At 40.6% G+C, this 61,689-nt stretch overlaps 2 protein-coding genes across 7 annotated transcripts; one reads left to right on the forward strand and one right to left on the reverse strand.

Annotated features, from left to right (window-relative positions):
• The first annotated feature begins 1,777 nt into the window (after positions 1 to 1,777).
• usp9 (ubiquitin specific peptidase 9) lies at positions 1,778 to 38,396 on the forward strand. Of its 6 annotated transcripts, XM_035175157.2 has the most exons (49): positions 1,778 to 2,281; positions 2,505 to 2,605; positions 7,265 to 7,533; positions 9,189 to 9,334; positions 10,903 to 10,982; positions 12,721 to 12,833; positions 14,506 to 14,724; positions 15,564 to 15,679; positions 15,768 to 16,019; positions 16,124 to 16,259; positions 16,360 to 16,512; positions 16,906 to 17,010; positions 17,181 to 17,387; positions 17,487 to 17,623; positions 18,706 to 18,744; positions 20,413 to 20,546; positions 20,672 to 20,762; positions 21,247 to 21,360; positions 21,474 to 21,702; positions 22,288 to 22,383; positions 22,533 to 22,744; positions 23,070 to 23,310; positions 23,514 to 23,663; positions 24,812 to 24,932; positions 25,041 to 25,171; positions 25,425 to 25,703; positions 25,829 to 25,954; positions 26,107 to 26,244; positions 26,590 to 26,756; positions 26,878 to 26,986; positions 27,109 to 27,255; positions 27,395 to 27,541; positions 27,640 to 27,847; positions 27,934 to 28,154; positions 28,473 to 28,660; positions 28,760 to 28,933; positions 29,050 to 29,191; positions 29,350 to 30,106; positions 31,587 to 31,710; positions 31,801 to 32,026; positions 32,143 to 32,275; positions 32,415 to 32,600; positions 32,880 to 33,100; positions 33,207 to 33,295; positions 33,643 to 33,799; positions 34,080 to 34,292; positions 35,146 to 35,175; positions 36,797 to 36,895; positions 37,839 to 38,396. In XM_035175157.2, the coding sequence occupies exons 3-49, from the start codon at positions 7,432 to 7,434 to the stop codon at positions 38,184 to 38,186; spliced, it is 7,953 nt and encodes a 2,650-aa protein (XP_035031048.2). In that variant the 5' UTR covers positions 1,778 to 2,281; positions 2,505 to 2,605; positions 7,265 to 7,431; the 3' UTR covers positions 38,187 to 38,396. The 6 variants fall into 6 exon arrangements, with proteins under 6 accessions (XP_035031048.2, XP_035031046.2, XP_035031049.2 ...); XM_035175155.2 differs by lacking the exon at positions 2,505 to 2,605; XM_035175158.2 differs by lacking the exon at positions 2,505 to 2,605 and having other exon boundaries at positions 32,146 to 32,275.
• Positions 38,397 to 42,442: 4,046 nt separating this feature from the next.
• rpl8 (ribosomal protein L8) lies at positions 42,443 to 46,573 on the reverse strand. Its single transcript, XM_035175161.1, has 6 exons — positions 46,492 to 46,573; positions 44,997 to 45,140; positions 44,755 to 44,896; positions 43,862 to 44,080; positions 43,593 to 43,708; positions 42,443 to 42,639 (listed from the first exon to the last, which is right to left on the reverse strand). The coding sequence occupies exons 2-6, from the start codon at positions 45,132 to 45,134 to the stop codon at positions 42,481 to 42,483; spliced, it is 774 nt and encodes a 257-aa protein (XP_035031052.1). The 5' UTR covers positions 45,135 to 45,140; positions 46,492 to 46,573; the 3' UTR covers positions 42,443 to 42,480.
• Between the last annotated feature and the right edge of the window lie 15,116 nt (positions 46,574 to 61,689).

Genomic DNA, 61,689 nt, shown 5'->3' on the forward strand with positions numbered 1-61,689 from the left:
TTGACTGTGGTTTATAAGACATCATGTTCTAAGGTGTAGTCAGAAGAGATTAGTCTGCGGAGGAAGATGTGTAGACTTTCTACTTTCCTGATGTCAATGGGGAGCTCGTTCCACCATTTGGGAGCCAGGACAGCAAACAGTCGTGATTTTGTTGAGTGGCTAGCTGTCCCTCGCAGTGAGGGAGCAGCAAACCGATTGGCAGATGCAGAGCGGAGTGGAGGGGCTAAGGTTTAAGGTTTAACCATGCTATGACTTTTCTAAGACTTTTACCAAACGGTTCGCTCATAAAGTCCGAAAAACAGTGGAATGTTTTTAATTGGAGTCAATGGGAGCATACATCAAAGGAACGAGTGTGAAAATGACAGATTTTCAGCCATTTTTTCTGTGCTTTTTGGCTTTTGGCTCTATGAGGTCTAAAGCGGAAGGTGGTCAGATTTTTTTCTCCATTGACTTTAATGTTAATTTTGAGAGAAAGTTTCTGGAAGGAGCATTGAAGTCATACTTACTCATCAATAAATAAAATATCTGTGCGTTCAGCAAAGTCTTGGGATTCTCAATTTATGTATGTTTTACCGCTTGAAAAAGGTGAAATCTTTCACATTTGCAACTGTCTAAGACATCAATGATTGTTCTATGACCACTGACACTGTCACTCGTTCCTTTGATAAAGGCTACAATTGACTGCCATTCAATTTTTTCCACTGTTTTCCGCAATTTATGAGCTTACCGTTTGGCGAAAGTCTTATAAAATTCTGTTCACACTATCCCGACCGAGCATTGCATTACTGCACACATAATGACTCGAAAATTCCTCCCTAGAATTTTTTTTTGTGTGCAGCGTGCTTCCTGCCGGGTCCACAGACGGTTTCCGTTTGAGAGAGACAGAGAGAGAAACAGACTGGCTGGTTTAAGAGAGACAGAGAGAGAGATACTAAGCGGGTACTGGCCCGCTTGAAAAAGGTGATATCTTTCACCTTTTCAACTGTCTAAGACGTCAAAGATTCCTTTGACGCTTTTGTCGCACCTGCACAAACTATACATCAAAACGTGCGGCTCGGTTGGGAATAGAGTGGAGGGGCTAAGGTTTAAGGTTTAACCATGCTATGACTTTTCTAAGACTTTTGCCAGACGGTTTGCTCGTATATCGTATATCGTATAACGAGTCAGTGTCAGTGGTCATAGATCAAAGGAATCACTGATGTCTTAGACCTTTTTCCAGCGGGCCAATAGTATCTCAAGCGGGCCAATAGTATCTCATTCTCTTTCTCTCTCTCTCTCTCTCAAACTGAAACAGTCTCTGGACCCGGCAGGAAGCACGCTGCACAGATTCAAAATTTCTAGGTAGGAATTGTCTAGTTATGTGTGCAGTAATGCAATGAATGCACATATATTGTTGTTCCCCATACTTTTTCTTATTATGTATGCAGTAATGCAATGCATGCACATATACTATTATTCTCCATACTTCTTATCGTCATTATTATTCTTCGTTCATCTGCCTCAAATTTCGTCAGTTAGTTGCAAGAGGTGAAAGATTTCACATTTTTCAAGCAGGCCAGTAGCTTCATTCTCTCGCTCTCTTTTAAACCAGCCAGTCTGTATCTTTCTCTCTCTTTTAAACCAGACAGTCTGTTTCTTTCTCTCTCTCTCAAACTGAAACAGTCTTTGGACGCGGCAGGAAGCACGTTTATGTAAAATATTGCACATGTATTTTATGACCACCCCGGGCGATAGGGGGCGATATAACCAGGTGCGGCGGGTCGCTCACTCTTCTCTCCCCCTGGTTTTATCCAAGCTACGGATGTAACTTATCCGCTGGAGCCGGAGTCACTTATCGGAATTCAGGGTTTTAAGCCTTTCCATTCAGCAGCCGTTGTGTTTTCCCAACTGCGCTCGGTTGCGGTGCAAACGAGCTCAGTGACAACGCAGCGCGCCGGAGTTCACACACTCGTCTGTCCCGCTTTTACTGAGCTGCATCTCTGTCTGACTGCGCTTCCGCCATGTTGAACCGAGTCAAGTTGTGAGTGACTGCTGGGACCGAAGTGACAAGCCCTAGAAATCGGACTAGACAGAGTTAGGGGGGCTGTTACCGCGCCGGTGACGCAGGAAAAACACCCAGAAGCAGAGGGAAAAACCGTAGGAATTAGACCTTTCTGGTAACAGCTTTGTGTCCTGCGAAACTGTCACGGATATAGGCCACGTTTATGTAATATACGACGACACCAGCGTTGAAGGCTGGACGGAGCCCGTGGATAGAGGGGGAAGTCATATCAAATTCCTGGTGAGTTGTTAGCTAACTAGCTCGGTGCGCTGCCTGCTGATTGTTAGCTGACTACCGCTAGCGTCAGCTGGGAGTGGATGCAAGGTAACATAACTGCGTCTGGGTTTCTTGTGTAATTCAGCCGCTGGTGGGTTTTTCTCTGTTTGCTGCTGTTCACTGAGTCGTTGACAATGTCAATGCTACTAAACTGCATTTCGTGATATTAACAGTGTGGTTTCATTAGCTCACCCAGCTACATTCCCTGAAGCCAAGCTAGCGCTAGCTACCCGCAGATTGTCCTCGGCACTGTCTACAGACAGAGGAGGAACATTTCCTTTTAACCTGGTATGTTTACAAGTTATTGAAATTTATTTCCCCCTTTGCCACTATTTTTATAATTCACGAATAATGGCTTTGCATAATATACATTGCTGTTAACATTTTATTTCACCTAGGCTTCCCATATTTTATTTTCGATTTGTTTGAGCTAAGTTATAAGTTAGCGTTAGTCGATGCAGGTCAGAACACTCTGTTACATTTCAGGAAATAGACGACTCCCCTGTCACTTGCATATTTATGGTTATCTAAGACGGCTAGCTGTTTTAACTTATCCTGAGCGTTGTGATGACAGCTTAACGATATGAATCTTAATATCGCATTGTTGGTTTTATAGATGAGAAAACGAATTAGTTGTCGAGTCACATCAAGCAGCCGCTTGTCAAAATAGAAACGTTAGCTCAATGTACCTTCGGCTGCTCACTCGCACGTAAGCTAGCGGCTACATAACGACCACTGTTTATCTGGATTGCTTCTCGTTAGCACGGTCGATGCTCAGCCTGGTTGGCCAACAATAACGTTTGGGGAAGGGATGTTAAATCGATCTTGACTTAAGGCATCACCCTATTCCTCTGTTTGCTTAAGTTCACCAGTTATGTAGCTAAGCTTTGCTGGGCAAGTATAATGTCAGGCCCGACCGAATAATGAGGCCTCAGCGTAGCGGGCTGTGGACGAGGCCTTCACCGCTGTCTGGGCGGATCGCCTTGCAGGCTAACCGAACGATAGTTGCCGCAGCTAGCTAGCTGCAGGCGCTAACTAACCAAACCAGCTGTTAACGGCTGCAAAGGTGCCGTGTGTTATGAACCATACCTGTCACCGTGTACTGTATGTGCACCTGCAGTGTCTGAGAATTGAGGCTGATTCACGGCTTCACACATTATATTTAATGACTGATTTCACCGTCTGTACAATGGTTTTTAAATAACACTGACGTTAACGTTCCAAAGCCGGTTCAGTTTGAAAGGCCGCAGTTGTACGTTTGTCCTAATGGCATCTGCAGTTAGCGTGTACCGTTTTACACTGATAAGACATAACATGTTTTTGTGCGTCATAAAAGTAATCCACCCTTTCCTGCTCTAGTAGACAGTTAGCTACTGAGTGGTTTTACTGATAGTAGCTCCATAATGTGACATTCTGTTCCCTGCAAGGCAAAGACACTCTCCATACCATGTTTATAATGACTGTAATGAACTATGTCTGAAGCAATGGCTGCTACCTTAATTGAACAAGGGTCTCTTGGCACCTGTGAAATAGGAAATAATGTGGTTTTACTACAGTAAACTTAAAGTTTTAACCATTTATCTAATCTGTCTTCTCATTAGAAATGTATAGATGCTCACTAAATATATTTATGGTCACCAAAAATCAAATCAGCTTATTCAGTACACCCATGTTAACTTGCTGTTAGACACATTGCAGTTTGTCTTTAGTGTTAATAACCATTATTATTCTCCAAAAGGACAGAGCAGCAGCGTTTATTCTTCATATTCAGACTGTCAAGTTTAGCATTGTCTTATTTATATCTCAAACTTTTGCATAATCTGCATCCACGAAGTCTATTTCAGTTCTCTTCTTATTACCAGTCAATTGTTGATCAGGTAAACTCTTGATTTTTCTGGGCAGAAGACATTGTGAAGATGGGCGAAGTAATAGGAATTGAGATCAGATAGACTCTTGAAACTCAGTTACAATTATTATTGTGATTTTCAACTGAAGCTTCCAGTTTGTTAAATAGCATATAGTATGTCTTAATCTTCTTTCAAATGTTGTATTTCTTGTGCTCTGGTGTCAATGCCAGTCTATACAAAATGTATTACTCTCCCACCTTGAACTGAAATTTGCAGAAACAGCGCCAACTCTATACCCTAAGTGTTAATTTTGATGACCGGAAGACTGAAGGTTGTGGTGTTGATTACCTTGACAATATAATCGGCAAGCAACATATTGTGACATTTCCATTTATGTAATTGGTGGCTTCCAGCATATCACATGATTTGTAATAATTGTGGTTTTAACATGTCCAATGGTGAGCTCTGGCGACTGCAGAAAATGGGAATTAATTAACAACCCATCATTGATGTTTTCTTAATAGATTTAAACTTTGACTCTTTCTTTTGTTGGTACTAAGAATTGTCTGCTCATAAGTTGGCCCCAAAAGTCATAGCTCCTTATCCATAGATCTATCATTGTACTATAATCCTATGTAATGGCAGTATTAATAGACTCTATTAGTTTTATTTCTACACTTTTTTGGATGCTGAAAAATGAATATACTTTATGGAACTGAAGCTTTAAGATTGAAATGCAGTATATGGGTCTTTAAAAACGATTTATTTATCTTAAGGATTTGAGATTGATGAGGCAGTCAAGGCAAGTTATATCATATTTTACCAAATGTCATACAGACATTTAAAGGGCAGCTTCTGGGTTTTCTTCATCATCGCCGTTTTGATTACATTACACTTTCCAAGTTATTTGGGGATGGCAAGACATCACCAAAAGGAAGTCAGACAAGGCGAGGACAACCAGACAATAATGTGTCCTTAATTTTTGTATTATTTTTCAGTTATGATCTTTGAGAGGCAAACCTTAGGTGACAGATTTAGACGGTTATACCATAGAAATTGAAATACAAACAACAAGAATTAAATGTCCTGTGATAAACATCCTTCACAGCTAGGGTTAACTTTGGTCTGCCTTACTAAGCATGGTCATGCATGTACACACAGTTTTCCTGTGCCATTAGGGAATATTACATCACATAACGTGGTTTAGATAATCTGGCAAAACTGCTGCTGTTTTGCTTTTAAAAGTCTGATAATTTGACCACTTGTTCTTGCTAGGGATGCATCGATCCGATAACATATATTGGTCCTATCTTGACTCAAACCGCTCGATTGGTATCTTTGATAACAAGGCCAAGCTTATTTCATGTTTACGCAAACAATGTTTAAATCAAGCCTAGCGTTGCCTTACACATACAAGAATGATCCCATTTTGTTTCACACAGTGAGGAATTCATCTTATTAATTCAACACTGGTAGAAAACTGGTCATCAATTTCCAGATCTCAGCAGTTACTTAGGCAAGCACAATTTTATAGTCAACAATAAAAGTTATGGCCAAAACAACAAAAACAATACCCGGGTTCTGATAAACAGAATCTGTGATGACTAATTTATTCAATTAGATCATAGAGCCCCTGAGGCAGACTTGTCACATTGAGCAATATAAATATAACTGGCTGGACAACAGATAACTGATTCAAGGTGTCCTGTTACAATGCCGGTAATTATTATTATTATAATGGTGATGAATTAGCTCAGTCCATCACTAGGCATATATCAGTGAATAAGGTGCTAGTTAGAATCAAATGATGTGCATTATTAATGACTAAACTAATATACTTATCTGAGAAAATTATAAAAATATATGGAAAGCAGTGTTTTCACTTCACAATCCCTCATAACTTATACAGCCTCCGTCCATAAGGTTGGATGCACCCATCTAAACTCACACAAATTTGAGCTTGCACTGGATGTGGTGGGATTTAAGATTAATTCAGGTTGGCAGTATCATGTGGCTTCTAGTACATAATGCTGTATTACTGTTGTGGGTCTGTGTTAGCATGAAGCAACATAATGACAGCCTTACAAATGAAAACAAAATAGTGATATTGTGCTGCCTTGAAGCACCTTATCCAGAATTGCATTGTCTGTGACAACATTTATTTGTGACAAAGGATGCAACAAGTTTGGAGCCGCTTTGTTATTGTAGAGAGAGACTGGTATTGCCACCAGCTGCTGCAGTCTTGACCCCAGGTCGGTTAATGTACTTTGTCTCTGAAAGAGATGCAGAAATGTCTGTTAAGCTGTTGTCACATTTGAACTTTGGACAATGTCCAGTGTTGCCCTTTAACACATGCAGCACAGAACTCAAGATTGTCTGTGTGGGATCTGTGATACTGTTTAGTTTAGGCAAGGGGTCAGGGTAGAGTGTGCAGGGGGGAGTATAGAAATGTCACAAAAATGCCTACTCATACAGCTCTGTGAATACTCCGGACATATACCTACTCTCCTCACACTGGTTCAGTCTGACTTTACGCAGACTTTTCACTAGGGAGCTTAAGTCAAGTCATTTTTAATGTCCGGTCCAACTGATTCGGACATTTATGCTCACTCATACAGCTCCTTTATATCATGTGTAGACATGTTCAGGGTTACACTACATTTGTGAAAGAAGCTTTACGAATACAATTTGTCATTTGACCCTTCTCTAAGGTAATTTACCAAAGCATGCAGTTGTGGGAGACCTATATAGAATGTAAATGTGTTGCCGTTGCTGATTTTGTCAGGTGTAATTAAGATGTAATGAGGCAGGAAATAAAGTTTTGATTGGTACTGGGTATTCTGAATCTAATTACAATGAAATCAGTGATCCATATCAGCCCTTCAAAGCCTGGTTGCAGCATCCTAATTTATAACACTGTACAATTTTAGTTAGGTAGCTAAGTAACAGGCTCAGCCCAAGTCAGTATGAGTTGATTTTATATGGTTATATCTGCCATACAATATCATAACCATCTGTTAACCTATTTTGCTTTTATATTACAAGTAACTTAAACTGCCATTGGATCAAATCTGACCTTTGTCCCTTTTCCCATCTCCAGGTTATGCAATGGTCTCAGCGGCACATCCAGATCTCCAGGTGCTTGTGTCCCTCTCTCTTGTGTTCGGGCTCTCTTCCCTCTGCTCTACAGCTGAGGTGGCTGTGATTTCCCTCCTGGCCAGCGCTCCCTAAGAGGCCAAGATTGCCAAGATCTGCCCTGTGGCGAGCATGACGGCCACCACTCGTGGCTCTCCGGTGGGGGGCAATGACAGTCAGGGCCAGGGCCAGGCACCTGACGCTCAAAGCCAACCCCCACTGCCACAGAACCAGGTCTGCATCCTCTTTCGAGCTCAAACTCAAAGTGCAGCCATCATTTTTTTTGGCCTCTTCTTTGAAATGTTGTGATCTTGACTTCCTATTGGTAATGCTTTCATCTAAATCTGTCCTCTTGTATTTGTTTAAAATAGCCGTGCATTACACTTCGTATATGACTCGTTATTATATAATATTATTATTATTTTATCAAACAATTTCTGGCAGTTCAGAGACTGCAGCGCAGTTATTTAACAGATCTATTGCTCGTACCTAACTGCACACAGGTGCCCAAGGGGATGAAAAGGGAGGGGAGGAGGGAGCGGAAAAGGGGGAGAAAGAGAGTGAAGGAGAGGCATCAATGAACAGAGCCTCTTGAGTGATGGATAAAGGATATGTGTGTGTGTGTGTGTCTTTGTGCATGTGCATTTGCAGGCCTGTGTTGGTTAGAGATGAGCCGTGGTAAGACGTGAGAGGCAAGCTGCCTATGTAGGTCAGCCAAGCAGAAGGAGTCTTCACCACACACCCCCACATTTCATATTTCTCAGTTGTGCATCTCTTTTCACTATGTGTATCCCTATTTTACTCTCCCACTACCACTGATGTTCAAGATGAGAACAGCAATAAAGAAAGGATTGGTCGCATCAGTACTAAAATACTCATTCATAAATGCAGCTTGTTTGTTTCTCGGACACGCTTGCATCCAAATCTTCTATTTGACAGCTGTAACAGAGATACACCCACCTACTAACACATTTATTCTTCCTATATAACCATGTCAACCTTTACTTTTTGTTCTGTATATCCAGTAGTAAGAGATGAGAATATAAATGGATTTGTTTATGTGCCTGTCAGGAGAGACACCTGCTTCTTCATACCTGCATGCATGTTCAGTTATCGACTAGAACAATAGAAACTCTACACCCATACAAAAGGGAGCCTTGCCTTTTCACTGGCACATGTCAATATGGAAAGAAGTTTATACAACTGCATTAAAACGTTTATTTTAAAATATATTTTATGTACGAAAACAGTCATCAATACAATTTAGTCATTCTTTTAGGGATATAAAAAGTCGGTCTAATGCATTGAGATCTAGCCCATTCAGGCTGTTTTACAATGGTGGATCGGTATCAGATACATTAAGCTGACACTATGTGATCCTTTGGTTTTTTTTGCTCTTGGTACACCCATGATCAAAATGCCCCTCTGTGCTCCATTAAAATGTACAATCACACAATCTTGATAATAAATGACCAGTGGAGCACGCAGATTAAATTAACAGCAGACTGGATTGTAATGAGTCTGTGTATAATGAGCATTAAAGCTTAAGTGGGGCCTCTAGCTGCTCCATAAACTTATAGTCTTGTTTATTTATGAATTGATTAAAGATAATGGCTATCAAAGCAATCAGTAAATATCTACTTATTACTTCGCATTGTTCATATGTTTAATTTACATGTTAGTTACGACAATGCACTGAGTACAGGATTCACAAAAGTTTGAGATGCACAAAAGAATCTTATGGTATATGTGAAATTTACTTCTTAGAATAGTTTTTTTGAAGTTGTTTTCTTGATGCTTGTTTTGAAATAGTATTTGTCAGATTTTGTTTATATGATAAATCCACAGAGATCAATATTTATTCTTAGAATTTGTCTTTTTTCTTTTAGACGTCATCTCCTAACTCATCTAATGAGAACTCTCCAGTGAGCCCACCAGATGAGCAGGGTCAGGAGGATGGGCCCCCTCAGCTGGAAGAGGAGGAGCCTGCTTTCCCTCACACTGACCTAGCAAAGCTGGATGACATGATCAACAGGTATTTTACCCGCATGCTGACACAAATAAATTATGCTTAGCATCACACATTCACATTTTCAAGCAGAGAATGTCAAATGCTACCCGATAAATTTGTTCGCCAAATTAGAATGCAGTATTCAGGTTGCAACATGGGTTAGGGTTTTTTTTTTTTGTGCTTTAGAACATAACCGCTGTGAAACAATAAGAAAATTACGGTTTGAGTTTTTGTTTTCCTGTTTGTGTTCGTTTTCAGCGCTCCCTCTCCTTATTCAGCATGTAGGTCTCTCGACCCCTGTTTCTGTCTCTCTCTGCCTGTCTCTCTCTGCCTGTCTCTCTCGTTGAGTCTGGAAGAGACAGTCTTTAAAAGTGTGTGAACATTTTACGTTTAAACCTCAAAGAAAAGTGATTTCCCATCACACAGCAGCACAACATCACTATGGTGTGAGCCTTAAGTTGATCCAGTAAACCGGGAAATGAAGAAGAATAATGGCTCCAACATGTTTTCTCTTCATGTTCATACCACAGTGATGTTTTGCTGCTGATCCATGTGAAATCACCTTAACACAGTTTGGAGCAACAGTCTCTGGAGGCTTTAATGTATTAATGTGTTCACACACTTTTGACGACTTGTCTCGGCTCGATGTTTGTCTCCACCATTTTCAAACATTGACTCCAGAGAGGAGACTGCGTGGTCACGTGAGGGAGACGCTGCCACATTGTGTGCCGTCTATTATAACAGACCAGACTAATCGATGACTAAATTAGTTACCAGCTGTTTTTATTATCAATTATAATCGATTAAATCAATAAGTTGTTGCAACCTTAATTTCAATGCTGTGGGATTTTTCCTGGTGCTGCAGAGGAGGGGCAAAGCTGCAAACTGGCACAAATCACTAAGTTGCAGAGCTTATGTTATGATGAGAAATATAATACAAATTTTGGTTCATTTTGAAACTTGCATGTTTTAGTTTCTAATAATGGAGGCCAATTGCTGTTTTCAACTCAGTGTGAACTCAAAGTTTGACAAATTGTGAATTGATTGTGGAGTTCAGCAATCATTTTGACAAATGTTGTTAGTGTAGGTCAAGATGTTAAAGGATTTAGAGATGTTCTGGTTCCTTTTAAGATGTAAAATCTTTTGAGTGCAAGGTCATTCCCAGTTTGGCTGGTACACTTATTTCTTGGGTGAAATAATAGCATAACAAATGTGAAAAACAGCAGTTTCCCCACAAATATTAGTATTATTTCTTTGATCCAGGTTGCTCAGCAGTATAGTTCTCAGCTCAAAACATTTCCATGGCTATTACTAACTCTGAGAAATGAATCGCATTACTTACTAATTAACCTACATTATGGGGCAGGCTATTCCTCCCAAAACGCATGTAGGCCAGGTCTATGCCTCATTTTCATTCCTATTTCGAACCAATAAACACCTGTCTTTGAAATAATTTCTTTCCAAAGATATTTTCTCGTAATTTTCTTGTCTTAATCTTGTTAATACTGTGAGAAGAGTTTGAGTGGTGTTTCGCTTTAATTTTTTTTATAATTGTTGCCATTTCTTTTAATTGTCTTAATTTTTTCTTCCAGGCCTCGTTGGGTTGTTCCAGTTTTGCCAAAAGGAGAGTTGGAAGTCCTCTTGGAAGCTGCTATAGACCTGAGTAAAAAAGGTAGGACTGTGCTGAATGATCTGTCGTGTCTGAGATGTTTTCTGTCAGTCATATACTACAGGCAGTGCTTTTTTAATGCTAATCGGGCTCTTGTCAATCATCACAAATTTATTTGAAAGTGTTGAGAATAGGGCCCCAACTAACAATTTTAATTAATTTGCTGATTGGTTCATCAATTATTTTTTGATTATCACGGCTCCCCCCCCTGTTTAATATCACAGGAACGCAGCTCCTACCAAGGTCATTTGTCGACTAAAACCTTTATGAATGATATCCCAAATCTTTTTTTTTTTTTGTTTTTGCTTATTTAGTCTTAAAATGGTATTGCGATTTGTTTTGACAAGAAACATTTACTTCTTGTACACAGCTATGTTTTCACAGCCCTGCCATAGACTTGGCTGCTAGCCTTGTTTAGCATACAAAACTGCTTTGCCTGATGACACTTCTTACATGCACGTGACCAGAACTAACAAAGACATGGCCCACACACACTAGACTGAGGTACAGCAGAAATATTGCTAATGCTACACCCGATTAACCGGGCACTAGTCGGACTGTGGCCCGTATAATCAAGCATATAAGAATGGCAAAGACTGAAAATCTAACTATGGCTGACGCAGCTGTCACAGAGCTCTAGGGCTGTTGCCAGTTTCCTCTCTACGCATCCATGTAATATGAGGATTATTATCTACACTGGGTCTTTTGACATTCTACAAAGGAAAACGTACTCTGACATCCTGAAAAGACAGAAACAGCCACTGGAGAAACTGTAGTCAGTCACCACATGTATTCATCTCAGGCTACATTCCAACTGTAAGTGAATGAATTTAATCTTTTAGCAGACTCCTTGGCCTACATACATGGGTGACATCTGCATCTAGATGGGATACATCTTAATTGACAATTTCATTATCTTTTGGATTTGTAAAGTCTGCTTTTAAAAATAACATTCATCCAAACATCACTGCATCCAGGCTATCTGCTGCCAACCTATGTCATGCTCTTGGGATGCCATACTCAAACCAGATAAGCGTGTGGGTAAGCGTGAAGGACAGCGCAAACAGACAGACTGCCTGTATCCCTTTCCATCATCACCTGACCCTCTGCTCCACATCACCCAAAGCATTCAGCAAGTGTCTCTGTCCAAATCATGCTCCTCCCCTTTAACACAGTCACCAATCAGAAGCCAGTTAAGCTATTGCGCTAAAGCCTGTCAAATGGATGAACTTTTAAACAGCAGTAACCACAGACGGCATTACTCGGGTGTCTCCCAGGGATAAAAGAAAACCCATACTGCTTCCTTAAAGAAACCAGTAAGCATTTGTCCCACAGAATACAATCCAATCTGACCCCAAAGAAGAGCGATTAAAAGTCAGTGCTGACCTTGAATCTATGGCACTAACAGCCACACATTAAGCCAGAAATATCTGTGTAGTTATGGACTTGAACGTAAATTTCTCAGCCACATTAATTATTACAAAACCAACCTCCTACCACCGTAAAAACATCACAAGGATTAAAGGTTTTCTGTATCAACAGTCACTTAAAAACTTGATCATGTATTTATTTTTGATGTAGTTCTTTGCATTGCCTTGTGTCTGAATGATACTGCATAAACAAGCTTGCGTTGCGTTTTGACTTCTTTCTTCAGGCTGAATGTTTTACTGAAGAATGTCTTTCATTTCACGTTGGTGCACATTTTATAAGAATGCTAAATGAGGGATGTCTTTCCTTGCAGGACTGGATGTGAAGTGTGAGGCATGTCAGAGGTTTTTCCGAGATGGTCTGACCATCTCTTTCACAAAGATCCTGACAGACGAGGCAGTCAGTGGCTGGAAATTTGAGATTCATGTGAGTCCTCATTTTTGCTCTGTATTTTGGTCAATGACACAAGTTTCTTTAAGCCAAGGCATCCATTCTAATGGTCCACCCTGCTGGGCTTTTGACGAAGCGTACAACAACAGATAAGATAATTATGGTTTGCATATGTAACGCACAATCTCTATTTTAGAGGTAAGGCTGAAAACGGATAACCATCTTTGGAATTTGGCCTGATTTCTGTTCCAACAGAGCACAACTACGACTCAAGAGTTAAAATGCAAGCGATCAAAGTTGTAATGGTCAACATAAATCTATATTTTTGTGGGGTGGCATGGGTCAGCATAGTAATCTTAGCTTTATTTATAATTTAACATGTCTTATCTTATTGGATGCATATTGTTCAGATTGGGGTCTTGCCTATGAATTGAATTTTCTGCTTAGTTTATGTGGAGCTGAGAGAAGCAGGCAAAGGCAGCCGTGATCAATGATCTTTTTTGTAAGAAGTCGCTGAGGCTGGTCTGTTGTGCTGTATTAGCAATATTGATCTCTGGAACCTTTTCATGATATACCACTGAGACAGACAAGGAAGTTAAAGAGCAAAATGTTTATTTTATTTTTTTTCTCCTGTCACCTTCACTTTAAATCATGATGATTAGGTTATCAAATTTTATTCTAGCACATTGTACGGGGTTGTTACTTAACCATAGGTGATCTGATTTATTCTCATCAATGACTCAATGTTAAGGAAGAAAAAGCCCCTCTGGATTTTTACGATGAGCCAGTCCCATATTGATTACACATATCTGGTTACTTCAGAGCTGCAAACCAGTCGAGGCGTGCAGGAGGAGCAGCTGATTTTAGTTGTAATGTTACTGGGTAGAGTCTTAAATGAGTTTCTCTGGAAATCTTAAGTAGAAGCGTAGGTGATCTTTCCAAAACAATTACACCATTGTTTTAACAAACAATCATGATCCACAATCTGAACTATGACCTTTCTTCTCAATGTTAAAATGTGCTATTTAGAATATTCAATAGTAAATACTATTGACAACTGTCACCAAGATTTCAGATGTTAATTAAGGCACCAAAATGAGACTTGACAGGTAATCTATTTTAGGAGTTTTGGTCTGTATCAGCATCTCTGTCAAGGCTTGCTTGACTGCAGGGCAGAAGCCATGAATAATAAAGTATATCATATTCCAAGGTACAGTGTACTCATGTGATAGTGTCAGTTATAAATATCAAGCGTTTAACTAACAAAATAAAGCACATAATACTTGTAAGCATTGACCAAAAGGTTAACTCAGATAAAAGTTGTGAATTCTTATTTGATTGCAGGTCTTGTGTATATCATGGTATATGATTGAGCCATTTTTTTTTATATCTCCCAAAAATGTGCTATATATTAGCTATATATTGCTTGTTGTGTCTTTTTCCTTCTATAGCCTCCATAATCGTGAATCCGTGATATTTTCTCCGACAATAATCGTGCCACCAAAATTTCATATCATGTCATCCCTAATTGCAATTCTTCTTGTGTGTAAAACATATGTGTCGTTATATCAAACTGCAAAGTTGTTTTCATCAGCAAGGACATTTTCCAGCCAGACTTGGGGTTCTTAGTCTTGCTATCTCTCTCTGTCTCTCGATGTCTAATAGTCAATATGTGCATTTTCTCCCACCTGAAAACCTTCCTTTACAGAGGTGTATTATCAATAACACACACCGATTGGTGGAGTTGTGTGTGGCCAAGCTCTCTCAGGACTGGTTCCCTCTACTAGAGCTTCTGGCCATGGCCGCCAACCCTCACTGCAAGTTCCACATCTATAATGGCACACGGCCCTCTGAGACGGTCCCCGCTGGAGCACAGCTGGCTGACGACGAGCTCTTTGCCCGACCACCAGACCCACGATCTCCCAAGGTGAATCACTGTGATTAATGCCCAAACATAGAAATGGAACTTTTGACTCCTGAACTTTTCTCTCCAACATTTATCTCATAACTCTTTGTCTTACAAATTATGATCAGATTATTGTCTGAAATACACTCTTAACAGTCTAGATTGTGCACGTTATTACTTGATTAATTTGAGATAAATACTCAGGTGTGTCGAAAGAAGTGTTGACAGCGTGTCGACAGAAGTTTTCTTCCTCTGAATGACAGTCAGCCAGTCTCTCTTCCTTGTAGGCTAAATCCATAGAGAAGTACTTTAGTTTAACCTTTGGGGCCCTGTGAGATTAAGACAGTCCCTGTGTGCAAAAGACAGAAAATAAAAAATAACTGACAGTCTATAATATGCATGCATATTGTATAAAAGAGGAGGTGTATACTCTAGAGAATAGGAATTTTACAGTGAAAGAGTGATGAATGTAGCGTGGGCATGGGGTCAGTATGAACTGTACCGCAGCACTGCTCACTGTCTGCCTCTGCTGGCAGGGGGCCAGGACTACTTAGGGCCTCACTGTGTTAGGGCAGATTTTGCTGTGTTTGTCTTTTCTTTTTTATTAGTAAGGTTGACATCCAATCAGTCACTACTAGTTACTTAAACATGTAACTACATTGCAAACTTTTTATAAGCTTTACATCATTGATTGGCTAAAAACAGGCTTTTTAAAATGTCCCCCTTTTTTTAAAAACGATCTCTTCCTAAAAGCCTGGACTCTCATTCTCAGATCGGACTCATTTTGGGGGGAGGGGGATTTGATAATTTATTTTACTTATTTAAAATTAATCCTTTTCTCTCTTGTTTCCTATTCACAGGGATGGTTGGTGGACCTAATAAACAAATTTGGCACGTTAAACGGGTTTCAAATGTTGCACGATCGCTTCATGAGCGGCCAAGCACTGAACGTCCAGATCATCGCTGCACTTATCAAGTGAGAATGAAAATGATGTCGCCGTGCTTTTGTGTAGTGGTCACGTTACAAGTTTTCGTTAACCGATTTTGTCTTCTTTTCATTACAGGCCTTTTGGCCAGTGTTATGAGTTCCTCACATTGCACACGGTAAAGAAGTACTTCCTTCCAGTCATCGAGATGGTTCCTCAGTTTCTAGAGAATCTAACAGATGAGGAGCTGAAGAAAGAGGCAAAGAATGAAGCCAAAAACGACGCACTGTCCATGATAATCAAGTCTCTGAAGAATCTGGCTTCTCGTGTACCGGGGCAGGAGGAGACCGTGAAGAATTTAGAGATTTTTAGGTTAAAAATGATTCTTAGGTAAGTAAAGTCTTTATCTAAATTCTTTTCATCTGATCAAGGTTTTCCATCAAATTGCTGTACAGTTATAATTCTGACTTGAACAAACTCTCATTCATCACCAGGTTATTGCAAATTTCTTCTTTTAATGGCAAAATGAATGCACTAAATGAAGTTAACAAGGTGATCTCCAGTGTGTCCTACTACACTCATCGGCATAACCCTGAGGAGGAGGAGTGGCTGACTGCAGAGCGCATGGCGGTAAACTCACCACAGCTCTTTACTATTGTATTTGGCATCTTAACAACCTCTCTTTTCCTAAAAATCCATTTCTCCTTTATGTCGCTTCACACTACATCAGGAGTGGATCCAGCAGAACCACATCCTGTCCATTGTGCTCAGGGACAGTTTGCACCAGCCGCAGTATGTCGAGAAACTGGAGAAGATCCTTCGCTTCGTTATCAAAGAGAAAGCTCTTACAATGCAGGATCTGGATAATATCTGGGCTGCACAGGTACACTACTGTGAACAACAGTTTTAGTGTCATTCTAATGATCAATTGATCGGCCTATAAAGTAGCAAATGCCCATTAAAAGTGAACTGAGGATAAACGTTCAGAATGTTGTAAGATGTTATATGTAAAATTGTAGTGACCTGACAGAGGCAGATGTTTGTTTTTCCCGAGCTATGTTCTTATTTAATGTTAAATTGTAAATTCTCACTTCTCGTTCTATAGTCTGAGTAAACATTTGAACTGCATATTGTAAATTTCGAACACAACTCCTGCTGCTAATCACCATTTGTCAACATTGCAACTGCAGCAAAACCCTGCATGGCTGAGATGTCACGTGTATATTAGATCTATTTCATTAACACAGCATGGTGGTTGTTGTCTGTGCATCTGCAGGCTGGTAAGCATGAGGCTATTGTGAAGAATGTCCATGACCTCCTGGCCAAGCTGGCATGGGACTTCTCACCTGAGCAGCTCGATCACCTCTTTGACTGTTTCAAGGTGAGTAAGAGTTGCAGTTATCAGTCACAGATTATAAAGACTTTTTGTACACCGTGTACTGAATCTCCGAACTCTGGTTTAATGACATTGCAGTTTAATTCTTACATCACAACAGCGTTATGCTGTAGCCTCTATTTTAACTTTTGGACTTGGTTCTTCGTCTTGTGCAGGCAAGCTGGACCAATGCCAGCAAGAAGCAGCGTGAAAAGCTGCTGGAACTTATCCGGCGCTTGGCTGAGGATGATAAGGATGGTGTGATGGCCCACAAGGTCCTCAACCTGCTGTGGAACCTGGCACACAGCGATGATGTGCCTGTAGACATCATGGACCAGGCTCTTAGTGCTCACATCAAGATATTGGATTACAGTTGCTCACAGGTACATGTGGGGGTGATGTTGGTGAATGTGTTTAAAAGCATGTAAAATAACAGAGAGCTTATTAAACTCCAATTACTGATGTTTAATTTTCACTTACAGGACAGAGACACACAGAAAATCCAATGGATAGATCGCTTCATAGAGGAACTACGGACCAACGATAAGTGGGTGATCCCTGCCCTGAAGCAAATCAGAGAAATCTGTAGCCTCTTTGGTGAAGCTCCTCAAAACCTTAGGTAAGCTCATGATAGAAATCAATTTTATACTGCAGAAACATACAGGAGGTTTATCACATGTTGGCAAGTATGAAGCATTTATTTTATTATCATAATTTTTTACGGTGTTTACTTAGAATTTTTTGTATTTATTTTGTACATAATGCATGAAAACCCATGATAAAGACACTCATCATGTTTTAACTTTCTGACATTTCTTGCATTTTATGACATTTGCGGCTGAGGCATGCCAACTTTTATGCTTTTATGTCCAGCACAGTAGGTTACGTGAGAAGTTAAGTGTCCTCAACAGATCAGCAAATTTTCCCAGTAAACAAATTAACCATCAGTGCTAACATCAGGGCCGAGCAGCACACTAAACATTTACTACATTTTCTCTCACTGAATTAAACTTTGCTCTTAACTACTAGACTTAATTGTTTTGGTATGATCTTACAGAATCTCCCACTAAGTGTGGTCATGAGACCTCTTAAACCAAACATTAGCGATTGTTAGCCACAATTTTATTTTTTTTAGTTATGATTGTTTGGCCCAAAGGGACGTTCATATTTCATTTGAGTACATTGAAAGGAGCTGAAAGGTGCAGATACATTGTTTGCTTTGAAACAAAGTAAACAATGTTGTAAACAGTTGAAAGAAGGTGCTGGAGTATGTTGATGGACTCAGCTTCGATCCTTTACAATCAGAGTAGTTATTTTTCTCGACAGGTAGCTAGCCTTTAAGTAATAGTTCAATAAATATAAGAAGTTATCGAGTTTTTATTCGGAGGTAATTTTCACAGCAGACATTTTCGCCAGAGTAAGAAAAGCCCAAGTGTAACTTGAAAAGATATTAGGGAATTGTGTTAGCTGGACTGAAAGTTGTCAGGTTACTGAAATACTTAAACACATGACATTTTAACTAGGGTTTACAGCCTGAGTAAATACATCATTTATTTTAACATTACTTTGAAAATATGTGAAACTAGTGTCAGATTTATTTGAGATCATTTTGTGCATCATAAAATTGTTTTGATTTAAAGTAGTGTTTTTCCTTATAGTCACTGTAGAAAATATGTAGCACACATGCCTGTTGTTTTTCAGAAAGAAAATGCCAATTAACATACAAACGAACTTAGTGGGGTAAGTTGAGCGCTAATTACAGGGTTCTACCTATTTCTGTGTTACGTCAAGTCTAACTTTCTCTTTGACATGTTAATAATGAACACTATACAAAATGTAAAACCTTTGCCATGAATCTGCCTAAGCAATTCTTTCTTGGGTTTCATCTCAAATGACTCCTTCCTCAGTCAAGCCCCTTTTTAAACATCTTGTACATTTGAGACTTAGTCAAGCATGAGACAAAATTCACTCACTATTTACTCACCACTTTGCTGATTGGGGGTTGGGTCAAGTGTTTGAGTCCACAAAACACTTTTGGAGTCTCAGGGGTAAACAGTGCAGCAGCTGAGCACTAAGACATTAGTGACTTATCTTGAAACGTAATAAAACAACAGAAAAAACGTACATGCCTCCATACTGCTCGTGCGGTGTCATCCAAGTGTCCGCTAACACCGACATTCAAATTTGACTCGAAACGAGGTCATTTCCACTGTGTTTTGAGCCTAAAATTCCACCAGAAGTGGCTAAGCTAGCGAACATTTCTGACGGCCCCTGAATGCACCTTGTCAGAAGATATCAGCGGAACTTCAGGCTTAAAACTTGGTGCAAATGACTACGTTTCGAGTCGAATTTGAATGTCGGGGCTTCCGGACACTTGGACGACACCACACGACCAGTATGGAGGCATGTTATGGTTTTTCTGTTTTATTACGTCTGAAGAAGGACTCACCATTGACTTCAATTGTATTGGATACTGCTCTAACAAAGTTTACCCCTGAGACTCCAGAAGTGTTTTGTGGACTCAATCACTTAGAAAATGCATTGAGATTCATTGTGACAGTTTTTGTTTATAAGATACACACATACATGCATGCATTTCAGGTTAGATCAAATAAAAAACAATGTAGAAACCGTGGTTACATCCCTTTTATAAATAACAATTTCTCAGTACTGAATACAAGTTATAGTACATGCACAGAAAAGTCCTTTAATCATGTCCATTACACAACTAAGTGAAAGGTCTTTTGAGATGGAGCCCCATTCTTCCTGATGCCAGCTCCTTTCAGCTCAAATCATTCAATGCAAGTCAATATCAGGGGTATTTCATGCCTTCGACCCACTAATTCAAACATGGATTTCGAATTTGGACATTAGAAATGAGTCTCGAATGTGAGTAGCAGTTGGACTGTTCAGCACTGTGTAGCCACTGCTAATTAGTCAACTGGGCTCATAATATGACCAACTTTTTTTTTTCTTTCGTTAAATTGTCATCAGCAATCCAAAACATTGTTTTTATGTTTCAGATTCCCATGTGGCTCTTTGTAATATGATAGTTAAAAATCAAATCGAGGTTATTTTCCTATTGTTTGGTTTTCAAATCCAAAAACATAATTTCATGGTGGAGACAAGGCAGGAAATGTCCTTTATTGATATGACTTCTTCTGCTGGTTACTCTATGACCCATATATATATATATATACACACATGCAAAACACCAAGAGCTGCTTTCTTTATGTCCCTGAAACAAATTAGATATCAGTCATTTTAAGTTTTCTTAACCAGAAATTGTTACTAAAGGTATTTGATGTCAGCTTCATCACACTTTATTTTTCAGTCTTTTGCTTCCTGACTTCCTGTCTGTTTTTGTCCCCCTTACATTCACCACTGCTCCTGCTACTCTCTCCTCAGTCAAACCCAGAGAAGTCCTCATGTGTTCTACCGACATGACCTGATCAACCAGCTGCAGCACAACCACGCTCTGGTGACCCTAGTGGCTGAGAATCTCTCAGCCTACATGGAGACCATGAGGCAGTTCTCCAAAGGTACTTTGTCAGAGCCAGAAATGGCTCCTTGTGTTAGTCTGACATTTAATTTCCCACACATATAGCATTTGAATCAGGGGTGTGGACTATATGCAGTCTGACTGGTCATGTATGTGCTTTTACAGAAGAGCAAGCTGAGTTTGACCCCCAGACTGTCAGGCCAGGAAGCCGCTACAGCCATGTCCAGGAAGTACAGGAGCGGCTCAACTTCCTGAGGTACAACTTAAACCATCTCACCCTTGAATGTATCTAATCAACAAGGGTGTATAGTTTCCTGAAATCTAATCCCACAACTGGGAATAGAAGAAATCTAATGTAAAAACTTGCCTTTAAATTGCTGCAGTTTATGTACATGTGGGGAAATAATTACTGCTCAGATCAGCTATAATAAATTGCTGATGTACTGCAACTAGATCCACCCAGTTACTATCCTACCCATTCAAAAACAAACTCTTAAGAGTAATCAGCTTGATGTATTTAGGCATACAGTATCCCTAGACTTTGTTGTCCAGTAAGTTGCCCCATTGAAGTGCCATGTTCGAGGACAATTTTGGATAAATAGGGAGGAGCAGGCGTTATCCAGTGACTTCAGCCCAGCAGCAGTTACAAGTCTGGAACCAACTCTGTGACCTTCACAAGTACCTTTTTTCTTTTATGTTCAGGCCAATATTGATTTTCTTTCTTGTTAATATTATGTCAGGTTCTTGCTAAAGGATGGCCAGTTGTGGCTATGTGCCCCTCAGGCCAAGCAGATCTGGAAGTGTCTGGCTGAGAATGCAGTGTTCCTTTGTGACCGTGAGGCCTGCTTCAAATGGTACTGTTCGATTTGATCTCTTCTCGCCTTCAGCATAAATTGATTCTCTTACCTTTGTTAATCAGCAGACATGTCTGTTCTGAATGCTGTGTTACTTTCCTGCCACCCAATAGGTACTCCAAGCTGATGGGTGATGAGCCAGACCTGGACCCGGACATCAATAAGGACTTCTTTGAGAACAACGTCCTGCAGTTGGACCCGTCTCTGCTGACGGAGAATGGCATGAAGTGTTTTGAGAGGTTCTTCAAGGCTGTCAACTGCAGGGAGGGCAAGCTGGTAGCAAAGCGCAGGGCCTACATGATGGATGACCTGGAACTAATAGGCTTGGACTACCTCTGGAGGGTGAGGAGATTGGTTGCAACAGGCACACAAATGCAAATGTTTTTTGTGTTTTCGTGAGGGAGGCAGATTTAAAGCCTATTTTCTTTCCTTTCCAAAAACTAATTATTTCAAAGACTGGAAATGGGATCCACATTTTATTACCTCAAGAGCCAGTCAAACCTTGGAAACTGAAAGACAGACACTGTGTTGGAAATGTGTCAGGTGTAGTTCTCACTTTATGACCAGTTGGTCCGTGTTACTGTTCCCAGCCTTAATTTGTTTATCTCACTTTCTACTCACACTCTCTGCTCTGAATAACTTTTAACATTGTAGCCTTGATGTAAGAATTACATTATCAACAAAAGAGGAGTTGTTCAGTGGTCAGTTATGACAATATTCCCATTTACTTGAGATCCTTCTCTCCCCCCAGAGCCAATTTAGTTTGGTGCGACTGTAAGGATGAGGAGATTTACCACCATTTGTTCGTTGTAAATTCTCTTGACAATATTGACAATTAAATTTCTCTCGTAACAGAGGGGAATTTCAAGAATATAGATGGAAAATACTTACTGCTTGAAAAAACGTTTGTATTCTTCTCTCTCCCAGGTGGTGATTCAAGGAAGCGATGATATCGCTAGCCGAGCAATAGACCTGCTGAAAGAGATTTATACCAACCTCGGACCAAAACTACAAGTTAATCAGGTACAGTGACTCTTCTGTTTCACTTAGAGAGAATTTAGTTTATTCTTTTCTCTTTCCTAGACTATATTTAATGTTGAGAAGTTAATTCAAATATAATTCGGTGTAATAAGTTGTTTGTCTTCATTGCTCTACCCGTTTCCTCCCTTTAGGTTGAAATTCATGAGGATTTCATTCAGTCATGTTTTGACCGTCTGAAGGCCTCCTACGACACCCTGTGTGTGTTGGACGGAGACAAAGACAGCATCAATTGTGCCCGTCAGGAAGCCATCCGCATGGTGCGAGTTCTTACTGTGCTCAAAGAGTACATCAATGAGTGCGACAGTGACTACCACGAGGAGAGGACTATACTGCCCATGTCCAGGTACAATTACAATGAAACACAATACTGCATTTATCATAACAAATTTAACCATATTGCTGCACAACAACTGGCTGAAGCTTTCACAGGAAAATTGACTCCAATTCAACAAATATACTAGAATAAGCAAAATCATCATTACCCACTGTTTTTAAAAAATCACATAGAAATTGTCTAAAGGTATTAATTTAACATAAATGAATACCTAGGTTTTCCCTATTTAGTGTGCATGCTATCTTGCTTTATTCACATTACCCGGTTAGATAAAAAAAAAAGGTGCAATGATTTTACTGTTTCACTTAATCTCTTAATTCCATTTCTCTTGCAGAGCTTTCCGTGGGAAGCATATCACGTTGATCGTGCGTTTTCCCAACCAGGGGCGTCAGGTAGATGACCTGGATATCTGGTCACACACCAATGACACAATTGGCTCAGTTCGCCGTGGCATCCTGACTCGGATCAAGGCAAACGCTGCACATACCAAGATAGAGCTCTTTATTGGAGGCGAGGTGGTCGATCCGGCTGATGACAGGAAGTTAATTGGACAGCTCAACTTGAAGGACAAAACGGTAACAATGTGTTCTCCCCTGGTACTCTTCTATGTAAATGTAATGAATGATTTACTCACAATTCATAATGGAATCAAATAATAATCGTTGCCATTTTGGGCATATCAAAAGTCAGATCTTGAAGCCAGAAATGATCTGTGTGTGTCTTTGTTCTCCACACATTACATGAACATTAACTCAAACTTCCTGTGTTTTTGATATAGTTGATCACGGCCAAGCTGACCCAGGTGAGTGCCAACATGCCTTCAAGCCCAGACAGCTCCTCTGACTCATCCACTGGCTCTCCTGGTAACCACGGCAACCACTACAGCGATGGGCCCAACCCTGAGGTGGAGAGCTGTCTTCCTGGTGTGGTGAGTTTACCGCACAGATATTGTAATACCTTCATACATGCAGATATTATTTCCAAACAGCCATGATAACAGTTAATATGAGGCCCTGTACACACCTGGTATGAAAGGGATAATTCACCCAAAAATGAACATTCTCTATCTAATCACCACTATGTCAACGGAAGGGTGGGTGAAGTGTTTGAATCCACAAAACACTCTTGCAGTTTCAGGGATAAACAGCGTTGCAGCCAAATACAATTAAAGTAAATGGTGACAGATTCTTCCAACCTAAAAAAACAATACAGAAAAAATACATAAAATGCCTCCACACTACTCCTGTGCAGTCATCCAAGTGTCTGTAAGCACCGACATTAAAATTCGACTTGAAATGGTGACATTTACACCATGTTTTTAAACGTCCTCTGATATCCTCCTCTGGAGCCGCGTTCACTCGTTGCTTTGTTTGTAACCACCGCCACAATATCAACATCGTTCATCACATAATGATCGATACTTTCCTTAAATTGGTAAAATCTTTCTTCACAGCTGCATGAGATTCATTCAAACTCTCCTGACTTGTCTCTCTACTTCTCTTTCGCGCGCTCGTACCAACAAACACGCGCACACAAAAACAATGACATCAGACACATCTGAAAACTCAGACGGGCTCAAAACAATGTTTGGTCTCAACTAAAACAAATGGCGTATGTGTTAAATTGCATGTAGAGCAAGGGCATGAGATCCGATCACAAGTGGTCAGAGGAGACTCATTCAGGATGCATTTTAATGCCAGGTGTGAACACGCATTCGTAACGCTGGCTACTTGTGATCGGATCTCTTAGGACGGATGTTAACACTTGTGATCGGATCTCTTAGGACTGCTGTTAATAGGTGTGTTCGGGGCCTTAGACAGATTTTGTGCATTAGCTATTTTTGTGAAACCAAGAATTTGGACCAATCCCCAACTTTCTGTTAATTTCTAGGGATGCAATTCTTAAACTATATGTAATTTTTAAAATTGAAAAGGTTAATGTTTTTTTACCCTGATGTTGACCACAGTGTTTTATGTTACATTGAATTTATGAGGTTTGTCATTGTGTGTTGAAGTGTTTAAACAGCAGTACTATTACAACGTATTAATATAACCTAATACATTATTTATTCTACAGATTATGTCGCTGCATCTGCGCTACATCTCCTTCCTGTGGCAGGTGGCTGACCTGGGCTGCAACCTCAAAATGCCTCTGCTTAGAGATGGCGCTCGAGTTCTCATGAAACTCATGCCGCCAGGTAAAGATGTACCTCTGCTGTTTTCAACCAATTAATTTGACTGAAACATAAACCTTCACAAGTACACACAGGCAATGGTAGCTCAGTGCCATGTTTTTGTATCCTCAGATAACACAACAGTGGAGAATCTGAGAGCTGTGTGTCTGGACCACGCCAAACTTGGTGAGAACAGCCTCAGTCCCTCACTGGACTCCCGCTTCTTCGGCCCCTCCCCCTCACAAGTGCTCTACCTCATTGAGGTGAGTGTTGATGTACCTTTGCATCACAAACTGTGATTATTATCTGCCCTGAAAACCATATTTTTGCGTTTTGAACCTGACTAGCCTAAGATATTCTCATTTATCATTGTGTGATAATTGGGATCTGAGCAGCTATGCCACGACCCCAGTAGCAATCATAACAATTTAGCTGGAGCTACTAAGAGCAAAACATGGAATCCGTGTATTTTTTTTTCTTGTCTCAATTTATACAATGTATTTGCTCATGTTCTAGGTTGTGTATGCTTTACTGATGCCAGCCAGTGCCACTCTCGGCGAGGATGCCAGTGACTTCCAGTACAACTTCTTGAAGAGTGGCGGGCTACCCCTGGTGTTGAGCATGCTCACCAGGAACAACTTTCTACCAGCAGCAGATATGGAGACGAGGCGTGGGGCGTACCTCAACGCGCTAAAGATTGCCAAGCTCCTCCTGACCTCTGTGGGCTTTGGTCATGTGAAGGCTGTGGCTGAGGCCTGCCAGCCCAATGCTGAGGGAAATATTCCTGTCTCTCCGGTTAGGCCACACACATAACTCACACTGAGCCATACCTGTATAACTAGTTCCTCTGTAGTTGACTGTCATATTTCTATTGACATGTCTGGATCTTTCGCCCCACTTATTACCTGCAATGTTTACAGATAAACCAGGCCACTCATGACCAGGCGCTGGTCCTCCAGAGTGCCCTGCAGAACATCCCCAACCCTGCATCAGAATGCATGCTGCGCAATGTAGCCATCCGCCTGGCCCAGCAGATTTCTGATGAGGTAACAAAAACAAGATATTATTATTATTATTATTATCATCATCATCCTTATTATAGACATTGTGTGACAAGTACTAATGTGCTGGTTGTACGTAAAGTTCAGTGGCACTGTTTGTTATAGTAGATTTTATGTGCCAATTTTTTTTTCACCAGAATTTCTTCCAGGCATCGAAGTACATCCCAGACATTTGTGTGATCCGAGCAGTACAGAAAATTGTGTGGGCTTCAGGCTGTGGTACGGTGCAGCTCGTCTTCAGCTCCAATGAAGAAATCAGCAAAATATACGAGAAGGTAAACGTTCTTTTGCAAATTAAATTCTTTATAAGAGTTATGTTGACTGTAGTCCAAATATTTTAGTACACATCAAAGCTATCATCATTTGAATAGGAAATAAGAGCACATTAGAGTAATGGTTGTACAGCCCTAACTGCACATCAGTTCATAATAGATATGCAGGCTGTTGTAGAACTTATGAGGCGGGACGGTAAAAGCTTCAAAAGGTCATATGTTAAAAGTGAAGCACAACCAAAAGACCAAGAGCTCTTGATGAATCAGTGAACTTAGTGGAGCAGTTTAAAAATTCCAATGCTGTATGTATGTCTTCTCATTGTTATTTGTTTTCCTTTTTCTCATCAGACAAATGCAGCTAAGGAGCCAGATGGGGAAGATGAGCAGGTGTGCTGCGAGGCCCTGGAAGTGATGACACTGTGTTTTGCCCTCATGCCCACGGCTCTGGACACACTCAGTAAGGAGAAGGCTTGGCAGACCTTCATCATAGACCTGCTGCTGCACTGCCACAGCAAGTAAGTAAATCAGTATGATTTCAACCAACTGACTGAAACTGATGGAACAGCCCCATCATCTGCCTTTTTTATAGTTTAGAGTGAATATAATGATGCTGATGTTGTTATCTGACTTTGACAGATCTGTTCGTCAGATGGCTCAGGAGCAGTTTTTCCTGATGGCAACTCGGTGTTGTATGGGCCATCGACCCCTCCTCTTTTTCATCACCCTCCTCTTTACTGTGTTGGGGGTTAGTTACTATATGCCTTGTGTCCTTAAATAATATAACTGGTCTCTTCCCTCTTTTATTATGTTAATTATAATAAATTACCAGGATCTTAATTCCATTCAATGTCTTATGTCTGTGTTCAGAGTACAGCCAAGGAGCGAGCCAAACATGCTGGGGACTACTTCACGTTGCTCAGACATCTGCTGAACTATGCCTATAACAGTAACATCAACCTGCCAAATGCTGAGGTGCTGCTCAACAATGAGATTGACTGGCTGAAGAGGATAAGGGTAAAGCTTCCCATTAACCTTATATTCCTGATTATTTTTTAATCCAATATTTTGTAATATCTCAACAAGTTTATCTATAGTTTCACTTTCATTGTGATTGTGTGGCAGATTTGATTGTACACAATGTTTGTTTTTCTAGGACGAGGTTAAGAGGACAGGGGAGACTGGTGTGGAGGAGACCATCCTGGAGGGCCACCTTGGGGTCACCAAAGAACTTCTAGCCTTCCAGACACCAGAGAAGAAGTATTACATTGGCTGTGAGAAGGGAGGAGCGAACCTCATTAAGGTACAATAAACAGATCGAACATGAAACAGGTAATATAAAAATCTTTGTTTTTCTCTCTCATAGTCTGACTAAAATTATCTAATTTTCTTCTTGTTTAGGAGCTGATTGATGACTTCATTTTCCCAGCATCTAATGTTTACCTGCAGTACATGAAAAGCGGGGAATTCCCCACCGAGCAAGCCATCCCAGTGTGCAGCACCCCTGCTTCCATCAACGCAGGCTTTGAGCTCCTGGTAGCACTGGCTGTCGGCTGTGTTCGCAACCTCAAACAGATAGTCGACACTCTGACTGACATGTACTACTTAGGTAGGGAGAGTTTTACAGTTGGATCCCACTGTCAAATTTACAGTACAGTATATGCGATTGTGTTTTTTCATTCCCTCTCTCTCCAGGTTGTGAAACATTGACAGAGTGGGAGTACTTGCCTCCAGTGGGGCCACGGCCAAACAAAGGCTTTGTAGGACTGAAGAACGCTGGGGCCACCTGTTATATGAACTCTGTCATTCAGCAGCTGTACATGATCCCTCCCATCCGCAATGGCATCCTGGCCATCGAGGGCACAGGCACTGATGTGGACGATGACATGTCAGGGGATGAGAAGCAGGAGAATGAGGTAATGAGAGAGTTTGTGCTCCATTAAAGCTGTTGCCCGATGAAGATTTTCATCCTTTCTCAGCATCCAGTGACTGACAAAATGGCCAACTCCAGGCTGGTACGCCATGTAGGCTGAGCTTGGGGCTGAGGGCATAATTACGAGAAAAGTTTAAAGTAATAATATTTTGCTTCATAGACTGAAGACACTTTACTCTTACATCTTAAGTCCCTTCCCCAATTTTGATAGCACCATGACACGGTAGCCAGAGAATACTTACCTGTTGTGGACGCTGGGAGACGTGATTATTTGTCTCACTTGTGCGTTTTGTCTGTACAGAGTAACGTGGATCCTCGTGATGAGGTTTTCAGCTACCACCATCAGTTTGATGATAAGCCCTCTAGTAAGTCAGAGGACAGGAAAGAGTACAACATTGGGGTCCTGCGCCACCTACAGGTCATCTTTGGCCATCTGGCTGCGTCCAGACTGCAGTATTATGTCCCTAGGGGATTCTGGAAACAGTTCAGGTAATTTAAAGATTCACTGTAACATTGATTTGCACTGGTTTTTACTTGTTTTGCAGCTGATGATTTATCTAATTGTCTTAATTGTTCCATTGTTTTTAGGTTATGGGGTGAGCCAGTGAACTTGAGAGAGCAACACGATGCTCTGGAGTTTTTCAACTCTTTGGTGGACAGTCTGGATGAAGCTCTGAAAGCTCTGGGTCACCCTGCCATGCTCAGCAAGGTGCTGGGAGGGTCCTTTGCTGACCAGAAGATCTGTCAGGGATGCCCCCACAGGTGATTTCAGACCTTTTCTCTGTGCTTGGTTACTGAAAACAATTACATATTTTCAGAAAGAAAAACTTAAATCGTCCTTTGGGTTCTTTTTACTGAATAATTGTTTGTGTTGCCAGGTATGAGTGTGAGGAGTCATTCACAACACTCAACGTAGACATCAGAAACCACCAGAACCTGCTGGACTCTATGGAGCAGTATGTGAAAGGAGACCTGCTGGAGGGAGCCAACGCCTACCACTGTGAGAAGTGTAATAAGAAGGTAAGAATGGAAAACCCACCTAGTGGTCAGCCAATGTGCCACAGAAAAGCAGAGGCAACATTAATGGCTCTCACATGGCTGATTAAAATGATATGCCTCCACGGCCAATCAAAGAAACGAGAAAAGGAAAGCAATCTTATGTTTGCTCTCCTTGTCAGGTGGACACGGTGAAACGCCTGCTGATTAAGAAGCTGCCGCCAGTCCTCGCCATCCAGCTGAAGCGCTTTGACTACGACTGGGAGCGGGAGTGTGCCATCAAGTTCAACGACTACTTTGAGTTCCCCAGGGAGCTGGACATGGAGCCGTACACGGTAGCGGGTGTGGCCAAGTTAGAGGGTGATGATGTTAATCCAGAGAACCAGGTGATCCAACAGAATGAGCCCTCTGAACCCACGCCCCCAGGCAGCTCCAAGTATCGCCTGGTGGGAGTGCTGGTCCACTCAGGCCAGGCCAGCGGTGGACACTACTACTCCTACATAATCCAAAGGAATGGGGGTGATGGTGAGAAGAACCGCTGGTATAAGTTTGACGATGGGGACGTGACTGAGTGTAAAATGGACGATGAGGAGGAGATGAAGAATCAGTGCTTTGGAGGAGAATACATGGGCGAGGTGTTCGATCACATGATGAAAAGGATGTCTTACCGGAGGCAGAAGCGATGGTGGAATGCCTACATCCTATTCTATGAGCGTATGGACTCACTGGACAAGGACAGCGAGCTTGTCAAATACATCTCAGAGCTGACCATCTCCTCCACCAAGCCAAATCAGGTCAAGATGCCTGGTGTCATCGAGTGCAGCGTCCGCAAGCAGAACGTCCAATTCATGCACAACAGAATGCAATACAGCCTGGAATATTTCCAGTTCATTAAGAAACTTCTGACCTGTAACAGTGTCTATTTAAACCCTCCTCCAGGTATGCATCCTTTCACCTGTCACCCACTCAAAACCAATTCAGTGGATCTTATTGTTTGTTTAAATATAGAAAAAACTAAATTAGTCTAGGTAGGTCAGCTATGTTTGGTGTACGTGTTGATGAAGCACTGTATAGATATAGGTTGTTTTTTTTATGTACACAATCCAATTTCCCAACACTCACACACGCATGATAAAACAAATCAGACAACAGATAAATCCATAAAATGATCAGAATCGTATTTATGGCAAGGTAGGTTGAAAAAATTACACAATAAACTCAAACATATAAAAGTAAAGTTCAAATATATAATATATACAACATGCAAATATGTGCAATTTAGTAGTTTAATGTTTGTGAACCTTTGTTCCAAACATGGGAAAGTTGTCCGGGATTAACAATGACCTGATAAATAATGTATAAGAGATTTTGGGTGTGTATATATGACTGTTGGTGACAAATGTGAGTAGGGTGATCTGTTAATGCTGCACAGTATCATATTATTCCTCCAGTTATAACTAAATATCTAGTTTCTTTATCTTTTTAAACGGTGATGAAGTCCTTGTATCTCTACTGTGGATTTCTAGCTTCTCAAAGTTATAGCAGCTGTCGTCATAGTTTTATTACAGATTTCTGATTCACTTGTCTAAAGAATTACATTTCAGAGTAATGCTAATATACAGCATCACTGTGGAAAGATTTTGTGGTCGATAGCATTTCGCTCCGGCTGCCGAGAACTGCACCGCCTCTACACTGGTCGTAAAAAAGCATCAATGAATTATTAATGCAGCCAGAGCCCAATAATGTTTCACAGTGAAATTTTAAAAAAGTTTGAGGGAATTCATCACCAATGAAGCACTTGATCTGGACTGAATGATTCAGATAATTATGATTACATCGTGTCAGTCTGTTCGTGACTCTGTTCACAGCCAGTATCTCACTCTCGGACTCTTTCCTTGCCACAGCAGGAAATTATTTTTTTAGTCTGAGAAAGTCCAGCTTTTGACCTAACATACCGACAGTGTGATTGTCTGGATTTGTGATTTAATATATATTTGTCAGACCAGTTGACACATTGTTTTGTAGCTTGCTCTAAGCCCTGACGCTGCAGGCTGAGATGACTCCACAGCTGCTGTGTTGTTTCATCTTACTTTATGCTTTTATACACAAATGGTTTTTTTAAAAAAGGGGAATGACCGTTTAATATCTTTTACATCATCATTTATAACATGATATATGTAGTCAGACATTCACATTATTCATTGTGTTCTCCGAATCTTAGATTTAAAATAAATGCCTGTAAGGTTAACATTCCAGTTATCAGCTTTAGTTTGAGGATGTTTGCACTGTGCTCACGTACACGTCCAAAACACTTCTTTGCTGCATGCAGAGTGCAATGTTGTGTTGTTGTCACTGGAGACAAATGACATGATGAGATTTTCATATGTTAATCATTTTCTAACTATTTTTTTTTTATCAGGACAAGACCATCTTCTGCCAGAGGCAGAGGAGATTGCTATGATAAGTGCTCAGCTGGCTGCTAGGTTCCTCTTCAGCACAGGTTTCCACACCAAGAAAGTAGTACGGGGTCCTGCCAGTGACTGGTAAGCTCTGTCTAACTTGAGGGGGGGTATTTTTTCTTTGTTGTGTCCCTCTCTAATAAAATATTCACCTCGTTCTCCAACCCCCTGTAGGTATGATGCCCTCTGCATCCTGCTGAGACACAGTAAGAATGTACGCTATTGGTTTGCACACAACGTTCTGTTTGCTTACCCTAACCGGTTCTCCGAGTACCTGCTTGAGTGCCCGAGTGCTGAGGTCCGTGGAGCATTCGCCAAGCTCATCGTCTTCATCGCTCACTTCTCCCTGCAAGATGGCCCCTGTCCCTCCCCCACCGCCTCGCCTGGACCCTCTACTCAGGTCGGTGTCAGACTAAAGCCGAGTGGAAAATGTCTTAAATAAGACTTAAAAGATCTTTGATTTCAATCACAGGTTGTCAACGAGTGGTGTCTCTTTCTTTTTCCGTGTTTGTGAAGCAGGGCTGTGATAACCTCAGTCTAAGTGACCACCTGTTAAGAGCTGTACTCAACCTTCTCAGAAGAGAGGTTTCTGAACACGGCCGTCACCTGCAGCAGTACTTCAACCTCTTTGTCATGTACGCCAACCTGGGTAAGGACTAGAAACTCATCACCCACCTGTCACGTACATCTGTTCCTCTGTGAATTTGTATAAGTAAAGTTTATATAAAAATATGATTGTTCTTTGACGTAAAATGCTACTTTTTGTCTCACTATTCATACCCTCGTAGGTTTGGCAGAAAAGACTCAGCTGCTGAAACTTAACGTTCCTGCCACTTTCATGTTGGTCGCTCTGGACGAGGGTCCCGGCCCTCCCATTAAATACCAGTATGCTGAGCTGGGCAAGCTCTACACTGTGGTTTCCCAGCTGGTCCGCTGCTGTGATGTCTCCTCGCGCATGCAGTCCTCCATCAATGGTGAGTGTATCAGCAAAAATTGTGATATGAACTCAGCTGATTTGAGGCAGTAATAACGTGTGAAACAGCTTCTTGGTAGTGGTGCTGAGAGTTGGAGCCCAATGAGGATTCTCATCCTTGCTCAGGATCTAGTGACTGACAAACCAGCCACTCTGAGCCTCTGTGTTGTGTTGCCAGAACTTGGAGCTGAGGGCTTGGGGATGAAGAATGAAGGAAACAAATTTGCTGTGAATCTCAGATTTGAGTTTCTCTAAATGTCTTTTCCTCTACCTTCTCCAGGTAACCCTCCTCTTCCTAACCCGTATGGGGACACCAACCTGACTGCCCCAGTGATGCCTGTGCAGCAGCTGGTGGCAGAGATCCTTTTTGTGCGGACCAGCTACGTGAAGAAGATCATTGAAGACTGCAGCAACTCTGAGGAGACTGTGAAGCTGCTTCGCTTCAGCTGCTGGGAGAATCCTCAGTTCTCCTCCACTGTGCTCAGTGAACTGCTCTGGCAGGTAAATGCCTCATTTGCTCTTATGACAAACATCAATATTTCTGTTGGTAGTTCACTTGCATGTTCTTCAATGAGTCTATGTTGAGTTATAAATGTGTTGTGTGCAGGTGGCGTACTCCTACACCTATGAGCTGAGGCCTTACCTGGACTTGCTGCTACAGATCCTGCTCATCGAGGACTCGTGGCAGACACATAGGTCAGTGTGTCCATTGTTAGTGCTGGGTTGTTATGCCTCCACACTGGCTGCAGCTGCGGTCATAGTTTAGGTTCAGATTGTCCGTCCATGTGATCTCACGGCAGAAATGTTTACTTAGACTCGAGGACAAGTTGATCAGGATTTAGTTGCAAAAGGTTACGATCACTGACCTCACAAAACTTGGGCTGGTGAACATGATATATCAGGAAGGTTTAATGGAATTTCTCAAAACTTGCCCACTTTGCTAACTTGACTGGATGGCGGAGGTATAAACCCATGAGGCTGTAATTCTAGTTTTAAATTTAATCAAGGTTTAAATTTCCTCTCTCTCTCTTTGGTTTGTGCAGGATCCACAATGTGCTGAAGGGAATTCCAGATGATAGAGATGGTCTTTTTGACACCATCCAGCGCTCCAAGAACCACTATCAGAAGCGGGCCTACCAGTGCATCAAGTGCATGGTGGCCCTGTTCACCAACTGCTCTGTCGCTTATCAGATCCTACAGGTACAATACTCACATGGACATGTCATGTGACTAAACATATGACATGAAATTAGTGTCTGATTTAAGGTTTGCTCGATAATTTAGGAACAATCCTGTTGTCAGAACCAGTTGTTTTTCCTTGAACACCATTCATTTTGTATTTTCCTATACTACATGCATCTCCACCATAAATAAGACCCAATGATCTCATGGCTCCTCATGTCAGCCCAGCAATAAAACAGTCAAGAAACTGCCTGCTGCTTCATATGTGCTCATCAGAATGTTCTCCGTGTGCACACAGAGTAATGGTGACCTGAAGCGAAAGTGGACGTGGGCAGTCGAGTGGTTAGGGGACGAGCTGGAGAGGAGGCCATACACAGGCAACCCCCAGTACACCTACAACAACTGGTCCCCTCCGGTTCAGAGCAACGAGACCTCCAATGGATATTTCCTGGAGCGTTCGCACAGTGCACGTATGACACTGGCCAAGGCCTGTGAACTCTGTCCTGAAGAGGTAAAGACATTGACATCATACCCTACACACTGCCTGATTTCACATTATCTGTCAGTGTTTACGATTGTGCTTAGAGAACCAATCTACACCAGTATCTAAGGCTAAAGGACACTATTTCTAGCTAAGGGACTATTTTCTAATCTTTAAGTAGGTATATTTGTGATGTACAGTGAAAAACATCAGTATGGAAGGGTTTTTTGTTACATGCAAAGAATCAATAAGGACACATGAATATTTAACATGATTTAAAAACACCACAGGAAAATGTAACCCATGTTGTCATTGTAAAATGTTAACAACTGTGTACAGTGGTGACTGTAACAGAAAAATCCCAGAGAAATACTGAATGTCTGAGCTGATGAGCTTAAACAGCCTGAACCTGATGTGTAAAACATCACGTCACCACACCAACATTACATGACCAGCATCTAACTGGGTTGCATTTGCGTAAAGTATCACTGAGGGCACGAATTGACTTATACCAGAAAGTTTATTATCACTAATTTATTTATGATCATTTTATCAGTTTTGTATTTTGTGTCATTATAAATGAAATGTTAAAAAAATGTTAAGCTGTTTTTTCTGACATTTGATGTGATTTTATAAACCAAATTTTAACAATTTGACATAGATTAATGAATAGACTTAATGATTGATTGGTAAATTTATTGAACCCATTGACATGTTAACTATGCTAAAAATGTGTTGTATTGATTCATAGCTGCAGTTCACTATGCATTCAAATATTTTTAGTTTTATATTTTGTTTTGTTTTAACATAAAAGAAGTTACTTGTATTTTTATGTTGACAAATCCAGTCAAATGACACTTCTCCTGTAATATTCCATACACAGCTCAAGTGTACTCAGGAAAGCCCAGGGAAGGTCAGTATTCCAGACACCACGACATTAAGGAAGGAAATGAAAAATAAAATTTGATCAAAGAATTAGCAGTTGGCCAGTGTTTAGGCTTCCAGGTCATCAGTGCTAGAGAAAAGGAACATGTGGAGCAAAATTAAACTACCAGAACTCAATATGACACTTAATTACTGAAAGCAAAAATGTTACAGAAGTTTGGATGCAAATAATATATAAAAAGTTAAGAACAGGAGGTCAGAGTGAGGCTGTTTATACAGACTGCTCTAAAAATGTATAATTGTCTGTCCTGGGCACCATTCTGACACTTCAAAGGTTCACTGAGAACCAAGAATATTCGTGTTTGGGGTGAGATGAGGACCAAAATAGGACTTCAACATTATATTTTGTTAGCATGCAGGTCATACGACCCTCAGCTGTTACTTACAGTTCTCGGGTGATTTGTCAAACCAATTATAGATGAAACAATTTTTTTAAAAATCTTGCTACCCTTAAGATTAGTTGTAATCCTGTCTCATGGTCACGTGTAACTGTCCCAGTGTCAACGCTGGAGATGTTAGATAATAACTTAATAGCTATGGGCTACTTGGGATTTTTGTTACATTGCATATATAATGATAACAATAGTATTTGGGTCAGCCCTATTTTACAGATTAACAGAATATGAACAGGATATCAGCCCTCGAAAATAATGTTTCTGGGTATGTTAGTATCTTAACTTCTACAGTCCCATACATGTTCAGACTGTATAAGTAAAACAGATTGTGACCATAGATCAATGAAAAAATTAAATTAGTTATACAGAACAAACAGATCTTTGTTCTCCGCCTCTGTCCTGTTGCCCAGTCCTACTTATTCGCCAAAGCAACAGTACTGACGAAGCCAGTCCTCATCTCAGTCTCACTCAAACTGCGATTCGCCACCTGCATCTGAATTAGCTTCAACTACACTTACTACTATGACTTACAACTACACTATTCAGTAGTAGTTACACTATTTGAACGGTGAGGCTATGGCCTTGCTCTTCTTTAAGCAATACTTCCAATACAGTTCTTTCCTTTTTTTTCCCGATTAAATCACTAACAGTAAAACAAAGTTAGCATATTCAGTCTTAAGCTAAATAATAAATGATTGATTGATAAGACAGAGGTAAAACATGAGCTTTTATAAAGTCCATGTTACACACATTACTGTGTACGTAACCACATACACATATGTAGAAATAAAACTTAATATTAGAAGTAGCATCAGGCTCTTTAATTGAGTAATCTTTTAAACTTCAAACAACATTAAAAATACAAGTTATCATTTGAACTGAAAGAACATCTCCGGTTGAGATTCCTGTGCAATTTGTGTTTAGCTCAGTTTCTAAATAACCAGCAGAGAGGAAGCTCTCGGGTGTAGAATCCACCCACACACTCATTTAAGCCTCATTTACTAGATAACGTAACACAGTTTGAAATTTGACCATCCCACGCAACCGTTTCTCACTGAAATGACGAAGCTTGAAATCATACCCACTGCCTTGTTCACATAGATGAGGATTTCCTACTTTACACATTTATATTGTTCAAAATTATTTCCTTTAAACATTGACCTTAATTTGAGTTATTTTTCCCACATCCTCCAGGAGCCGGATGAACAGGAAGCACCTGATGATCAAGACTCCTCCCCACCCGAGGACACGTCTCTGTACCCACATTCTCCTGGAACCACCCAGTTTCAGCAGGTAGCGTCCTGACGCTGGGACTGTCGTATTTATCGTTTGTGTCTCACGCAGAAAAACAGCAGAGAGTAGGAACATGGGAAGTGGCGTCTATTCCCGTAGACAGTCTCACATATACCATGAATAGTGCTAGTAACCATGGCAACAAATGGTCTTTTCCTTCATGCTGACGTGTTATTTGGTGCACAAGTGCTCACAAAGTCAGTTTGTGGTTAAACGATACACGACAGCAACTTTCTAATATTGAAGGAACGCGTCACCCGCTGTTGTGTTTTAATGAAGTTCAGTTTTTAATAAAGAATAAGTTGCTAATTTTATATAATGTTCATTTGTTCAGGGACGAGCATCAACTGATGCCACATATTTTCTGTCCCTAGGCGGCAAACACTTAAAACTCCACTATTAAACAGTTTTGATGCACACTCTTGTTACAGTTTGTTGGTGATAATATGTGACAATTCTACATTAAAGTGTCTAAAACCACAAGACATATGTTATGTAAGTCGATTTGTGTATTTACATTATCCAAAATGTTTCCAACAATGTTCAAACCCAGAGAAATCCCCAATTTTATTCAAGGTCACAGGACGTTTCATTTTGGTCGCCTTTTAATTGTCATATCTGCTTAACCCGTGGCTTTGTCACTGCTGTATTTCAAACGTTTGTATTGGTCACTCGTAATGTATCACAATTATTCATTATAACATGAATACAACTTAAATACATCACTTCATCTGTGAACGTGATTGGTGAGTTACATCAGGTAGATTTTCATCAGAAATGATGGTGAAGACACCAACTCTCATGATCCCACGCTGCTTCACAACAGCATCAAACTGCAGCTGCTTTCAGACATGCACTGAACTCCGCAGATTCTCAGCAGTTCACATGCTATTTACAGTTTGGTTGTTTCTAGTTGCTGATTTTCTTTTCTCCTCCCGCACAGAACAACCATCCTCATGGTCAGCCGTATACCGGACCTGCTGCTCAGCACATGAACAACCCCCAGCGTCCTGGTCCTGCCTCTGCCCCGACTCCCGGCCCGACCCAGACCACCACCCCCACCCCCACTCCAACCCCCGGCCCCGGGCCTGGCCCCAGCCCTGGCCCTGGCCCTAGCCCGGGCCCAGGCCCTGGACCTGGATCTGGATCTGGATCTGGACCCGGATCTGGACCCAGTCCTGGCCCAGGCCCACGAGCACAAGAGAACTGGGAGAGCACTGAGGAGGTCACCCCTGCCCCCGCTCCAGCCCCTGCCTCCACTACCCCGGCACCTGCCCCGCCTAAGGAGTAACAATCCCTCCCCTCCTCTGCTGTGCCTCGAGCCTCCATCGTCTCGCTCTCCTTCCTCTCATCCTTTTGGTCGACAGAGCTCCTCATCGGGCCTCTCTCTCTTTCTCTCTCTCTGGGCCCCAGGGCAGGGCAGAGCCGGGCCTCCCACCCCCTCCACCCACTCCAGGGCGCGTCTGTCTCTCTCCCGTCAGCCTGAGGGAGGCGCTCTTCCCTGGCCTGGGGCTGCCTGACCGCGTGACAGGGGCCTGGCAGTTTGGCTGCAGAGGCGAGGGAGTGGACAAGAGTTCTAATAAAGAAAAACAAATTAAAGTCAGAGCTGACGATGCTGATGCGCTTGTCTACACGACGAAAAGGTGTACATAGTATCTTAATGTTTTTGACTGTTCAGGTCCCCCAGTAGCATAACTCTGTGTGGTTTGCTGTTGGGAGATGTTGCAGATATTATAAAAAACAAAAATGGATATTATAAATAAGAAAAAAGCCCAAAAAAACTGTAAGAAGACAACAACTCCTCTTTGTTTTATCACCCATGCTCGGCAGTAAAGTTTGTTCTACCATCGGACAGTTACTGGTCATTCAACTGTAGAAAGATGCATTGTTATTATCATAATTAATATTATTATTCTTAAGCTCCTTGGCGACTTTCTGTCCCAAATCAACTCACGAGCTGTGGTTGGTTTTATTGTGAGATATGGAATGGTTGGGTGGACTTCTACGGTGTTTGGTTGATGTGAAAAAGCAGTGATGCAACATTGTTCTGAAACTCATTGCCTTTCTCTTTTTTTTTTTTTCTTTTCTTTTCTTTTGTTCTGGTAATTAATTCAATCCTTTTTGAAGCTCTAGTTAATATGCTGTAACATTTAGCATGGCTTCTCACCAGAATAGTGTAGCCCAAGGGAAGACTTGTGATCATAACAACCTGAAGCTGTTCTTAATCCACATCTCCAGAGGGGTGTCGTTACCCTTAGGTTTTTTTTCTTTCCTTTTTTTGTTTGTTTTTGTGTTTTTTTTTTTCTTTTTTTTTCTACTCATCTACCCGATCTACAATGAGGGCGATATTTTGAACCAATGTATGAATAAGTGGCTTTTCAATTGCTCATCATAATCCTACGACTTTACATTTGGCAGCCAGTTTTGATGGGATAGACAGCTTAGCTTTCATCTATAGGAATTCTGACAAATGAAAACACATATGCAACAGAATTGCTGCACTGGGCTGATCTGGTGTATAATAGACTGTGTGGTTTGCTTCTGTCTCTTCAATAGAGCCTAGTTGTAGACAGACTTGTTGCCCATCGGCTTCCTCTCCGCCATGGAGCCGGTCAGGCTTTTTCGCCGTCTGGCTGTGGTTCGGGATGAAGCGGCCGATCCTGAGCGCCAGCGAGACCCTCGTCCTCTCGCTCCATGGAGATTAGGTTCCACAGCGGGGTCCGTAATGTAAGAATAGCAGCTGGTTAGTCACGTTTCAACTCGAGCTAACTTGTAATTCTGTAGGAGTAAAAGGTAAACATCAGTAAATACTGTATTTAATTGGTAACTTGAATGCGTGTATTTTTTGAATTTTTTTTCTCTTTTTTTGTCTAAAACATACCAAATACTCCTGCAAATGAAAATATTCTGCCCACCGTATTATATTTAAATATTTTGCTCTTATTTTATAGAATTTATTTTGTTGTATTTCACTAAAAATAGAATTTGATTTAAGAGGAACATTTTTGTCCTTGTGTTATTTTTAAAGAAGATATTGACTGTACAGAGTTCTGCGCCCTGTTTTTTGCCGACTTTTGTTTTGGCCATGGTGTGACGTTGAATTCTGGAGCTACAGTCGCGATGTGGACTTTCACTTTGTGAGGTTTTTTGTGCACAGAAATATAACAAAAAAAAGCATTGCGCCCTTAGCAAATAAAGAACATGGAATCTTGCCTGTGTCTCATTTTTACTCGTGGAAATCCACCAACCAACTGTATAATAAAACAAGCAGCAGCTGACAGTTCTTTTCATTACCGAGTCATTGTTGTGATGGAGAAAAATGCTGTTCAGTTTCAAAATGTCAAAATGCAAAAATGTGTGTCTGCGACAAGAGGAGTTACTGATTTTAATTCCATGAAAAGTGCTATTTAAGTGAAAATGTTGTATTATTGTTTATTATTGTATCGCTCAAGTTGATATATTTAATATACGTATGTGCAAACCCCAAAGATCTGAAGTTCTTGTCAAGGTCCAAGGGAAAAAAAACATGTTCTCGTTTGAGAAGCTTCAACCATTTTTTCTTTTTCTTTTGGCTTGCTAACTACCAAAAAAACTTGTTGATAAATATTGTCAGTTCAATTCTAGGTAATTTCAGCTCTGAGTGAATAGCTCGGTGAATTATCTCTCATGGCTCCACATTTAAATTCATATTTACCTGGTTGTTGTGACAGCAACTCGGTTTCAGTGCAGAATTTTGTATCATGTTATTAAGTTGGGACATTTACGGCTCATTAATTCTCTTAGTGTGAACATGAGCAGGTTCCAGGAGGATCATTCGTTATTCAGGGAGGTGACTCAATTCAGACTCGAGGTCAGTTTACTTGTCATGTATGACTCAGGCTCTGTTATTAGATGGACTATTAGACTGGATACAGCTGGTGTTTTGGTTGGGACTGATCATTTTGGAGGTTACAGTTTGTGGTGTTGTTGAACTGTTATTTTAACAGCACCACAGACTCCCAAATGTCCGTAAAAGTGATTTAACACAAACTGAACCATGTCACCTTCATGAAGATAGAATTTACTGCAGCACCATCGTATTAGACGTCATTAGTTTGAGCTCAGTGTTAAAACTGCAAATTAAATGTGTCACGTCTGAAATCAGGGTTTAATGGAGGATAAAACACAATGAGCATTTCTTTAAATGTGCCCGTTCAATCCAGAAATCCTGCAATTCACATATTTATGGATTACACCTAAACGATTCAAAGTCTAGCTGTTTCTTTTTTAATTTGTCTTAACTTTACAGAAATTTATTAAATGACTGGATTTTATTGTGTTTAACAGCCTGAACTTCAAACAAAGAAATCAGCTTTCCTGTAACACAAATCATTATCAGTGAAATCTCTTTAGCTGCTTCATGTCTCTGACTCCTAATGACGTAGGGGACCACGGTCTGAGTAGATCCAGGATTCAATTTTATTTTATGAGCTTCCCCCAGTGTTCACACACTCAGCCGGAGGTTTATTAGAAACAGTTAAAACTAATGCAGCTCTTCATTGCTGCAGTAAACTCTACTTCCCGTACTTTTCTGTTTGTGCATCCATCACTGAAAAAGAAGATGGAAGAACTGATCCAATGGGAAAAGGTGGTTATGAGTCATGGAAACATACACTGAGCACTTTATTAGGAACACCTGCTCATTCATGCAGCTGTCCAATCAGCCAATGAGTTAGCAGCAGTGCAGTCATTTCATTTTTGTGAGTTCACTTAACTGATAGTTCTCTAATATTGAGTAGACAATTTACCCACTTGACAAAAACTCAAACTACAGCGACCCAACTGTCCACGAGGTCAAATTCACAAACTGTACGAACGCAATGAACCTGAACTGTTTTTTTTCTACCTTTATTCAGATTTGCCACTTTGTTTCATACTGTTGATTGTCTCTAGTTTGATTCCCTTCATAAACTAACTTTACATATATTTTAATCCTATTTCAAGTTTTTTAAAGCTTCCATTTCATGCTTTGTCCTTTACCTTAGTCTTAATATGCGAGTGCTACAAGCCCGTGGTTCCAGTAAGAATAAAAAAGTCGGTTGGCGGTTCAATCCCAGTCTCCCCGTCAGCGTAACAGTGTCCTTGGGTAATATACTGAACCCCAAACTACCTCCAACTGTGCTGCTAATGATTGATGTGAGAAAGTTCTGTATGAATGTTTGACTGGGTGAAAAACACTATTTAGACCATTTACATTCCAACATGCTCCACAGAAAATTGTACCTCATAAATGAGGTTCAGAATTTAGGGGATTTACAGCTTTAAGTTTTTCTATGGTCATCTCTGAGTACAGAATATAAGAAACATGAGTGGTGGCCGATAGCATCAGTGCAACACCCACTAAGTTTTATTAAATCAATACTGTGCAGCTCTAAGCTACAGTGACATGAAATAAAGCACAGGAAACACCATTAGCCTTAACAGCAGCTCTAAAACGAACAAATTAGACACGTCCTACGTTTAGATTTGTGTGTATGTGCGACCCCTGAATGAATCAAGTGAAACAGGTTCTTTTGGAACACGTTTTATTATCAAGAAACTCAGATTTAGTTCTCCTTCTCCTGGACGGTCTTTGTTCCGCGCAGTCTGCCTGTACGACGGGCAGCGATGAGACCGACCTTACGACCAGCGGGTGCGTCCCTCCTGATAGTTGAGGGTTTACCAATATGTTGATGGTTACCACCACCGAAGGGATGCTCAACAGGCTGCAGGGAGAAAGAGAGAGAGTGTCAGTCTGAGGAATCTCGTCATGTTACAGTGTAGCTGCACGTTGGAAACACGATCCAGCCTCCACCCTCCGTGTCCTGGGTGGAACAAATAACGTCTGACCTGCTGGATACATAATTCACCGACGCACAAACAAGCTACTAATATAAGAAATGTCAAACCTGAGTACCCTTCACATTTTAAAGTCCTGGAATGAAAAATACTTTACAAAACCTCTTACAACATTTTAGACCCCTTGTTCTTTCATTATATTCTGTCTCAGCTGCAACTAATGATTTATGAGTTGCTTTGTCATTAAATTTCAGAAATTGAGGCAGATCCCATTTTCCCCCTGAACAATTTGTCATATGTCTCGTAGTGTCAAAAACTCAATTCAGTAACTGATCACACTGTTCTGAGCTAATTAAAAAAGGTTAACTTTTGCTGCTGGTGGGATCAATCCGTCTCATTGGACCAAAATAGTCATGCGACAGTTGGAAGAGTAAAACATGTACTTTGAAATAATTTGAAACTAATATTTTCAATAGTTTGTCCAAACTTAAAATGGAATAATGTATCCTGTATCATGATACGAGATTGGCATGTTAGTGTCATACGATTTCAGAATCGTTAGTTAGGTACCAGGTGTATTATTAGCTCCTTGTTGAACATATCTGCATCTCTCCTTCCTGCAGTGTCACTGTACAGAAGCTGCTGGTTTTCCAGAGCATTATCATAATTCCCCGTATTTCTTAAATACACTGAATTATTCAGGTCCCTCATTACCAATCTTTTCTCCAGAATCTGCAAACACTGCAAAACATGACCTACAACTAATTCTAATCCCAACAGTCACTACTCTCAGCTGTGCCTCATCTCCAGTTGACAGAATCTGTTTCAACTGCCTGGCATCATGGGTAATTAGAGTTTCGGTGTGCTCGTGTTGACTTACGTTCATGGCCACACCACGGACACGTGGCCAGCAGTTCCTCTTGGCCTTGTACTTGTGGTAGGCACGACCGGCCTTCAGGATGGGTTTGTCAATACGACCACCTCCAGCAACCACACCTGAAACACACGGAAGGGCCGGTCAGACTTCTCTGGTAAAATGACACTACAGTTCAGACTGTTGAACCTTCCAGTCGTCGCTCTGCAGATGTTAAGTAAGGCAGTGGTGGCTGTGAGGAAACAGCAGCTCCAGCAGACACTAAAGCTTCTTACCAACAACAGCTCTGTTGGCAGAGGAGATGACTTTCTTGGAGCCTGAGGGCAGCTTGACTCTGGACTTCCTGGTCTCGGGGTTGTGGGAGATGACTGTGGCGTAGTTTCCTGAAGCGCGGGCCAGTTTGCCTCTGTCTCCGGGTTTCTCCTCCAGGCAGCAGATGATGGTTCCCTCAGGCATTGTGCCGACAGGCAGGACATTTCCGATGTTCAGCTGAGCTGTGGGATAAAACATGTTGAGGCTCAAGCTTCACAATAAAACACTATCCAGTACAGTCTTAAAGAACAAGCTGCTTTCTTGGGATTAATTGGACAATCTCCTGCTGCTTTTGATGCCACCTCTTATTGACAGACATGTTTATAACTTAGCCAACTTGACAGGCAAGTGATGATAGTCTCCATTTAAAATCAATCTGCAAAATACTGAAAAGTCCATCATACTATCCAAGTGCAAAGGGTGATGTCCTCAAATGTTTTGTCCAAGCATCAGTCCAATCAGCAAAAAAAAGAACTTTTCTACAAATATCAGAGGAACTAAACTGATCATGGCCACGCTTCACAGGGCCGGTGAAGTAAAACCACTCACAGGTCAGTGTAGACCATTTAAAAGATCAGTAATATTGTGTCCTTTATCAAAATGCACATCAACGTCAGAAGATAAAGTCAAGTGCAATGTTTTAAGTTGAGCTTGGTAAACAGAATATAGTTCAATAACTTAAGTTTACAATGTTCATCTGGTGTCTTCCAGAAGAATCTAACAAGGTCTAGTTTTAGCATCTAACAGGTGTTCTATGTTCAATTGTATTATGTATAATACATCTGTGAGGTTATGAAAAACCATATTTGAAAAATCTGGCATGTTGCTGGATTATCTAAGAGTCTACTTCTCTTACCCTTCTTGCCGCAGTAGATGAACTGTCCAGTGTGGATGCCCTCAGCAGCGATGAACAGCTCTGTCCTCTTCTTGAAGCGGTACGGGTCACGGAAGGCCACTTTGGCCAAGGGAGCACCACGGCCGGGGTCATGGATGATATCCTGAGGAGACCGGCCAGAGTTAAACAAGGTTTGTACACTCAAAAACAACCAGAGCGACAGTAACTCACTGCTACAACAAGTAACAAGACTCCTCGCTTACCTTCACAATCCCCTTGATGTAGCCATGGCGTTCAGCGAAGTCAATGTGGCGGAGTTTAGCGGCACCCTTTCTGTGCTTCACATGGGCTTTGAACACGGAGCCCGCACCTTTTCTCTGTCCCCTGATCACACGTCCCATCGTGTACTGAAACCAAACAACACAAAGTTATGTTAAAGACTTTTTAAAACACCCATTTAAAACCACATGAATATAACCAAAGGCCTCAAATTGTGTCCCAAGTGCATGAATTGATATTTTATAAGATTATTATCACTTTCTGGCAGTTTCACAACATCATAGCTGATATTACCGAAACAATTATGTTACAGCCTACTTTTAATGTCTCAGGGGCACAGGAAGTAAGAATCTCAAGAAGGCTTAAGAGTCACCATCAAAACTATTTACAGCAAGATATTTAACTATTGTCCAATTCAAAAAGACTCAAAGTGCAGGAAATGGAAGCAACTTCAAGCACCAGGGGCTCCAAGGCCAAAATAACAAACAACACTTTAACACCAGCCTAATAAAGATTGAAATACGACACCAATATCCCCGTCTGAGCACGAAACAGGAGAAAGATTAGAACATAAACTGCAGAGAACGCCAATCAGACTTTCAGGCAGCTTGAGAACACATAAGACCAATTAAGTGAAAAGTACAACTTAAATACCATTAAATACTTTACAGAGACTGAACCAACAATTTAACATGTATACCCTGACCTCCCCACATTGTATAATAATAATTTAAAACAAGATTTAATTCATTCTGTAGTAACAGCATGAATTCATCCACATTCCACAACAATGTTTGTTTACTAAACTGGTGTACAGACAAAAAAAAACTAGAAATGAAAGTCTGCTACTTCTGAAGTATTGCGAAGGAAGTAGTGTCAGTAGTACCACACTTTCAGACATGCAGGACACTCGTATGGGACAGTTTGACATGTGTAATTCACATTCAGGTCTTCAAGTACTGTTACTCGTTTTAAATATATATTCACCAACGGACGAATCATTTAGAAACGATAAAAAGCTCAGTTAAAACCCACATGTTCAGAGTAAATAGTAAGTTTCCAGCTATAGATAGCCTACCAAGCTAGCATAGCCTAGCTTAGCATGGTATAAAACATAACGGAACACGTTTGGTTTTAAGTGTTAAATCCACAGTAGATTGAGCTGATGTTAAATTAACAACACAGTAAGTTTAATTGTCTCCAGCTTCACTCAGCGGCTCTTTTCACAGTCTATGTCCGGTGTGAAGCGGCTCTGAGGCCGGGTCCGGCGGCCGCTTCACACCGCTAATGCTGCGCCATGTCACAAACCAGCTCCACACAAATAACCGCGTCGTTAACAAAACTCGGGTTAAAATACTGCGCGGATCTGATTCTGGTTCATTTACTGCACATTTAAAAGTGAATGTTTGTAGCGGATGATGCGAGGAAACTAAGATTTAACACAGATTAGAAGAAGAGATTCAGAATGTCGGTTCATACCTAAACTCCGCTGACGGAAAGAGGAAGCGCAAAGGAAAAGCACAGGTTTTCTTCCGGAGAAACCACCGAGGGGCATGACGGGAGTTGGAGTCAAACGAGAAGTAGGCCTGTTAAGAAAGAGCAGTATTTAAAAACTACTTTTAGATGTAGAACACCGGAGTGGGACTTGTTTTTATTTTACACAAATACAATAAACAAACTGCATTTTTCCTTTAGGAATATAAACTCAAATATAAGAAAGCCTGTGATTTATATTTGAGTCACTTCATTATAAAACCGCACCAAGAAAATCTGCCAATTTGATCATATCATTTTTTTTATTATTTAATTATTATTTAAAACATAAAAAATGTCATGAGCCGTGACATATTTAAAATGTTCATCAGTGTTTGTTTGTTAATTAGCAGGAATTTGCAAAAACGACTAAATATCCATGAAACTTGGAAGGGTGTGATATGGGTCAGGAGAGAATCCAGTTAATTCTGGTGCCGATCTGGATCTGAATCTGGATCCAGGATTATATTTCAATATTTCCTTGATTTCTGAGAATAATTCATGGATCTTGATAAATAAATGAATCATCTTTAGGGGAAGAAAGGAAGGACGTTTTTATTTTTTTGCAAGATAGCAAATCCATTAAGAATAGGCAAAACTGAAATTTACATGTGTGTCATTTCCTTGTACCAATAACAACTTTACAGCTGCCTGAAACTGATTTTTTTTCTTCAATAAATCAACTAATTATTCTATATAAAAACAACTGATTTAAAATATTTGTGTTGGGCTGAAAATAAATATTATTATTTAAACATATGTTTTGTTCGACCAAAAGTCAAAATTCCTTTACTTTTTCAAAATGTTTTCTTTAAAATTATCATAAAGATGAAGTGTTTGGTTTTGGTAGAACTACTTCACAGAGTTGTAGTACATCATATATTACTTGAAATCTCCTGGTTCCTTTCTTTGCAAAGTATTTTCAGATCTGATTTCACTGTAATGGCTTGTTCAGACTCTGACTCCAGAGTGAAGACGACAGACAGGAAAATACTGAAAAGCTGGACACTGTAGGAAGTAACTAATTCCAAAAGATGGCAGTAATGTCCCACTAAAAGAGGAGGGGCCTTCACAGTGTTAAAGCAGAGCCACTGATCTGAGTTCAGCCTTTAAGTGTTCTTGCAGTTTTACCCTCAGTTTTTATAGCATTAAATAACTCATCAAAACCAGAAAATTAACTCTTGAGCAAACATCAGATTGTTAAAATGACCTAAAATCACAGAAACCATCTTTGAGAAAAAAATATTTGATGTGAACTTTGACACAAAATGCGCTTACTGTGCTGCTCACAGCAACTGCTTGCTGTATGTTCAAGTTATGGCGAACAGTGTGATTTTAAGTTTTACTAAAAAGTAGAAAGTTATTTTGTCATTATTGTTAAAACCCAAAAGGATCAGAAACTACATGTATTCATTTATTCTTTACAAATCAACAAGTCCTGAAGATGTGTGGTGACGATGTTCAGTGTTTTATTATCTCTGGTGTTTAATGAGTTCAGCTTGGAGTGTGTGTGTGTGTGTGTGTGTGTGTGTGTGTGTGTGTGTGTGTGTGTGTGTGTGTGTGTGTGTGTGTGTGTGTGTGTGTGTGTGTGTGTGTGTGTGTGTGTGTGTGTGTGTGTGTGTGTGTGTGTGTGTGTGTGTGTGTGTGTGTGTGTCAGTTTACCACAGAAGAAGAAAAGGTGTTGCGCAACAGATGGTTTTCCTCCTGAGATCAGAGTGTCCCGCCGGAGCTGCAACACTGCTGTGATTAATGAGAGGACACACATGCACACACACACACACACATACACGGCTGACAATGCAGGTGATAAATATGTGGTTCAGTTATTATGGGGCTGCATTGTTTTATAGAGTCCCATTGGTATAACATGCATACACACATACATTACACTTTTTGTTCATTTTTCTAATCTTTACGCTTTTTATTATTCGCACACACACACACACACACACACACACACACACACACACACACACACTTTTGTTAGTTTTTGAGGACACAGATCTCAGTCGGATGCTCCAATTTATTTATTTCAGCCAATATTTGTTTATTGACCCGATTTCAGTGGTTTTTGTGTCGTTACATCTGCCACAGAGGTTATATTTTCACCCCTGTCCAGTTGTATGTTTGTTTGTTTGTTTGTTACACATAAGCTACTGAATGGATTTCCAAAAAACTTGGTGGAAGGATGAGACAAAAATGAATCCATTATATTTTGGTGTGGATCTAAAGACACTGTTTCCCCTCAGAAGTTGGTGAAGACCGAAACCAGAGAGTAAATGTTTATTAGGATTTTTGTTTTTCAAAATTGTTTATCCTTTAATAGCCTACTTTTTTTTTTAATCTTATCTCTTTTAGTACTATATTATTTATTTTCATATTTTTTATGATCTTAATTAGTATTTAAACTTTTTTATAATCTTTTTTAGTATCTTCATCTTTTTGTCATCGATGTTAATATTGTAGTTATTTATCGTTACCTTTTTACAAATCTTTTTAGTATTTTTCCTTATTATTTCCCTTTTAGTATTTTATCTCAATCTTTTTTCTAATCTTTTTAGTTGTTTATTATTTTATTTTCATTTCGTGCCTTTGTTGTGTTTTCATTTCACACTTTATTATTTACTAACCTTATAAGATGATAATATTGTATTTACAGCTTGTTTCTGTTGCGCTCACGTGGTTGAAACTTAAGTTGCTATGGGTTTTAAAGACACTGGAAAACGACTTCTGTGACAAGATTTAAAGAATTTCTTGATTAACAGTGGAAAGGAAGATGACCAGTGAAGTGAGTGTGTGACATCGTCTGTGTATTTAATGTGTCGTCATGGTAACACACTGTATATCCTGCTCAGTATCACCTACTGACGTCTGCGCTTGGTTCTTGGTTTCTTCACAAAGAGGAACATAAAGTGCAGGTACTCTAAGAAAGTTTAAGCTTTAAGACGTCAGAGACTGAAGCGCGGCTGTGGGACAAGGAGGAGGTGTCCTGTGACCTCTGACCTCCCAGTGGTGGAATAACCTTGGACCTTCGTAAGAAGGAAAGTGCAGAGCTGCAGATGTGACAACAGAGCTCCATTCTGCTGTCCAACAACTAAACACTAAACCACGTGTGTGTGTGTGTGTGTGTTAGCCTCTTTATCATTAATACAGTTGGCTTTGTCATAACTGGGACAAAACAGAACAATAGAGCTGGAACACTAACAACACACAGACACACACAATAAAACTCATTATAAACCTCTGTGAAGCCAAGTGAACCTGCAAATAAAACGTTTTCACTACAAGTGACCACATTCACATTGTCAGACTGTTTCTATCTATCTATCTATCTATCTATCTATCTATCTATCTATCTATCTATATCTGTCTGTCTGTCTGTCTGTCTATCTATTTCATACATTATCTTAAACATATTGATTATAGCTGCTTTAAGGGGTTCATATATATTTAGAAAAACACAATTCATACAAACAGTAAAAGTCACAAAAATCTAAATGTCTGTGCTTTATTTATCCACAGTATGAACTTATTGCTGATTCTCAATATACAGACCAACAAGGGGCCTGTCCTACGGAGACAATCAAAGATCCCTACTGTCTCTCCCATAAGATATGGTCTCTCCCACGGTCACCATGGGAACTACGAACAGGAAGGATAAATTTAAACTTTAATTAGTAATGGTACTTATGTACACAAAGACTTACTGAGCGTGCACGCACACACACACACACACCGATTTTCCTGATTCATATTTAACATTTGACCTCTGTGTTTATCCGTCTTTGTTTTTCTGTGAGCTCTCGTGACTCAACTGATTTATTGGAACTAGTTTTTCTGTCCATGCGTATTGATCCGTTTCTCAGCAACTGTGAGAAAATGTATTATTTTTTTGAAAACACCTAATGTTCATCTTTTACATTGGCAGTTACAAACTTGAAACACGTAAGTACAGTTACCTAAGATGGGTTGTTCCAACTTCCCACCAACTCATGGCCTATATAGTTATTTTCATTCTCATTCTCAACCTGTCCACCAGAGGCCCACAGACTTCAAAACCTGTCTGTCACCTGATGGTAATTTGTACATAAATTAATCTGAGCGACAAACACTGAATCAAATCTGTGTATTTTTGACTTAAAGGGCCCATATTGTGTAAAATACATTTTCTGGGCTTTTACTATCCGTAATTACTGGAAGGGGGTCAGTAGGGACCCTCAAAGTATGGAAACAGTCACTCTGACTTTTTCACTCAGTCCATTCTAAGAAATATGTTATCGAAACGTCGCATTTCGTACTTCCTCCCCCGTATGAGTCATACGGGATCGCACTCGTCTCTCAGCCCCACCCAGCCGGCACCAGTCCAGCCTCTGAACCCACCACCCCCGCTCCCCACCACCACCCCTCCACAAAGAGCGTGACACCAAGCAGACTTGTTGCTGAGCTAGCAGCTTGTTAGCTACCACAGGCTAACCACAACAAACAACACTGAAGAAACACTGCAGCGTGGAGGGATGCAAGGACGAGAATGTGTCCGTGCACATTCCTCCTAAGAAAGTTACTGTTCAAGACCGAAGCAGTTACGCTTTATTTCTTCTGACGTGCCGTGTTGCTGTGCTCAGTACGGAGTAACGTAGACGTTACTCCGTATTGAAACTCCGTACTATAACTCGGGACGTTACTCCTACATTGGCCGACTGTCCTGCTAAAACCTCAACAAACATGAGGACAGTGTAACTTACTGTTCAGAAACATCCTGTTGTAACCGACTGTAAATATGTGGCTGGTCTTCTATAGCTGCAAACATAACGTGACTTTCAGCTGTGCTTACCAGAGAAAGTCAATGCTCCAGAATGAGACCGGTGATAGGCCTGGTAGCGTGTCACTCAAAGTGCAGTCAGCCAATCAGAGGAGGGGCTCAAGAGGCAGGTGAAAACAGCCTGTTCTGTCTGCAGCTCCAGAGAGAGGCAGAAGAGAGGACATGGAAATACACATTGCAGCAGTTTTTTCGACTTTAAACCACTGATATATCATCTTAGGGGGACCAATACCTCAAATGAAATCCCAGAAAGGTGTAAAGTATGGGCCCTTTAAACAATCCATGAAGCCATGAAAATGAACGAAATTAAGTTTTTTAAATCACATTATGTCAATTCAAAACATACCATTGGATATACACCAGTCAGCCTTGACACTAATACCAGTTTGAATATTGTGGTCTGGCAGTGGTGTACAGGACTTTTCTTCATCAATGTTGTGTATTTGTGTTTTTCAGCCTCTTCCGTCTGAACCTGATCCTTCAAATCTCTTCCTCCCTGTCTGTCCGCACTTTTTATCTGCTCTGTGCCGGTTTATTCTCGTCTATTTCTGGGTATTTACACCTTTGCCTGCAGGACCTTGCATTATTCTCCCATTAAAATCATCTGAATCATCTGCCTGATCGTCTGCATTTTGCCTCTTTTCCTTGCTGCCTTGTCTCCATCCATGACCTCTTGAGCTGCCAGATGTCACAGCTGATAGTCACTGGTGCAAATTTGTAGTAAATTGGGGATTGATCAAATTGGACCAAACCTGGGGCTTTATGAGGCCTTCTTGGTCTCAGGGCCTCTGGGTAGTTAACAGCTTTGTGTGATTTGCTCTTAATTCGGCCTCAAATTCAACGTATATATGTCTCTCTCTCTCTCTCTGTATTTTTTTAGGTCTCTCGCCCCTGGACAGAACAGATGTTTTGCTCCAGAGACGTTGTGGGTCCGTGTTGCTGTGGCGATGCCTCCAGTTACGCCAGCTGCTCTTCTTCCTGATGTCAACATTGCTACTGGCAACCACGATGAAAACAACAAAATTGTCATTAATATTTTCTCTACAAGGGTTTGTAAAACCTTCATTTACATAAATACCAAATACAGGAAACTGTTCTGTCTGTTTCTGTTTGTGGAAAGTAAGTAAGAACATTTACTTCAATACTTGAGTCCAACTTTGAGTGATTAGTACTTCATTTTAGTTTACTCATTCAATGTCACATTGGAAGTATTCTAATCCACAAAAATTCACAAGACCACTTCGGTTTAGTTATAGTTACTAGATTTAATATACAAACATATTATATGATGAGATTAAAATATCATCCAAACTCACTTCTATGACAACTAGGATTAATCTATAATAATAAGGGTTAGTTGTATTAGTAATTTCATAATTCTTCTGTGATTGTTTTATTGATTCATATTTCTTCCAACTTGGTTAGTGGTGCTATTTTCTTTATATAGATTTTTTGGATGCACAATAAGGCAACAAAATGATATAGTTCAAAGTCTTAAAATAATAATGATGATGATTATAGTACCTCGATCAATTACAACAACAAAATTTATACACATTACTTTATCAGTAATAATCATCTGATATGATCAGATGTAATTTTAATGTCTTTCTTTTCGTTGAAACATTTTGTGAGAACAACTTCAACCACAGGTGATGCTTCAGTCATCAGAATCTGAAACGTCACTTGCAGCCGGACTCACACAAAGCCATTTTGTGCTTTACAAAAATCAGCTACAGTTTTCTGAGTATCCACCTGGTGGCGCTAAGCCGATGGGAAGTAACTTCACTGTAACTCTAGTCTGTGATTGGAGGTCATCGCTGCTGCCCTCGAACTCACAGGACGTCCTCTTCCGGCCTTTCTGCCTCACTTCTTGTTTGTTTATTTGAGACAAGAAAATAAACAACAGGATGGGGATTTTGGAAACTGGTTGTCATGGAGATCACACACACGCACACACACACACAGACCCACACATGGACACGCACTCTGAGTGCAGCTGTCAGCTGGTTGAGAAGACTTCCTCCTTGTTGAGGAGAGAGATGAATGAACAGTGGAGATGTTGACAAGAAAACATTCAACAAACATCACGTTTAACGTTCTGGTCTGAGATGTTTTCAAAATAAAACAGGAAACAGAAACAAAATATAGTATAAAATAGGACCATGGCTATTTCCCTTTGTCTGTTTTTTGTCCTTTTCCTTCAATGGTGTTTGGAGAAAGTGACACATGAACGCACATGATAAACTTTGTATATTCAGTTTATTAGGAACACATAATACAGTCATACACTTACAACAGTTCCCTCTTAAATCCCAAATTCATGAAGGTTATAATGTTCAAATTGTATTAGTGTTGGCTCAACTGCCTGCCTTCATTGATATAAAGGGGTGGAAGGAATAATAGAAATACCAGCTGAGTGTATTATGCCTGAATAAAAACATAAAATATTCAAACTGAGGACAGATGCAGTGGTGACCACATTCAACCCTATTAGAGAAAATAAAAAACCTTAGATGGGTCTTTCCTCAGTAATGTCCCTCTACTTTACAGAAGGAAGATGGAAGAAACAGATGCTGGAGGTGCTGGGTGGACCAGTATGAGTTTTATATCTTGAGTTCAGACTTGGTTTTAGGGGTCAGGTTACACTTAGGATTGGGTAAAGGTATGTCGTTGGGTTTTCAAACTCAAGGTGAAATTTACTAGGAACACCCATAGACTGTATATAATTACAGTTAGATAATGATGATATGTAGATACACATGTTCAACCAATCGTGTCTCAGTCTCAGGGGTCAATCTTAACTTTTCACCCCATTTTTATGGCCTATAACTAACATAACAAAAGCAAACTTACATGTATTTGTTGTTTACTTTGACTTTTTAGTTTGACCCATGTCCCATCCAGCCGGCCACCAGGGGGTGATAGAGAGGATTTGGCTTCACTTTTCACCTGTAAACCTGCTTATTCATGCAATGTTAGTTTAAAGGGCAAAGGAATGAGTGTCAATGAGTTTCCTCACAACTAAAGATGTGTCTGTGTGTGTAAGTGTGTGTGTCCAGGATGTCGTTTTTCCCCTCCGACAGAGGTGAAGGACTAAACTCTTATTGTCACAGGAGGTTAGCATCTAGTACTCTTATTTTGACGTCCTGAAACCTAGGAGGCCTTGACAGAGGTGAACTTCCTGTGATGACTGGGAGAGGGAGTAGCGGAAACAGAAAGAGGAGTTGAAATCTGTCAACCGCTGCCCAAAGGCAAATTACGAGAGAAAGCTTGACTGTCAAAACACAAAGAGGAAGTTCAGTGCAATCGTCACAGTTACTGAGAAATTCATAACCAAAACCAGCTGAGAGGAAGCAACGGTCAGTGCGGTGACCTCTGACCTCAGATTACCTCTGACTCATCATAGATTGTATATAAAAACATATTTTTCCCACCAAAGACACATTTCCTCAAACTTTCTTCTGAAAACCAAAAAACACACAAGAAGCTCATTCCCAGAAGAGTTTCACCACATTAATTATTCATTAACTTATTGTCCCTGCATGTGGACAGACGTGTCTGCCTGAATTATTGGGTTAAAATCTTCCTTTATCTCGGGCTCCTCCCTCCAGCTTATCTTTGATGTTGGACATGATCAGAATTCTGAGGGAGTTGAAGTCGCTCTGTCCTGCCTCCCTCAGAGATGGATGGCCGACATGACTTCCCTCGTACAGATGGAAAGACTCAGATTCTTTTTAGATTCTTGGGAAACAGCTCGACTAAAAAATTTGGGAACTATTTCTTGCCCACTTGGGAGAGGCCGGAGGGGAGTGAGTGACTCATACAGCTAAACTCTTAAGGCCCACGTGTTTTTATGTACTCAGCTTTTAATGTCTGTTATGTTGGTGTTGTTTTTTCACATCTGAGGCCACCTCCTTCATCTGACCATCAATGAAAAATATCTATCATGTTTATTTCTTCTTGTGTTTAGTATGAATTTTTAGTTAAAACCAGTGTAGAATGCACATTTACTTAAATAAAATTGTACTGAAGTGCACTTATGAGGTATTTTCACTTCACTGTTTCCAGTTTATGCACTTTATACTTGTAGTCCATTAATTTAAAAGTTATTTATTATACATTTTACCTCACTGTATCTATCTGACAGCTGTGAAGCCCTTGCTGTTTATTTTTTTGATTTTACATAAAAATCTTTGTCTGGTGCTCATATTTCATATTTCAGAGTTATTAAAAGTTCAACTGAAGATGCCCAAAGAGCTAAAAAATACCCCAACATCTAACCATATAGCAAACATTTGATACAATCCTTAAAAGTTTGAAAACTGCATTTGTTAATCAAAATATTATTTTTTTCTTATTTCCTCTCCCATTATTCACCTTGAGACCCCTCAAATTCATTTTATCACCCCTGGTTGAGGAAACTCTGGGCTAATTTACCTACCTGCAATTCAGGCACTTTTATAACTTTTAAAACTCTAAAGGACATTGATTTTAAGATACTTGTGTTCGTGTGAGTATTTCTTACATTAATCATTTGGTATTTTTGCTCAAGTAAAGGATCAGACACTTACAGCTGCGGTTATTTTATTTTTCATTTCTAGAAATACAGCTTTCACATGTTACTCTTTCATCTACCTGGGGTAATAAAGCTCTGGTTGTGTGTGTGTGTGTGTGTGTGTGTGTGTGTGTGTGTGTGTGTGTGTGTGTGTGTGTGTGTGTGTGTGTGTGTGTGTCATGTGACAGTCGTGTTGCTTTCAGGTCACCATGTGATTCTGTGAATCCTGAAGGACGAACAGCAGAAAGACTGAGGTCACTTCACTGCTGAACGGCTTCACAACGCTCTACAGTGAAGTACAGTCATGTGTTTAAAGTCCTGGAGTCAAATGACAGAAACACACACATAGAAACAACACCACACACACACATATCAACACTCACACTGATTTACTCTGGAAATCAGAGTCATCTAATACTGTAGATTGTGTGATATTTCTACGTGCGCGCAATTAATGCTTAAAACCCGATGATTCGAGTTGAATATGAATGTCGGGGCTTCCGGACACTTTGATGACACCACAGGAGCAGCATGGAGGCATGTTATGTGTATTGGTTTTATTACGTCTGAAGAAGGATTCACCATTGACTTCAACTGTATTGGATTCTGCTCTAACAAAGTTTACCCCTGAGACTCCAGAAGTGTTCTGTGGACTCACCCCCCCATCGGCATAGGGGTGAGTAGATTATGAGTGAATTTTCAGTTTTGGATGAACTATCCCTGTAAGCAGTACGATGTCATCACTGCTCTGGACATGGACGCCATGATGAGGATCTACTCATGATTGGCGAACCGAGTGAAGTTTGAGAAGTCGCACGGCGTTATAATAAAAAACCTGGATACTGAGATCATCCCGAAGTTCAACCATAAGGAGGAGGAGAGTCACATTCCTATCGTGGAGGGCTTCTTGCTTTACACCTACAGACATTTGATCGATGTGCTGAACCAACCCCCCCCGGGCCTGTTCCATGGTCACATCAGGCCCATGTACTTGAAACACGAGAACATTCACTAGTCATATTCTGTCTTTCACTAGAAACACTAACTCATCATGTAAAGTCTCAGCTGATATTTCGTATGTATTTTTACACACAAGCCATAGAAGTCTGGATTTTATCTGACATGTGATCGCTCCACAGCAGTTTCTTTCATCATGTTGATCAACCACGTTGTTCTTAGGAGTTCAAACCACGCTCACTTTTTCCCCTCTGCACAGTTGGGCCTTCACAGCATGAGGTGGGTGTGGACGTCAGCTTGTCAGGCACAGAAACTGTCGACCCCTCTAAACGGAGAGAAGAAGAGAAATGAGGGGGAGGAGGAGATGTCCAAAGATGTAGAGTTTGAGCTGGACGGTGGTGTCCGGGGGAGCACGTTGATGATGTCACTTCCTCTGAGGAGTTTGGTCTCCGTGATTAATGAATGATGAAATACATCTGCTTGCATCATATAGAGACATCATTTCGAGGACAGACAGGCAGAGGGGACCAACGTTAGAGTTGTACCACAAAGCACCATGTCAGGAGAAAGCAGAGCTGCACCTCCAGCTGAGTCTGTTAATGAATCATCAATAGTTGGAAACCTGCGTGAGAGCAGTGGGAGACAACACAGCTGTTAATGAGTGTGTGTGTGTGTGTGTGTGTGTGTGTGTGTGTGTGTGTGTGTGTGTGTGTGTGTGTGTGTGTGTGTGTGTGTGTGTGTGTGTGTGTTGCAGATAAAGCCACAGTAAGACATCACACTGCAGTCTCTGTTTTACCACTGACATCATTTTCCATTGTAAATGAGTTTTTTTTTGGAATGAATGAATAAAAGAGGATCTCAGGCCGAGAAAAGAACGTCTGAGGAGAGAAGGAAAATGGCAAACATCCATTTTTAATTGTGTCTTCAGTTTTACACATCGTGTTCTAGCTCCGCACAATATACTAACACAGTGACCATATTAACTGCATATTAACAAAAGTCTTTGTTGCAGAGACAGGGTGAGGACCAGAATGAACGGACGGCGTCAACAACTCCCTGAGAGATAATTTTTATATGATCATGTGAACTGTTTTCTATTTGTCCAAACCCTAAACTCAATCAAAATAATGTTCACAGAAATAGAGATTTCTGTGTTTCGCAACAGACTGGTGGTTGTTGTACAAAGTTTAACCAGTGGATCTGCTTTGTGTTTTTGTGGACATTTGACGGTGCACAACATCAGTCCTGTATGAGGCTGGAGATGGAACGGCTTTGTAAGGCATCAGCAACTTCTATGGACTCATTTATTTCAGGTGCTGTAGATGCAAGTTTTTAATCAATAACTTGATCCCTGAAATTGTTTTAACTCATTACTTTTACTTTTAAGTGATTTGTTTATTTTTGTAGCTAGGACAGTTAAACACTTAACTCTGTACTAAAACCCTTAAACAGTTTTAAATTGATGTTATAAAACTGCTCATTGTCAGCAAATGAACACGTCACTTAGTTCTCAATGTCTTTGTCATTAATGGTTTGAATTTTGCTTTCATCAACACAACGCTGACTTTGTTCTACTCGACGTGCACGCAGGAACACTCAGGAGCCCCATTAGAGATGACTTTAGTGTGAATCCGTTAGCTCACAACACACACACACACACACACACACACACACACACACACACACACACACACACACACACACACACACACACTTACTACAGGAGGTCACAGATATGAAGCCAACAGCTGGATCCAACACACACACATACACATACACAACCTTGTCCCATACTGGTCTCCTGCCAGGAAAAGATTGTGTGTGTGTGAGTGTGTTTGTACTTGTCAGAGATAAGCAGGTCAGGACCACAGAGAGATATGAGGGAGGGAGGATGAAGTTCCCCCCTCCGCAGACACACACTGGCTCTAACGGCTTTTTTAACCAATTAGATCGTCCGTCGTCCTGCAGCTCGTTAACAGACTTGGTCGTTATCAGTTTCCCTCCAGGAGAGACTTTATCTGCAGCTCATTAACATAATTAATTGAGGCTCGTTAGCTTAATGAAGCTGCAGGTTAACCGGCTGAACACAGTTCTGGGTGTTCGTTCAGCAGCAGAGTTCATTTAACACTGAGTCACATCAGCTCAACGAACAAAGTATTGAAATGAAAAACACTCATTAGAAATGTGACAGTATACAAACACAACCAGCAAACTGGCTTCACTCACAATACATAATAACATTATATATATTCAGTAATATCATTTTCAAATATCTTATCTGAGCTAAATGGGGCTCTTGTAATGTGATGAAAAATAGAGGAAACACTTCTGTCCAGGCTGTCAACACCTTTCATTTGACTTGATCTACAGGCTAATAATAGTCCGGCCAATGTTTTCTCTATTTTCTCAGACAGCGAGCAGTGTCCGACACTCCCTCCATTGTTTCTACTGCTGATAACCACCAAAACGCCACCACAGAAAATGATACAGGGGCTGTTAACCCTGAATCATGCTCCTCTTAAGCAGCAGTTCAATAAACTCATCAATACCCTGCTGTGTCCTCACATCGACTGCTCCTGGATTTCGGATGAAGTCCGCAGAAACCGCGGAGCATCTCATTCGGACGTGATGTGGAGTATATGAAACAAATAGCTCCTATAAATTGAAGAGCCAATGAGGAGAGAGCTGTGTGAGACACGTGTAATGTTGCTAGACTCTCAGCAAAGACCCACAACTTTTATCCATTTAAAAAGCCATTTTAGTGGACATTCTGTGGACTGTTGCAGTTGCCCCATAAGGTTACATTGTAGCTGCTGCCACTGCCGGAGAAGATGATTCCAAATATTTTTGTACCATTCATTTACACACCCACATTTATAAAAAACAAGGCTAAGGTTAAAAAATACTGGAATTCCCCATTAATTACATGGTGAATTATAAATATTTGTACTTTTTTATCATAAAGTAAACTTTACTGGGACAAAATTCATCCGACAAAATGACTCACAAACATTTCTGAGAGGATGAGGGCTGAGTGTGTTGGACCATATATCTAAACACATAGTGAATCATCTAACATGGTCAGAAACACACCTCCTCCTGTTTTCTTCTTCTCTGACCTGTGCTGCTGTGAACAAGCTGTATCTTAACGCCGCTGTGGATTCATCTGATGACTCTTCCTGTTGAACCAGTACCAGAGTCAGCGTGCACTGACTGACCCTCGTAGGGAATAGCGGTCTGTGGGATGTGCACTTCCTGGCGAGCACAATGGCAGTTGTTTCAGACAGGATGTGACATCATCATCAAGGACTTTGGGACAGGATGGAGCTGATGTGGGTGAAACTCAGCGTCTCCTCCTGTAAAGTGGAAGGACGGAGCATTGTATCTGTACATGTCCACATCCACATCGGCAGAGGTCAGAGATTGACCCGGAGCAGCAGCTGATTTTTCACTGTTGTAGCTCCACTGCAAACACAGATAGATGTGTCATACTTTATCAGGTCATGATTTGTTTTCAGAGAAATCCTGTTTACATTCTTTATTTCACTGTGTAGATAAAAGGGACAATGAGGGTGAGAGTTAGGTTTGATGAAATGGTTTTACAGTTTGTATGTATGGCGGGTCTAACGGTCAAAACACAACAGCATTTCACAAAAGACCTTTTCTGCGGTGTTTTATAAATTGTTGATGTGTTTTGACCCCCAGGGCCACCGTACAGGGCCAATATGACATAAATAAATTACATGATGAAATATAAAATCATAGACTCTACAGAAAGATGGACGACATTACAACTCCCCAAAAAAAAACGAAGCCAAATAATCTGGTTCGCCTCCTGGTTCGCGGCTGCAGACAAATCAACCTGTTTGTTTATTGTATGTAAAACAGAATTGCTTATGTCATGTTGTTGTCTTGATATATTTATATACATATTGATATATGATACGTTATTTATTATACATGGGCCCTTTTGAAGTCCCATATCACCGAGTCCTTTTCTTGCTGCTTGTTCGAGTTCATTTGTCAAACGAGACATGAAAGACGTGAGGAGGTCCCAGTTGACCGATCACAGGTCTCCTGCAGCTCTGAAGTGTTGTTACAGGTTTGACTCCACACACCAGCCCCATGAGCATAAATCCTACTCTGTTTAGTTAAAAGTGTGACGGCTCAGGAGTCGCTCTCTGCTCGTCCATCCAGACGAATACACACACGAGACGTCAGACACACTCCAGACTCTATAAAGTCGTCATACCTTAGATGTTCAGACAGACGAGGGTTTGCTCAAAGTATGAGACACACAACTGTTTACTTAAAGAAACATATTGGTCTCTTATCTGGAGAAACACAAAAGTCACAATTCACGTTTGACTTCATCAGACCTGCAATATTTCTGTGAGAGAGTTTATTGTCATCACAGTAACGCAAAGGAGGCTGCAGCACAAGGTTCATTATTCAAGAATAAAATCAGTTTAATGAGCTCTGTGAATGAGCCACTTTTACAAGGGATTGTTTTCCTGCAAGATCCGTCTCTAAAACTGTGGTTTCTTGTAGTGTGACACACACAAAAGCACAAAAAAGATGACCAATAAAAACGTTAAACCAAAAATTAGGATCAGACCAGATGTTTCCCTCTTCAGGCAATTCTAACCAATAATAATGCCATTTCATAATGATGTCATCATGATGTCATTTATACCAATTAATGACTAATAATTGGTTAATCTAAATAAGCTGTATGTCTATAATTTTATTGATTGCAAAAGTGAATGCCTTACTATATGAGGTCATGATAATGTCATTCTCACTCAAT

The sequence above is a fragment of the Hippoglossus stenolepis genome, chromosome 13 (genome assembly GCF_022539355.2).
Source record: "Hippoglossus stenolepis isolate QCI-W04-F060 chromosome 13, HSTE1.2, whole genome shotgun sequence".
NCBI classification, from domain to species: Eukaryota; Metazoa; Chordata; class Actinopteri; order Pleuronectiformes; family Pleuronectidae; genus Hippoglossus; species Hippoglossus stenolepis.

What these genes read in the sequence shown, in the direction of transcription:
- rpl8 (XM_035175161.1), bottom strand. Translation starts at nt 45,134, where the DNA reads ATGGGACGTGTGATCAGGGGACAGAGAAAAGGTGCGGGCTCCGTGTTC. An exon ending in ACATCAAGGGGATTGTGAAG is followed by an intron (nt 44,897 to 44,996) that starts GTAAGCGAGGAG and finishes CGGTCTCCTCAG; the next exon opens with GATATCATCCATGACCCCGG. An exon ending in CATCTACTGCGGCAAGAAGG is followed by an intron (nt 44,081 to 44,754) that starts GTAAGAGAAGTA and finishes TTTATCCCACAG; the next exon opens with CTCAGCTGAACATCGGAAAT.
- usp9 (XM_035175157.2), top strand. Translation starts at nt 7,432, where the DNA reads ATGACGGCCACCACTCGTGGCTCTCCGGTGGGGGGCAATGACAGTCAG. An exon ending in ATACAAACGAACTTAGTGGG is followed by an intron (nt 18,745 to 20,412) that starts GTAAGTTGAGCG and finishes CTCTCTCCTCAG; the next exon opens with TCAAACCCAGAGAAGTCCTC. An exon ending in CATGCAGTCCTCCATCAATG is followed by an intron (nt 32,601 to 32,879) that starts GTGAGTGTATCA and finishes TACCTTCTCCAG; the next exon opens with GTAACCCTCCTCTTCCTAAC.